This window comes from Pantherophis guttatus, chromosome 4, assembly GCF_059756535.1.
Source record: "Pantherophis guttatus breed Tessera chromosome 4, ASM5975653v1, whole genome shotgun sequence".
In the NCBI taxonomy this organism is placed as follows: Eukaryota; Metazoa; Chordata; class Lepidosauria; order Squamata; family Colubridae; genus Pantherophis; species Pantherophis guttatus.
Window position 1 is genome coordinate 9,770,097 of NC_142066.1, and position 72,089 is coordinate 9,842,185.

Genomic DNA, 72,089 nt, shown 5'->3' on the forward strand with positions numbered 1-72,089 from the left:
TCTGTCTTTTACAACTCCAATTTATCAACTTGGAAATTAAACTCTGGGAAAAGAGTAGATATCACAGAAGATGGCTTCCCTCCCGTATTGGAATTCCTCTCTGGACTTTGCTGTTTCATTGGGACTTAGCTACTCAGAAAATTAGCCTAATATAGGGAAGTAGATGAAAACTTGCTCTTCCTGGCCTTTTTCTCCCTTGCACATGACAAATGATTGACCTCTTCATGGGTTCAAGAATTAGCTATCTGTCTACGTAGCCATGCCCTGAATGTATTACTGACCTCCTTATTTTATTCCACAGCAGACCAGAAATTGTCTCTTCTCTAATACAGAAAATTAAATGGCCAAAGTTTTAAAATATAAGATCTTAAAAGTTCTCAGGAAGTACTGTTGGAAGAAATATCCATCTGGGTTCAGTTCCAAGTGGGGAGAAAGACACTGGAAATATGGAGGATGATTGGAAAGATGGTTTATTGGTGGACAGGACCACATTTATTTATTTATTTATTTATTTATTTATTTATTTATTTATTTATTTATTTATTTATTTATTTATTTATTTATTTATTTATTGGTTCGATTTATATGCCGCCCTTCTCCAGAGACTCAGGGTGGCTTACAATGCATTAAGCAATAGACTTCATACTTTTGTATATACCTGATTAGTAGGGCTTTCGGCCCCCCATAAGCCCTGTTCTTTTTTATACAAAGTCAGCTTTTACCCCCACAAACCTCGAAAGGATGGAAGGCTGAGTCAACCTTGAGCCTGGTGAGATTTGAACTTGCAGTAATTGCACGCAGCTGGTGCTACTTAACAGCACTTTAGTCTGCTGCGCCACCAAGGCTCTTCCCAAATCCCAAACCACATGGGTTTGAAGTCCTCGTACAGCTGAAAACATAGAGTTAGAGAGAGAGGTATTTACACCCTCTCTTGGGCCTTGCCCTTGAGCTTCCTGTTCCTGTGCAAGAAATCCAGGGGTCATAGCTAACTTTGTAGGCAGTCAGAATCACATTTGGTTGAATCTTGGGCTGATGTCATGTCCCCAGGTGCCATGTGGTTAGCTATGCTGCAAGATGGGTAGAGGGCTAATCCTATTATGTCCTTGTGTTGAAGGTCTTTTGTCTTGTAGATAAGCTGGCCCAGTCTTTTGTCTTGTAGATAGGCTATCACCAAAATATCTGCTGGGGGCAGGGAGCTGAGGCTGAGTTTCTGTTTCCTTTAAGATTTTTATTCTGTTTTAGGGAAAATATCCTGCCTTTTTAATATTTCCTAAATTATTTCATTCTTCTAGGAGAAGGGAGGGTGCTACGTTTCTACAGTACGTTGTGAAACACCTTCTAGGGAGATCTGGAAATAATGGAAAACTCCTTAAAGTGAGGAAATGCCAAAACATCTACGCATGTTAATACTATACAAAGGAAGGTGAACTCTATTTATCATTCATAGTAAAAACAACATAATTGATCCGTACCAGTCGGGTTTCAGGCCCAGATACAGCACGGAGACGGCATTGGTCGCGCTGGTGGATGATCTCTGGAGGGCTCGGGACAGAGGTTATTCCTCTGTTCTGGTCCTGTTGGATCTTTTGGCGGCTTTCGATACCATCAACCATGGTATCTTGGTGCGGCGCCTCGAGGTGTTGGGAATGGGAGGCACTGTTTTACGGTGATTCTCCTCCTACCTCTCGGGGCAGACGCAAGCGGTGTTGACAGGGGGGCAGAGATCGACCATGAGGCCCCTCACTTGTGGAGTGCCCCAGGGGTCGGTTCTCTCATCCCTTCTGTTCAACGTTTATATGAAACCTCTGGGGGAGATCATCCGTGGTTTCGGGGTGAGGTACCATCAGTATGCTGATGATACTCAGCCTTTTATATTCACCGCGAATCAACCCAGTGATGCCCTCGACGTGATGTCCTGGTGCCTGGAAGCAATGCAGATCTGGATGGGGAGGAACAGGCTTCGCTCAACCCTGCCAAGACTGAGTGGCTGTGGTTACCGGCATCTCGGTCTGAAGGAGAGGTTCCATCGTTGGCTATAGGGGATGAAGTTTTACCCCCCGTAGACAGGGCATGCAACTTGGGTGTCCTCCTGGATTTGCGGTTGAGTCTAGAAGATCATATAACAACCGTGACCAGGGGGGCATATGTCCAGATTAATTTGGTGCGCCAGTTGCTCCCCTATTTGGACCAAGATGCCCTATGCACAGTTACTCATGTGCTAGTCACCTCCTGTATTGACTACTGTACTGCTCTCTACATGGGGCTGCCCTTGAGGACCACTCGGAGGCTTCAGCTGGTACAGAATGCAGCCACGTGGGTTGTGATGGGAGAATTCCGATACTCCCATGTAACACCTCTCCTGCGCGGCTTCCATTGGTTGTCGGTTGCCCTCTGGGTGAGATTCATGGTGCTGGTAATGACCTATAAAGCTCTACATGGCTTAGGCCCAGGATACTTGGCAGACCATCTGCAACCAGCAGCAGCTTCACATCGCCCGGTGCGTTCCCACAGGGAGGGCCTGCTCCAGGTACCGTCAGCTAGACAATGTCAGATGGCGGCCTCCAAGGATAGAGCTTTCTCTGTGGGCACGCCCATCCTTTGGAATCAACTCCCCCTGGGGCTCCAGGTGGCTCCTGTCCTCCACACCTTCCGCCATGAATTAAAAACATGGCTGTTCGCCGCACCGAGCCTGGACTGAGGGGTTTTTTGATTATTTTAATGGGTTTTAAAATTTGTTTATGTATGTATTTTATGTTTTTATTGGCTTGTTTTAATTGTTGTGAGCCGCCCTGAGTCCTATGGAGATAGGGCAGCATATAAGTTATAATAAATAAATAAATGAATGAATAAATAAATAAATTTCATTTAAAAAAAAGAAGTGTATTTTGCGTTGAAAATTCCTCCTGTACATTTTATTAGCAATTGTGTATTTCAAAAAGAATTTAAACATCAGACACTTCTTCTTTCCTCAAAAACAAAGTAATTGTCTCCTACAGGAATCACCGTATTTTCTTCACTAGGCAAAAACATCAAAGACTGCACAGAAGGTTATTTCAATTCAACAGCAATCTATGTATCTTGAACCCCAGGGAGATTGGCACAAGGATAATAATGGCTGTGTATCAGAGTCACTGCTACAGGTTTCCTCCCTCTATTCTCCTCTGCCAGTGTATCTGTTCAAACCCTGATGTAATTCAACTCACTGATTTCTATTCTCATAGATCTTCAAATAGATAATAGTGGATTTTCTGATATTGTGCACACTCAGATATAAACTTTGAATTAATCGGTGGATTAACCATTGGAATAATGCAATCTTTCCTGTAGGATAGGATGAAAGACAGATACATTTTCAAGAGTGAAGATGTTGCTCTTTTGGTGTTCCTGGTGAAGAAAATAGTGACTCTGAGCTGCCCTGCAAGCGATGCTTTCCTTGTTCCACATGAGTGGTACCAACCTGGTGACCCCGTCATTGGTGGGATAGTGTCGCTCACCTATTACAACATTTATGAAATTAATTTTAAGGAACACCCTTATATAGCATCTTATGACATACCAAAGTAAGGTTCTTTTTCTAATCTTAATTAGTTTCCCCAACTGCTGATGAAAGTAAAAGATTCTCAGTATAAATGTAGGCTGTATATCTAATCTAAGTCTTTATATGACAATTACATCTTTTGAATGTTTTTAGTTATGGAAAAAATAAACATTTTCTTTACATTACAGTAAAGTATTTGTCATATAATATATGAAACTTTGGTGCAAAACATCTTTTGAAGAACATTTAGTAAACTTAAGGTAATTTTTTTTAAAAAAAAAATCTGTATTGTCACTCTGAACAAAACATACATACAATAAGTGACTGATACATGCTGGAATTGTTCATATTCCATTTTGGGGGGAAAGTTAGGGAATGGGTTCCATGAGTGGGTTACCAGGAAAAAAGCATTATTTTTATTTGTTGTAGCAGATATTTGTTGCAAATTGTGCAAATAATGTAAAAAATTGATTTTGAACACTGTACAAATTATTCAGTACTTTAGAAAACCTATTACTTATTTGCCAACTTCCTTTTTCAACTGGGGTATTTAAATCATTTGCAGTGTAATAATCAAATTCTACCAGCACATCCTTGCTTTGGCTTTTGCTGTGAAGGAGGTCAATGAGGACTCCCAGATCTTGCCCAATGTCACTCTTGGGTTCCACATCTATGACAGTTACTATGATTCAAGGATGACCTATCGCACCACTCTGGACCTGCTTTTCAAATCCCAGGAATTTGTCCCTAACTACAAATGTGATACCCAGAAGAATCTCATGGCTATCATTGGAGGATTGGATTTTGTCACATCATCTTATATAGCTGAAATTACAGAATTCTTCAAGATTCCACAAGTAAGTTCTAAAGGGGTTGAACAGAAAATTCTTAATCTTATGGTTGTTATGGAATAATTAATGGGCATCAAACATTAGGCTTCGGATCCTTTTAAGATGTTCTGCATGGCTTAAGATCTACTACTTGACCTTCTTTTCTGAAACTACAATGCCAGTTATAGGAAGTGAGTATCAAGGATCAATACCTGAGGGAAGATTTGAATGGCTTCGGTTAAAACAATTGATCTAGTTCTGTGCTTGAAATATTTTCATGCAGTGAGAACATCCTCAGAATAACAGAGATGGAAGGGAAATTGGAGGTCTTCTAGTCCAAGAAATGTGTTCATTCATAAAAGAATGCTAGGGGAAAAATGTTCCTTGGATATATTTTATATGAAAACAAGATAGGAAAATTAAATTTAATCTAAAGACTCTAAAGAATACTACTGGATTTTCTTTCAGCTGACATACGGCTCATTAGCCCAAGAGGAATTTCAGACCAGTAAGATCTCTTCACTTTATTTCATGATCCCCAAAGAGGACCATCAGTACATTGGGATTGTCCAACTGCTTCGTCATTTCAGGTGGACCTGGATTGGGATATTTTCTTTTGATAATAACAATGGAGAAAATTTCTTACGGAAAATGCAGCCTTTACTTTCACAGAATGGAATCTGCTCAGCCTTTATAGAAAGGCTTGATGAACAACTCCACTTGGAAAGTTTCCCAGAACTTTATCAAACAATCTCAACTGTATCCATTAATATGTTGACTAGCAAAGCCAATGCATTTCTGGTCTATGGAGAAGCCTGGATAATTTTATTCCTAAGGTTTTTCACATTTTTGGTCGACCCAGAAAGCAAGGAAACTGCATTACTTAGAAAGGTGTGGATCATGACTGCACAGATTGATTTTGTACTATCAGGCGTTCAAATCAGTTCGGATCTCAAGATGTTCCATGGGGCTATTTCCTTCACTGTTCATTCAAAAGCAATTTTGGGTTTCAAGGAATTTCTGCAGACCATCAATCCTCTTTCAGACTACAGAGATGGGTTTAGACAGAACGTTTGGGAACAATCATTTGATTGTTCATTTCCAAAACCAGAATTACAAGAAACGGACAATACTCGCTGCACGGTGGAGATGAAGCTGGAGGATCTACCTGCAGCAATATTTGAAATGGAAATGACTGGCCAAAGCTACAGTGTCTACAATGCTGTTTATGCTGTGGCTCATGCTTTGCAGGCTCTACACATGTTGGGTTTCAATTGGAAGAAAAGTATGAGTAAAAAAAATGATCTTCCAAATCTGCAGGCTTGGCAGGTATTCTCTTTGAATTGGACTCTTCTTTTATTTCAGTGAGCAGTTTGATGTAGTATTATGTTAATTTGAACCCATTCTGGAAAGTATTAATATTTTCTGAATGTAAAATCAAGTTAAGTATGAGAAAAACATAGAAATAAGGAAGAATTTCTTGATAGAACAATGAATTAATGCAAAAACTTGCTTTCAGAAATACTGGCTGTTCCATAACTGGAGATGTTTATGAAGTGATTGGAGCATCATTTTGTCTAAATTGTTGTAAGGTCTTCTCCTTGAGCAGGGTGGTGTACTAAAAGACCTCCAAGGTCCTTCCGATGTTCCAATGGAACCGGAAGCGTCGTGGTGATACTGGCTGGGAAATAGCGAAGCTCTGATATGCTTCGCGAAAACCCAGCCAGACAATCCGCTGTCAGAGCGTCTTCGGACCGGAACCATCTTGGAGGGATGAGGGCGAGACAAAGGCATCTTGAAAGACCAAAGAGGAGCAGGCAAGCTCCTCGGAAGGTCAGAGACAGCTCTTTGACCCGGCAGTGGGGGAGGCAGCCATTATGTCCGCTATAAACTGGGGCAACCAGATTAAGATGTGAGCAGGAGTGGAGATTGAACAGAGTATTGTTACCGAGTGAGTAATTGGCCAACTCACAGGTATGAAGAAAAAACTTTTAAAAGCTTGAAAGAAGTCCCAAAGACTAATTCACTAATTGGCACTCGGGAATTTAAGCAAAAAAAGGAGGGAAAAAAGGAACTTTAAAACTAAAACCTTAAAAGGAACCTTCCATCAGGACTTAAAACTGGATTTGGAGGAAATTAAAACAAGACAAGAAAAAAGGAGATAGAGAAGTATTCTTTAAACAACAAAAGAATTTAATTTGGGGAAGAGGAAATAATCATTTTTGTGGATTTACAAATGGATACTTTGTGGCTGGAGCATTTGTGAGTTGGAGAGAGACATATGCTGGTGGAAAGAAAGTATCGTACTAAGCTTATTTATATCATAATGAGAAAGTACTGAAAGTACTGTAGGAGTGCTTTGTTTAAATAACTAGAATGAGATTGCAAAAGGAGTGGAGAGAACAAAGACTGAAATTGGAATGGCTCAAATGAACATTTGAATTGGACACTATCTGGAAAGGGAAAAAAAGAAAGAAAAAAGAGACACTACATGGACTTTGAATTTGAATTATATGCAAAGGAATAATAAATTTAAAAATCCTTGCCTTTTAAATTGATAACATGGAGAATTGGGAAGGAAATAAATAAAAATAAAGATACAGATGATTACACTGGAATTAACAGTGACAGAATAAAAAAAGTTAATTACACTGGGATTAACAGTGACAGAATAAAAAAAGATGATTACACTGGGATTAACAGTGACAGAATAAAAAAAGATGATTACACTGGGATTAACAGTGACAGAATAAAAAAAGATGATTACACTGGGATTAACAGTGACAGAATAAAAAAGTTGATTACAGTGGGATTGACAGTGACAGAATAAAAAAGATGATTACACTGGGATTAACAGTGACAGAATAAAAAAAGTTGATTACACTGGGATTAACAGTGGTAGAATAAAAATGGATAAGGGGGAATCCATTTAAAAAAGGAAGAGAAGAGAAAGAAATGGGGAAGAAAAAGGAGAAGAAGAAGGCAAGGGAATGGGAGAAAGGGAGGAAAGCATCAAAAAATGGAATTGTGGAGAAATTAAAAGAAAATAGTTAAGGGATAGTAAAAAGGAATTTAAAGGATGAATATGCTAATTGAAGAGAAGGAAGTTAACTGTAGAAATTATATGTAAAAAAGCAATTTAGAAGGAAGATACAGGTTATTCTAAAAGGGATATAAGTAAAGATAAAATGAAATGTGAGTAAGTAAAAAAGAAGAAATACATTATTTAATGTAAAATAAATAAATATGAAATAAAACAGAAAAATTAGAATTTGAAAGCGAATAAAGAAGTTGTTTATACAAATAAGCATAGAAATGTTAAGACATGATCAAAAAAATGGAAAAAGGAAATTTGGCAAAATTTGTAATTGAGTAAAATGTCTTTGAATATATTAAATTGTATAATTTATGATATGGCCAATCCTCAGCATCGATCATCCCAAAGTATCTAAAACCCCATAGATTTGGGAGATCTGTTGCTCTCCTTGAGCAGGGTAGTGTACTAGAAGATCTCCAAGGTCCCTTCAAATGTTGTGTTGTATAAAACAGATACAGAAAAACTGGTTTGTGCTCTTATTTTGTCATTCAGGTATTCTGCTATTCTGATCACTCAGAAGCTGCTATAAAAATCATGAATTAGGTATCAGTAGGACTTATTTAACAAATCACTATAGATTGCACAATAAGAGTTAGTAAAAATGATACTTTACATTACGTTTCATTGTCTCTTCCTAAAAATAATCAATTCTCCAAGAACTTCTGTGTGGCTCATGAACTTTTCATGAGTGACAAGCTGAGCTTTCTGTCTCTATCAGAGATTTAGAGCAATGAAGTACTGCTCCTTCTTAGATGTGGCTTGCATAGTTTGAAACAACTCTATGTTTGCAATAGTCTCTCTTCTCATTTATCTACCAAAGAATGCTTAAGTCTCAGATTCTAATATCTGGCTAAAGGAAATTAATCAGACTCTCAAATAGCCTTGTACCAGTGAGGAAAGATTAGATATGATTAATCTTGAATTAGCTGTTTAAGTAGTGGACATAAAACATGATTGAAGGACCTGACATAATCCCGAAAGCCTATTTTCATTGTGCTTCAGTTCATTCCTACCTTTCCTTAAAATAATATCAAATAAATAATGGAGCGGACATGTACATTTCCATGCAATATTGATGATCAAATTTCTAAGCAAACATATTTAATAATAGTTATTGGAATAGGAAGAATGAGTGAATGAAACTTAAATATGTTGTTCTCTTCTCTGTTATATTGCTTTCAATTGTCTCTTCTATTCTCTTTCAAGTAGCTCCACGCATTTCTTCAAGGCATTTCTTTCAACAATTCAGCTGGGGAGAGAGTGTTCCTGAATGAGAAAGGGGAAGCAAGTGGTGGATTCGACATCACCAACTTGATCACTTTTCCAAACAGATCTTTTCAAAGGGTTAGAGTTGGAAAGCTGGATCTAGAAGCTCCGAAAGGGAAGGAATTATTCATTGATGGAGATGTGATTTCCTGGAACCCAACTTTTAATCAGGTTTCGAATTATTGTATGAAACATGCTTTAAGCCATTGAACATCCCTTTAGAAATCTGATTTCTGTTTTTTTAAAATAAAGAGCAGCACATACTTTTCAAATGTTGTTGATGATCAAGCACTCATCAATTTGACCAAATGCTATCACAATACAAAAGCCATGTCTGCATATTTGGTTTGCATTTCCATTTGAAATCTCAAGAGTGGCCATGTTTCCATGAAATTGTCACCCTGTGCAGTTATTTCCTCTCCCTGCTGTTCAAATGGGACCTTTTCTACATTGTGGTTTCTACATATATTAAAGTTGTGGATGAAATTAATAAATTCAGTATTATTTGCCATGAGATAGTCACCAAGTGTTATTACTTGTTCACCCTGTCCTTCAAACAGAAAATTTTGAACATCCTTTTAATTTCTACTTGTTTAGAAAAATTACAAACTCTGTTAAACATCACCAATTTCAAAACCTTTTATGTTTATCACCAGGTTCTTCCACTTTCTCGATGCAATGACCCTTGTTTCCCTGGATCCTGGAAGAAAGGGATTGAGGGGGATCAGTTCTGCTGCTATGACTGTGCTCCATGCCCTGAAGGGAAGATTTCAAATCAAAATGGTAGGCTAGGAATTCTACCAAACTTCATTAGACTTAAGCAAACTTTAATAAACTACTTGGATGCATAACATTAATAGGGTGATTTTCAATAATATGGAATACCAATAAAAGAGAATATTTCTAGCTCAGGGTTGAAATGAGGAGTTCTTGGTGCTCTCTGAGCTTGCTTGTTTTCTTGCAGTTATTTATTACCCTAACTAGGTAACATCATCAGTGTGAGTAAGGAATGCTGTTTGTTGTCAGTTGTGTGGATATCCAGTGTAAGTACTTTATTTAATCTAGCCCAAACACACTTCCGCAACCCAGAAAAACAGAAAAAGGAAATGGAGCATCTATACAACACATTCCAACAAAATATACACCCACACAACTTTATCAAAATATCCCAAACCACTCAATCCAATATAGCACAACCAGCACAAACCCTACAAAGAATTATACTGCCATACATCAAGAATATCTCAAAAGGCACCAACCGACTATACAACTACATGGAATCAGTGTAGCACACAAGCCAACTAAAGCCCTTCAAAACATCCTAAGGAAACCAAAAGTCGGAGCAACCCCAGAAGAAAAACAGGAGTTATGACAACATAATGCAAGAACTGCAACAACCACAAACAGGCAGAAGGCTGGCCGAATGCATCCATGAACACCAACTTATGATCAGAAGATATGAAGAAAATTCTGTAATTTCACAACATATTGAAAGATTTAACAATAGTTTTAATTGGGAAAATGTGATCATCCTAGGCAAGGCCAAGTCCAAAAATGTCAGAGAATTTCTACACTCCTGGCACTCTGACAAATCAGCTATCAATAAAGACATAGACATTAACAACATCTACAGACTATGCAAAAGAGGCAATCAATCAGACCAAAAGAGAACAAAAAGACTCCAGCACCTCTCCACCAGTAATCAGCACCCAGATCAGCATAAATTAACTCCAAGGTTAACTTCACACCAACAATCAAGTAAAAAATACCCCAATCAAGAAACTGCCAAAGAGCCATCAGTAAACAGCCCAACCAAAGACTCTCTAAGACATCTCCATCCACATAGACAGGCAAGACACCAGAATATAACTGACAGCAAGCAGCACTCCTTACTATTTATTTTATTTATTTATTAGTTTGATTTATATGCTGCCCTTCTCTGGAGACTCAGGACGGCTTACAATGCTTTTAAGCAATAGCCTTCATACATTTGTATATACCTGTTTAGTAGGGCTTTTGGCCCCTCCTAAGCGGTGTTCTATTTTATCCAAAGTCAGCTTATTGCCCCCACAATCCGGGTCCTCATTTTACCTACCTCGGAAGGATGGAAAGCTGAGTCAACCTTGAGCCTGGTGAGATTCGAACTCACAGTAATTGCAGGCAGCTGGCAGCTAAATACTACTTTAACAGGAGTTTAGTCCACTGCACCACCAGGCTCTCTAACACTGTGATGGGATCTAGTTTAGGGTAATGAAACATCTGCAAGAGAACAAGCAAGAGAGCACCAAGCGCCCCTCAATAATATGGAATGCCTAAATGAAAAAAAATATCCTTGATTTCCCTTCCAGATATGGAAGATTGTTTTGAATGTCCAGAAGATCATTATCCAAATAAAGAAAAGAAAGGATGTATCCAGAAAGTGCTGGTTTTTCTAACCTTTGAAGAAAATTTAGGAATTGGTTTAGCCTCAGCAGCTCTTTGTTTCTTCTTCTTGACATCTTGGGTACTTGGAACATTTATTAAGCACAAGGATACTCCCATTGTCAAAGCCAACAACCGGTCCCTCACCTACACCCTCCTTGTCTCTCTTCTGCTCTGTTTTCTCTCCTCTTTGCTCTTCCTCAGCCAACCTGGCAAGGTGATCTGCCTTTTCCGACAACCAACTTTTGTCATCACTTTTTCAGTGGCCATTTCTAGTGTACTGGCCAAAACCTTCACTGTGGTTGTGGCTTTCTTGGCCACTAAACCTGGATCTCAGATGAGGAAATGGGTGGGGAAAAGATTGGCTTTTTCTATTGTCCTCTCATGCTCCATCATCCAAGTATGCATTTGTATTCTTTGGTTGTCGACATCTCCCCCATTCCCTGAGTTGGACATGCACTCAGAGCTCCAAGAAATGATTTTACAATGCAATGAGGGGTCAGCTTTCTTCTTCTATTGTGTCTTGGGCTACATGGGTATCTTGGCCATTGCCAGCTTTATTGTGGCTTTTATTGCCCGTAAATTACCTGACACCTTTAATGAAGCCAAATTCATCACCTTCAGCATGTTGGCCTTTTGCAGTGTTTGGATCTCTTTCTTTCCAGCCTATCTGAGCACAAAAGGAAAAGCCATGGCAGCTGTGGAGGTTTTCTCCACCTTGGCCTCCAGCGCTTCATTACTGGGATGCATATTCCTCCCAAAATGCTACATCATTGTTTTCCGGCCTCACCTCAACCACAGGGAGCAACTCTCAAAGAGAAATTAGTACATCCTGGGATTTTTCTGGCTCAGAGAAATGGTTGAAGAAATGACTAGGATGACTATTATCAATAGGAAACATATAAGGAAAATAGCAGTTTTTATTTCTGTCAAAGAAAGATTTGTGTAGGATGTTTATGATTATTAAGATTTATTATGATTGCCTGTGCTCATGCTGCTTTATGTTCAGCATATCCCAAGATTCTTTAACTTCATGCTTTCTCCTTTTCAATACATCCATTGAACTTGATTTTGGTCATCTATCTTTCTTATTCCCTGTTAGGATGTTTCAGATATTCACTCAAATAAAGTGTAAGGTTTGCAAAGACATTTCACGGATTTTATCCTTGAATTCCTAAAGCATTACTTAAATACAGTAAAATTACTTAAATACAGTAAAAAGCTGACTTCCATTTTAAAAACATATATTTAACACAGTATCGTAGTGTATTAATTTTGGATTTGTTAGTGTTCTTTCAAATGTAAAATATATTGAGTTGGTGATTCTTGTAAGCTTAACTGCATTTTAGAAAAGGATGACCATTATATGAGAATGTTCCACTGCTTAGACTTTAAGCAATAAATTAAATTATTGGAACCTTGATCTGTGGAGCTGTTTTTTTCTGTCTGACATTGATTTCCACTCCAGAAAATTTTTCTGGGGAGTAACAGAAGTAACCAACATTGCATTTGACTGACAAACAGAAGCAGTGTCTGACTACAGGACAGTGGACACTCTCCTGCAGTGTGTGTTCAATTTGTGCAACTTTGCAGCACTCCAACTATATAATAAATGCAGAATTTGCTGTAATTTGCACCCTTTGCTCCTCTGACATCAGCAGCAGCCTCAGTACTACAATCCATGTTGCAAAGGAGTCATGGACGCTTACCAGAAAGTTTCAGAGGAGAATCATAATGGACGAGATCCTTCAAAGCACAAGGAGAGTCATTTGTGGGAACCTGAGCAGTGGAATTCCCCATCCATCCGTCACGAGTCTCCTTCATTCGGAGTCTACTGATGGCCTCATCAGTTCATTCAACACTTACATCACTTAGGTAATGCCTCAATTATGGATCACTATCACAGGTTTATACCTTCTGGGACCACTTCGGAATTCCAATATGGAGATTATAATAACCCGCACAATCCATTAGCTTGAGCAGTGTAATCAAAAGGTCAGACTGTATGTAGCAAATACAAGTTAATCACTGCAGACTTAGAGTAGAATAGAATAACAGAGTTGGAAGGGACCTTGGAGGTCTTCTAATCCAACCCCCTTCCTAGGCAGGGAACCCTACACCACTTCAGACAAATGGTTATCCAACATCTTCTTAAAATCTTCCAGTGTTGGAGCATTCATAACTTCTGGAGACAATTTGTTCCACTGATTAATTGTTCTAACTGTCAGGAAATTTCTCCTTAGTTCTAAATTGCTTCTCACCTTGATTAGTTTCCACCAATCACTTTTTGTCCTACCCTCAGGTGCTTTGGAGAATAGCTTGACTCCCTCTTCTTTGTGGCAGCCCCTGAGATATTGGAAGGCTGCTATCATGTTTCCCCTAGTCCTTCTCTACATTAAACTAGACATACCCAGTTCCTGCAACCGTTCTTCATACGTTTTAGCCTACAGGCCTCTTTGTTGCTCTTCTCTGTGCTCTTTCTAGAGTCTCCACATCTTTTTTACATCGTGGCAACCAAAACTGAATGCAGTATTCCAAGTGTGGCCTTACCAAAGCATTATAAAGTGGTATTAACACTTCACATGATCTTGATTCTAACCCTCTGTTGATGCTGAATAAGGCAACTGTAATTGCTTTTTAGATAGGGACTGAATAACCAAATTGGCATTGAAATCACAAGGCAAGGACAACAACTGATACTGGACCAAATCTACTACTTATATTTGTATTATCATAGACTCATGCTTGGAAGTGATTCAAAGCCAATTGGGATGTCAGAGACAGCTGATATCACAGCTTACCTATTCAGCCTCCTTTCCCTTATTACTGAAAAGGTCTCACCCATGGGGAGACCAAGCCCTGGGAATAGAAGCCATAAAGAGATGAGTGGCTGCTGAAGAAAGACAGAGGTACAGAGACCTGGCATTCTGCTTCTACTGTGGAGAGTCTGGGCATGTATTGAGAGTGTGACCAACCAGAGCCTCCAGAAGAGGAGAAAGACTTCTCAGCCAGAGCATGGGAGAGCACTGTGCTGAACATAGAGGCCAAGACCAGGGAAAACAGAACAGCTGTTCTCACAAGAGCTCACAAAAGGGACTATTCAAACATTAAAGAGAGAGCAAGACCATCTAAATAAATACACATTGCTGAAAATTCATATTGACCTGACCCTCTCAGACAAATAGAAATAATGGACTGCAGTGTCAGTGGATTCTGGGGCAACAACTGACTTTATAGACTTCACAATGGTTAAAATTTTATAAATCCCTACAGTTCTTCTACACACTCCAATAGAAGTAGAAACAATACATCACAAAATTTAAAAGTTGGCACAATTATGTGGTCCCCACTGCAAGTAGCAATAGGCCATCATACGAAACTGTTAACCTTGTATGTCACCAGCCACCTTCACTTTCGGATCATGAGACCAAAGTGCCTGAATTGTCAAGTCCCATTATTAATTGGAGGCTAAAACTCTGCCTTTTACAACTCCAACTTACCAACTTCTTCAAGTACAAACAGCAGAAGATCCATTCCAGTAACTGGCAGAAGACCCCAAAGGGGGAAGAACCAAGTTACCAGTTAAATACACAGATTTTCCAGATGTTTTTGGGGAGAAGAAGAAGCAATCCTTCCCACACATAGAGACCACAACTGTACTATAGACCCAGTCCTGTGGGGTGGAGCTAAAATACCTGCTTAGATACAGTACCCCATTTCAGGTAAGAGATATCCCAGTGCTTATTTACCTGGCTCAAAGCGCAGGAAATCCTCGCCCTGTTTTAGGGACAACTGAGGGATGACCTCCAAGGAGCCCCAGCAGATAATTTATCCTCAGTTACATTTGAGTGGGGCTATTGAAGCAAAGGACAGAATAGTGGTACCCCCATCTTTGAGAGGGGAAGTTTATTAGCTTTGACATGATGACTAAAGAGCAAGGCATGAGAAATGGTTGCTGGAAATGGGTATGTCTAGTTTGATAAAAAGAAGGACTAGGGGTGACACTATAGGAGTGTCCCAATACAAAAGGGGTTGCCATAAAGAAGAGGGAGTCAAATTATTCTTCAAAGCACCTGAAGGTAGAACGAGAAGCAACGGGTGGAATCTAATCAAGGAGAGAACCAATCTAGAACTAAGGAGAAATTTCCTGACAGTTAGAACAATTAATCAGTGGAATGATTTGCCTCCAGAAATTTTGTGTGCTGTAACACTGGAAGTTTTGAAGAAGAGACTGGACAACCATTTGTCTGAAATGGTATAGGGTTTCCTGCCTGAGCAGGGGGTTGGACCACTTGACCTCCAAGGTCCCTTCCAACTCTGTTATTCTGTAGAAATAATAAAGGTGGAAATATACTGTAAAAATAAAAATAAGATAACATAATAAAATAATAAACTAAAGTAAAATAAAAATAAAGTGAAGTAAAATATAATCTGGTTGTGGCATGTGAGAAAGATTAGAAGATGAAATATCTATGATAAAATTCTAATGCAAATTCCACCCAGTTTTTACCTGCATTGTAATTTGCACAAAGGGATGTTATTTCCATCAACAATAGGTTGACTGTTATGTTTGATTAAAATTCCCATGAATAATCAGCCTAAATTCTTTGGAGTGGACTCAGCCAACTGGATCAATTCGGGAGACGGCTGGCTTTTTTTTAACCTCTCCTTGACTTGACTTGAACTTCTTAGCTGAGTCCACTCTGTCATCCCTGAAGCAGTGGTATGTTCCTCCTGGTTTGGCCTGGTTCGGCCAAGCCGGTAGCAGTGACGATATGACGTCACCGAACCGGTTCTCTTTGTTCGGGAGCTGGGTCCTCCCGCACTCCTGTGTTATTCTTACCTTTTATTTGGCTCCGCCCCCAATCTATTTGCTGCCTCCCGAGTCCCAGCTGATCGGCTAGAAGGAAAAAACTGTTTAAACACTTGCCGCGAGGCTTCAAAGGACCACCCTACAGGTGATCAGTGTGGTGGTAGACCAGTGCGCTCAAAAAACAAATGGGTAGACCGGTGCCTCCAAAAACAAATGAATAGACCGGTGCCTCCAAAAACAAATGGGTAGACTGGTGCCTCCAAAAACAAATGAGTAGACTGGTGCCTCAAAAAACAAATGGGTAGACCGGTACAGCTCTGCAAGCAGTTAAAGCCTAGTAGACCAGTACCTCTGCTAAATCCTAAAGAATTGTCACATGACCATCAAACCATGCCCACAAAATAAGCCAGGCCCACAGAACCAGTAATAAAAACATTTAGAACCCACCCTTGCTCTGAAGCCATTTTGGAGCTTCTTCAGGGCTTCCACAGTAAGGCTGGCTAGATCTGTGGGAACGGGAGGTGGGGGGGAGATAGAGATAGCTGGGGATGTATAGCCAGAATAAAATTCCTTCTCCTGGGAACCAAGGATGTTCTCACCAGGTGCTGGGGAAATGGGGACTGAAACCAACTGGAGTTGGGACAGTGACCAGATTGGTCCATGTGACCTGTATGTGTACTGGTGAAAAGAATTTTGACTTTTAATTTGGTGGGGAAAACCATGGGACTTTCAGAGTTGGGTTTTCACCAAATGTGCTTTGGACTTTGAGGAGCTCCTTGGCCTCAGAGTTTTGATTGCGTTGGTTCTGTTACTTGGAACCCCAACAACTATTTCTGAGAGATACATTCCTCCAGGAATTTACTGATTTCATTATCTGAATTTTGATTTGGTGGATGGAACAAAAATTCTCTGTCAGAATCAGCTTCCTGGTTTTGCTCAGAAGATCAGGCAAAATTAGTCAGTGTGTTTTTCTGACACAATTATACAGCAGCTGACAAGTTCAACTGAAGGGAAAACTCATTCTTGGCATTGTCTGAAGCAATGGTGGTGAAGCTCTGAAGAAAAGATGATTAACATTTCTTTCCATCATAAGGGTAGATTCCACCAATGCATTGTAACCATTTTCCTGGAGGCTGACAGATCCAGTCCCAACCATAGTTACTATTAGTGATGGAGACAACTGTTACATTACAGAACAAATTGAGATTTCTACCGTAGTCTTACAGTTCAAAGCCCTGGAGAAAGAACTTGTACATCAGAAAGGGACCCTAAAGAAGAAGAAATAAAATTAGAATTCACATACATTGGGGGGCAGGGGAACAATCTCTAAGAGATTGTTTGGGCTAGCTATCAGAGAAAAGAAAAACAGTAAGAATTTCAAAGTGTATCTTTAAATGAATTTCTACAACTTGAAAAAAGAGCCTTGGTAGCACAGTGGACTAAAGCACTGTTATTTTTATTTATTTTTATTTGATTTATATGCCGCCCTTCTCCGGAGACTCAGGGCGGCTTACAGTGCGTTAAGCAATAGCCTTCATACTTTTGTATATTTATACAAAGTCAGCTTATTGCCTCCACAAACTGGGTCCTCAATTTACCTACCTTAGAAAGGATGGAAGGCTGAGTCAACCTTGAGCCTGGCGAGATTCGATCTCACTTTAATTGCAGACAGCTGGTGTTAAATTACAGTGCTTCTGTCTGTTGAGCTAAACCAGGCTATTAACATCTGCTGCTTGCAATTATTGCAAGTTCAAATCTCACCAGGCTCAAGGTTGACTCAGCCTTCCATCCTTTCAAAGGTAGGTAAAATGAGGACCCAGATTGTGGGGGCAATAAACTGACTTTGCATAAACATACAAAAGTATGAAGACTATTGCTTAACGCACTGTAAGCCGCCCTGAGTCTCCGGAGAAGGGTGGCATATAAATTAAAGCTAAATAAATAAATAAATAAATAAATAAATAAATAAATAAATACATACATACATACATACATACATACATACATACATACATACATACAGTTTGAAGATGTTTTGCCTGGCTTAAGCTCTATTAGTTAGCATGATTTTGAAACTACAATGCCAAATACTAATCTTACCTAATTACTAATGTCCCTTTTATTCGTATCCATTTCATGTATTCGTAATTATGTTTATACTTATATCTGTTATCTAATACATGCTTGAGGAAAATAAATAAATAAAAAATAAAAATAAAGTATGAATCCATAGCCATTCCATACGGGAGGGAAGATTTGAACTGTTTGCTTCTATTGAAAAAAAAAAAAAAAGATCAATTAGATGTGTTTGAAATAATTCCAAGAAATTCCTTTCTGTATTAATACTTAGAAGAATTTCAGGAAAATAAATCCTTCCTTGGATGTATTTAATATGAAAACAAGATCAGGATAATCAGATTTTATCTAACAATTCAAGAGAATATTGCTCCACTTTCTTGCAGCTGACATATTGAGCTCATTAGCCCAAGAGAAATTTCGGACCAGTAAACTGTCTTCATTATATTTCATGGTGCCCAAAGAGGAACATCAGTGCATTGGGATTATCCAACTGCTTCATCATTTCAGGTGGACGTGGATTGGGATTGGGATTGTTGCTGTTGGTAACAACAATGGGGAAATTTTCTTCTTCTTTTCTCTCCCTCTAGGGGGATCTGGAAGGAAATCATACAAATTTTCTTAAAATGGGGGAATGTCATAATCTCTTTGCATCTTAGTGCTGTGCAAAGGAAGCAGAACTGCATTTATTATTCATTGTAAAAATAACATACATTTCAAAAGTGAAGCAATTGTGTATTGCCAATTCCCCTCTGTACGTTTTGTTAGCAAGTGCACATTTAAACATCAGCCACTTATACTCTCATCAAAAACAAAGAAATTATCTCCTACAGGAGTCACCATATTTTATTCACTAGGCAAAAACATCAAAGACTGCACAGAAGGCCATTTCAATTCAACAGTCAATATACTGTATCTTGAACCCCAGAGGATTGGCACAAGGATAATAATGGCTGTGGGTCAGAGTCATTGCAGTGAGTTTACTGCCTCTATTCTCCTCTGCCAGAATATCTGTTCAAACCCTGATGCTATTCAAGAGATGAATTTGCACTCTCATGGATCACTAAACACCCAATGGGTGGATTTTCTGATTAGATGCACTCTCAGATATAAACCTTGAATTAATCACTGTATTAGCTATTGGAAAAATACAACCTTTATTGTAGAATAGATTGAAAGGAGGAGATATTTTCAAGAGTGAAGATGTTGATCCTTCTAGTGTTCCAGGTGAAGAAAATAGCGACTCTGAGCTGCCCAGCAAGTGATGCTTTCCTTGTTCCACATGAGTGGTACCAACCTAGTGATCTCATCATTGGTGGGATAGTGCCCCACACCTTTTTCAACCTTCATGAAATTAATTTTAAGGAACATCCTTATAAAACATCTTATGACATACCAAAGTAAGGATTCTTTTTTTCTTTTTCTACTCTTAATCAGTTTCCCCAAAGTTGCTTGTGTCTTGGTGGCACAGTGATTAGAGTGCAGTACTGCAGGCTACTTCTGTTGACTGCCAGCTGCCTGCAATTTGGCAGTTCAAATCTCACCACGCTTGAGGTTGACTCAGCCTTTCAATCCTTCCGAGGTGGGTAAAATGAGGACCCAAAATTCTTGGGGGCAATATGCTGACTATGTAAACCACTTAGAGAGGGGTGCAAAGCACTATGAAGTGGTATATAATTCTAAATACTATTGCTATGTAAGAGTAAAAGGTTCTCAGTATAAATGTAGGCTTTATACAGTATCTAATCTAAGTCTATCTTTCAAATGTTTTTAGTTACGGGAGAATAAACATTTTCTTTACATTAGGGTGAAGTGTTTGTCATATAATGTATGAAACTTTGGTGCAAAATATCTTTTGAAGGACATTTAATAAGCTTAAGTTTTTTTGTTGTTTTTTTTAATCTGTATTGTCACCCTTAACAAAACATGCATACAATAAATGATTGAAACATGCTGGGATTGTTTATATTTCATTTTTGGGGGATGGTGAAAAATTAATGGAGTTCCATGAGAAAAGCACTATTTTTATTTCTTGTAGCAGATATTTGTTGAAAATTGTGCAAATAATATTAAAAAGATCAAATTCGAAATGTGTACAAATTATTCAATATTTTAGAAAACCTATTAAAAACGATGCCACCTTATGAGAAATTGCCAACTTCTTTTTTAAATGGGATATTTAACTCACTTGCAGTGTAATAATCAATTTCTACCAGCATATCCTTGCCTTGGCTTTTGCTGTGAAGGAGATCAATGAGGACTCCCAGATCTTACCTAATGTCACTCTTGGGTTCCACATCTATGACAGTTACTATGATTCAAGGATGACCTATCGCATCACTCTGGACCTACTTTTCAAATCCCAGGAATTTGTCCCTAACTACAATTGTGATTGCCAGAAGAATCTCATGGCTATTATTGGAGGATTGGATTTTGTCACATCACTTTATATAGCTGAAATTATAGGATTCTTCAAGATTCCACAAGTAAGTTCTGAAGGGGTTGAGCAGAAAATTCTTAATCTTATGGTTGTTATGGAATAATTAATGGACATCAAAGATTAGGCTTAGTTTTCTCTTAAGATGTTCTACCTGGCTTAAGGTCTATTACTTGGCATTCTTTTCTGAAACTACAATACCAGTTACAGGAAGTGAGTATTATGGGTCATTCCATACCTGAGGGAAGATTTGAATGGCTTCTATTAAAACAATTAAAACACAATCTAGTGAATGTGTTTGAAACATTTTCATGCAATGAGAACATCCTCAGAATAACAGAGTTGGAAGGGACCTTGGAGGTCTTCTAAACCAAGAAATTTGTTACTATATTCTTAAAAGAATGCTAAGGGAACAATCTCAAATACTTTGGCTATCTAATCAGAAGGAAGAACTCACTGGAGAAGAGCCTAATACTGGGAAAGATTGAGGTCAAAAAAAGAAGGGGATGATAGAGAATGAGGTGGCTGGATAGAGTCACTGAAGCAGTAGGCGTGAGCTTAAATGGACTCCAGAGGATGGTAGAGGACAGGAAGGCCTGGAGGAACATTGACCATGGGGTTGTGGTAGGTCGGACATGACTTCTCAACTAAGAACAACAAGGGGAAAAATGTTCCTTGGATATATTTCATATGAAAAGAAGATAGGAAAATTAAATTTAATCTAAAGACTCAATAGAATACTACTGGAATTTCTTTCAGCTGACATACGGCTCATTAGCCCAAAAGGAATTTCAGACCAGTAAGCTCTCTTCACTATATTTCATGGTCCCCAAAGAAGACCATCAGTACATAGGGATTATTCAACTGCTTCATCATTTCAGGTGGATGTGGATTGGGATCTTTTCTGTTGATAACAACAATGGAGAGAATTTCTTACAGAAAATGCAGCCCTTACTTTCAGAGAATGGAATCTGTTCAGCTTTTATAGAAAGACTTGCTCAACAATTCCACTTGGAAAGATTCCCAGAATTTTATCAAACAATCTCCATTATTTCCATTAATATGATGAATAGCAAAGCCAATGTGTTTCTTGTCTATGGAGAAGCCTGGACAATTATATGGCTAAGATTTGCAACATTTCTGGTAGATCCTGAAAGCAAGGAAATTGCCTTATTTAGAAAGGTTTGGATCATGACTGCACAGATTGATTTTATACTATCAGGCCTTCAAATCACATGGGATCTCCAGATGTTCCATGGGGCTATTTCCTTCGCCATTCATTCAGCAGCAGTTGTAGGTTTCAAGGAATTTCTTCAGACCATAAATCCACTTTCAGATTATAGAGATGGGTTTAGACAGAATGTTTGGGAACAATCATTTGAGTGTTCATTTCCAAAAGCAGAATTGCAAGGAATGCAGATTAGGAAATGCACTATAGAGATGAAGCTGGAGGATCTTCCTGGGCCTTTGTTTGAAATGGAAATGACTGGCCAAAGCTACAGTGTCTACAATGCTGTTTATGCTGTGGCTCATGCTTTGCAGGCTCTACACATGTTGGGTTTCAATTGGAAGAAAAGTATGAGTAAAAACAATGATTTTCCAAATCTGCAGGCTTGGCAGGTATTCCCTTTGAATTGGACTCTTTTTTTATTTCAGTGAGCAGTTTGATGTAGTATTATGTTAATTTGAACCCATTATGGAAAGTCTTAATATTTTCTGAATGTAGAATCAAGTTAAGTATGAGAAAAATATAGAAATAAGGAAGAATTTTTTGTTAGAACAATGAATTAATGCAAAAACGTGCTTTCAGAAATACTGGCTGCTCCATAACGGGAGATGTTTATGAAGTGATTGGAGCATCATTTTGTCTAAATTGTTGTAAGGTCTTCTCCTTGAGCAGGGTGGTGTACTAAAAGACCTCCAAGGTCCTTCCAATGTTCCAATGGAGCCGGAAGCATCACGGCGATACTGGCTGGGAAATAGAGAAGCTCTGATGGGCTTCGTGAAAATTCAGCCAGACAAACCGTTGTCGGAACGTCTTCGGACTGGAACCATCTTGAAGTGATGGGGGAGAGAGAGAGAGGCATCTCGAAAGACCAAAGAGGAGCAGGCAAGCTCCTCGGAAGGTCGGAGATAGGTCTTTGACCCGGCGGTGGGGGAGACGGCCATTATGTCCACTTTAAGCTGGGGCAACCAGAGTAGGAGTAGGAGTGGAGATTGAACAGAGTATTGTTACAGAGTGAGTAATTGGCCAACGCACAGGTATGAAGAAAAAACTTTTAAAAGCTTGAAAGAAGTCCCAACGACTAATTCGCTAATTGGCACTCGGGAATTTAAGCGAAGGGGGGGAAAAGGAACTTTAAAACTAAAACCTTAAAAGGAACCTTCCATCAGGACTTAAAACTGGATTTGGATGAAATTAAAACAAGACAAGGATTTAATTTGGGGAAGAGGAAATCATCATTTTTGTGGATTTAAAAATGGATACTTTGTGGCTGGAGGATTTGTGAATTGGAGAGAGACATCTGCTGGTAGAAAGAAAGTATCGTACTAAGCTTATTTATATCATAATGAGAAAGTACTGAAGGTACTGTAGGAGTGCTTTCTTTAAATAACTAGAATAAGATTGCAAGAGGAGTGGAGAGAACAAAGACTGAAATTGGAATGACTCAAATGAACTTTTCAATTGGACACTATCTGGAAAGGGGAAAAAAAAGAAAGAAAAAAGAGACACTACATGGACTTTGAATTTGAATTATATGCAAAGGAATAATAAACTTAATAATCCTTGCCTTTTAAATTGATAACATGGAGAATTGGGAAGGAAATAAATAAAAATAAAGATACAGATGATTACACTGGGATTAACAGTGACAGAATAAAAAAGATGATTACACTGGGATTAACAGTGACAGAATAAAAAAAGTTGATTACACTGGGATTAACAGTGACAGAATAAAAATGATTACACTGGGATTAACAGTGACAGAATAAAAAAATGATTACACTGGGATTAACAGTGACAGAATAAAAAAAGTTGATTACACTGGGATTAACAGTGGTAGAATATAAATGAATAGGGGGGAATACATCTAAAAAAGGAAGAGAAGAGAAAGAAATGGGGAAGAAAAAGGAGAAGAAGAAGGCAAGAGAATGGGAGAAAGGGAGGAAAGCATCAAGAAATGGAATTGTGGGGAAATTAAAAGAAAATAGTTAAGGGATAGTAAAAAGGAATTTAAAAGATGAATATGCTAATTGAAGAGAAGGAAGTTAACTGTAGAAATTATATGTAAAAAAGCAATTTAGAAGGAAGATACAGGTTATTCTAAAAGGGATATAAGTAAAGATAAAATGAAATTTGAGTAAGTAAAAAAGAAGAAATACATTATTTAATGTAAAATAAATAAATATGAGATAAAACAGAAAAATTAGAATTTGAAGGTGAAGGTGAATAAAGATGTTGCTTATACAAATAAGCATAGAAATTTTAAGACTCGATCAAAAAAATGGAAAAAGGAAATTTTGGCAAAAATTGTAATTGAGTAAAATGTATTTGAATATGATAAATTGTATGAATGATGATATAGCCAATACTCTGTTCATAAAATATGCAGATGAATGGGGGGGAAATCAATAAAACTTGATTAAAAAAAAAGATTTTAGGGGCTGTCACCTCCAAATTCTCAGGTTCAGCATCGATCATCCCAAAGCATCCAAAACCTCATAGATTTGGGAGATCTGTTGCAATAAATGACTGTTAAACTGTTAGAATACCGAGGGAATTAGAGATTTAAAACCAAAAATTATGGGATTAGTCGTATATCCACCTGTCCTTAACCATGCATTAATTGTAGACTGTATTCGAAGTAGAAAATTAGTATATTAGACGAACCCATTTTTACACGCTGCGGGTGATCAAAAGATTACACAGTGTGAACAACTTCAGAAAAATGGAGAGTTTTCACCCACTATTTACACAGTCAGAAACGTATGTCAAGGACAGACTGTCTGCAACCTACATATATTACTATAAAAGAACATAATAAATTTGGACCAATCGGGATCAACTTGTAGATCGGTTATCATATTAAACCCTGTAGCCTTTTAACAGAAATCTGCCAATAAAAACTCTCTGGATTGCCTACCTCTACTGGAAAAGAAAAAAGAAGAAATACTGGCTGCTACATAACTGGAGATTTTAATGAAGTTATTAGAGAATCATTTGTCTAAATAGTATTAGGCTCCTCTCCTTGAGCAGGGTAGTGTACTAGAAGACCTCCAAGGTCCCTTCGAATGTTGTGTCGTATAAAACAGATACAGAAAAACTGGTTTGTGCTCTTATTTTGTCATTCAGGTATTCTGCTATTCTGATCACTCAGAAGCTGCTATAAAAATCATGATTTAGGTATCAGTAGGAGTTATTTAACAAATCACTATAGATTGCACAATAAGAGTTAGTTAAAATGATACTTTACATTACGTTTCATTGTCTCTTCCAAAAAATAATCAATTCTCCAAGAAGTTTTGTGTGGCTCATGAACTTTTCATGAGTGACAAGCTGAGCTTTCTGTCTCTATCACAGATTTAGAGCAATGAAGTGTTGCTCCTTCTTAGATGTGGCATGCATAGTTTGAAACAACTCTATGTTTGCAATAGTCTCTCTTCTCATTTATCTACCAAAGAATGCTTAAGTCTCAGATTCTAATATCTGGCTAAAGAAAATTAATCAGACTCTCAAATAGCCTTGTACCAGTGAGGAAAGATTAGATATGATTTATCTTGAATTAGCTGTTTAAGTAGTGGACATAAAACATAATTGAAGGACCTGACATAATCCCAAAAGCCTATTTTCATTGTGCTTCAGTTCATTCCTACCTTTCCTTAAAATAATATCAAATAAATAATGGAGCGGACATGTACATTTCCATGCAATATTGATGATCAAATTTCTAAGCAAACATATTTAATAATAGTTATTGGAATAGGAAGAATGAGTGAATGAAACTTGAATATGTTGTTCTCTTCTCTGTTATATTGCTTTCAATTGTCTCTTCTATTCTCTTTCAAGTAGCTCCATTCATTTCTTCAAGGCATTTCTTTCAACAATTCAGCTGGGGAGAGAGTGTTCCTGAATGAGAAAGGGGAAGCAACCGGTGGATTCGACATCACCAACTTGATCACTTTTCCAAACAGATCTTTTCAGAGGGTTAGAGTTGGAAAGCTGGATCTAGAAGCTCCGAAAGGGAAGGAATTATTCATTGATGGAGATGTGATTTCCTGGAACCCAACTTTTAATCAGGTTTTGAATTATTGTATGAAACATGCTTTAATCCATTGAACATCCCTTTAGAAATCTGATTTCTGTTTTTTTAAAATAAAGAGCAGCACATTTTTTTCAAATTTTGTTGATGATCAAGCTCTCATCAATTTGACCAAATGCTATCACAATACAAAAGCCATGTCTGCATATTTGGTTTGCATTTCCATTTGAAATCTCAAGAGTGGCCATGTTTTCATGAAATTGTCACCCTGTGCAATTATGTCCTCTCCCTGCTGTTCAAATGGGACCTTTTCTACATTGTGGTTTCTACATATTTTAAAGTTGTGGATAAAATTAATAAATTCAGTATTATTTGCCATGAGAATGTCATCAAGTGTTATTATTTGCTCACCCTGTCCTTCAAACTGAAAATTTTGAACATCCTTTTAATTTCTACTTTTTTTAGAAAAATTACAAACTCTGTTAAACATCACCAATTTCAAAAACTTTTATGTTTATCACCAGGTTCTTCCACTTTCTCGATGCAATGACCCTTGTTTCCCTGGATCCTGGAAGAAAGGGATTGAGGGGGATCAGTTCTGCTGCTATGACTGTGCTCCATGCCCTGAAGGGAAGATTTCAAATCAAAATGGTAGGCTACGAATTCTACCAAACTTCATTAGACTTAAGCAAACTTTAATAAACTACTTGGATGCATAACATTAATAAGGTGATTTTCAGTAATATGGAATACCAATAAAGAAGAATATTTCTAGCTCAGGGTTGAAATGAGGAGTTCTTGGTGCTCTCTGAGCTTGCTTGTTTTCTTGCGGTTATTTATTACCCTAACTAGGTAACATCATCAGTGCGAGTAGAGTGCTGTTTGTTGTCAGTTGTGTGGATATCCAGTGTAAGTACTTTATTTAATCTAGCCCAAACACACTTCCGCAACCCAGAAAAACAGAAAAAGGAAATGGAGCATCTATACAACACATTCCAACAAAATATACACCCACACAACTTTATCAAAATAGCCCAAACCACTCAATCCAATATAGCACAACCAGCACAAACCCTACAAAGAATTATACTGCCATACATCAAGAATATCTCAAAAGGCACCAACAGACTATACAACTACATGGAATCAGTGTAGCACACAAGCCAACTAAAGCCCTTCAAAACATCCTAAGGAAACCAAAAGTCGGAGCAACCCCAGAAGAAAATCAAGAGTTATGAAAACATAATGTAAGAACTGCAACAACCAGAAACAGGCAGAAAACTGGCCGAATGCATCCATGAACACCAACTTTTGATCAGAAGATATGAAGAAAATTCTGTAATTTCACAACATACTGAAATATTTAACAATAGTTTCAATTGGGAAAATGTGATCATCCTAGACCAGGCCAAGATGTTATGTGATGGGATCTAGTTTGGGGTAATGAAACAATAATATGGAATGCCTAAATGAAAAAAAATGCCCTTGATTTTCCTTCCAGATATGGAAGATTGCTTTGAATGTCCAGAAGATCATTATCCAAATAAAGAAAAGAAAGGATGTATCCAGAAAGTGGTGGTTTTTCTAACTTTTGAAGAAAATTTAGGAATTGGTTTATCCTCAGCAGCTCTTTGTTTCTTCTTCTTGACATTTTGGGTCCTTGGAACATTTATTAAGCACAAGGATACTCCCATTGTCAAAGCCAACAACCGGTCCCTCACCTACACCCTCCTTGTCTCTCTTCTGCTCTGTTTTCTCTCCTCTTTGCTGTTCCTCAGACAACCTGGCAAAGTGACCTGCCTTCTCCGACAATCAATGTTTGTCATGACTTTCTCAGTGGCCATTTCTAGTGTACTGGCCAAAACCATCACTGTGGTTGTGGCTTTCATGGCCACTAAACCTGGATCTCAGATGAGGAAATGGGTAGGGAAAAGATTGGCTTTTTCTATTGTCCTCTCATGCTCCATCATCCAAGTATGCATTTGTATTCTTTGGTTGTCAACATCTCCCCCATTCCCTGAGATGGACATGCACTCAGAGCTCCAAGAAATAATTTTACAGTGCAATGAAGGATCATCTTTCTTCTTCTATTGTGTCTTGGGCTACATGGGTATCTTGGCCATCACCAGCTTTATTGTGGCTTTCCTTGCCCGTAAATTACCTGACAGCTTTAACGAAGCCAAGTTCATCACCTTCAGCATGTTGGCCTTTTGCAGTGTGTGGATCTCCTTCTTTCCAGCCTATCTGAGCACAAAAGGAAAAGCCATGGTAGCTGTGGAGGTCTTCTCCATCTTGGCCTCCAGTGCTGCATTACTGGGATGCATATTTTTGCCAAAATGCTACATCATTGTTTTCAGGCCTGACCTCAACCACAGGGAGCAACTCATAAAGAGGAATTAGTACCCCATGTGATCTTTCTGGTTCAGCTAAAGGGTTTGGGGAAAAAAGTAATAGAAAGACTGCTTTCTACAGAAAACTTACATAATCTATTCATACATCTATTTTCAGAGCAACCTGTTATCAAATATGAATAATATGGGAATTGTAGAGAAATGAAAAGAAATATATTTTTCTTTGTGTCTCATGCTTTATTCAAAGTGTATGCTGACCAATGATCATAATAAAGAGTGATTTGAATTAGTTTACAATAAGAAGCCTGGTATTTTTAAAGAAAATCTGCTGAAATTCAAAGGAAATCATAGAAAAAATGTGTACCACTCTCTGATTACAAACTATATCAAGGGGGCAACATCAAGATTAGCTACAGGAGGGTTTAAAAAAAGAATTAGTACTCCTTGAACAAAGAGGTGAGAAGTAGCCCAGCTGAGAGGTGGCCCAGCTGAGAGGTGGCCCAGCTGAAAGGTAGCCTATCTGACTTTTGGCCCAACTGAGAAGTGGCCCAACTGGAGGTGGCCAAGTGACCCAGCCTGACACCTGAGTGGAGCCATTGTGGTGCATACAGAGGCCACTGAGCAGCAGGGAAAGGCAGCTAGGTGGTGGTAGACTAGCATCTGTGAGCAGCAGTTGTGCAGAACTACCTGGAGGAGGACTGAAGCACCCTAAGCAGTGACTAAGAGCAGAGAGGTCAACTAGCAGTGCCTGAGAGCAGCACAGATGACCAACTGAGCACCAGCAGGCACAGCAGTGGCTGAGAGCAGCATGGTGAACCAGCGGTGGCTGAGAGCAGCACAGTAGACCAGCAAACCAGAGTGCCCACATGAGCACATCTTACCTCAAAACCCTCCTAGAAAATAGCCTGAGACTTCCAATAAAAAAAGTACATATTACTTCATAAAGTGCCAAAATCTCTGGTAAATTCTTAAATTTTTAAAATCCCCAAATTCCCTTTCTCAAGAAAAATTAATTTTCAATTTTTCAGTTTCTTTTTTCAATTTTTAAATTCTTTGTTCCAATTTTAATCTACTTTTTTCAACTCTTAAATATCATTTTTAATTTAAAATTCTTTTTTAAATTTTTATTTTTTAATTTTTTTTACAAAATTCCTTTTTTTTAATTTTACAAATTTTTTTTCAAGTAAGCATTTGAAAAAAAGTTTTTTAAAAAAAACAGAAAAAGAGGCAGACACTTAAAACAGGGAAGATAGTGATAAATTTTTCAAGATAAAAAACAAAAGGTCAAGAACTCTTGTAAACTATTGTAAACTCACACTTCACAACACGGAAAATATTTAAACTTTTAGAAATTTTTGATTTTTTAGCAAACGAACAAAGAAAAAAGTCATGGAGATAGAGACTGACTCAATAGTGATTTGCAAAGTGTGCTATATGTTTCAACTTGTGCCAACAGAAGGTCAAAAGTATGTATGTATCAAATGTAAACTACTTGAATTACTAGGAGAAAAAGTAAAGGGTTTAGAGGCAACTCTAGCTACTCTGAAACTCAATGATCAAAGTGAGAAATCCCAACCTAAACAAGAAGACTACACCAAAGTAAAACACAATAGGGAGCATGAAACTTCTAAAATGATGATTCCACATATGAACATAAAGAAGGAAACGGATACACTGAAACCCATTAGAGAACAGATTCCGTAAAAAAACAGTTTACATATGTATTCAAAGAACAAGACCGATGGAAACAGGTCACTCTTAGAAGAAAACACCCAAGAACAAAGCCCCTACTATCTACCTTAGCCCTCTCCAATGAAGCCCCTCTGGACCTGAACAATCACATTTATATCTTCCCACTGGAAGAAAATATACAGACCCTCACAAAGGAGCATTCATTAATAGTTTCTAAACAAAAGGCACCACCTAGCATTCCTATGACAGGAAGAAAAGTATTCCAGACTTCCTAGAAAAAAAAGGTGAATATTGGTGTTAGGAGATTCAATTCTTAGGGGAACAGAAACTATAGTCTGCAGACAAGGCAGTCAATCTAGCGAGTGATAGAGTCTCCCTGGAGCAAAAATCAAAGATGTAACTGGGTGCCTTACTAAAAAAAAATCAAACCCATGGATTGCTACCCCTTTCTTCTCCTATACTTGGGGACCAATGAAAGAACAATGAATCTGAAAATAATAAGAAATTACAAACAGCTAGGAAAGAAATTTAAAGAATTAGGAGCACGAGTGGTATTTTCATCTATACTTCCAACAAAAGATCAACATCCAATGAGACTGCAAAGGATTTTAGAAATGAACCATTGGTTGAAAAGCTGGTATCATCAATAGAACTTTGGCTTCCTAGACCACGACCTACATTATCTGGCAAGAGATGGACTGTACCTCACAAGAACTGGAAACAATACATTCAGAAAATGACTGGCTCATCAAATTAAGGTTCTACATTTAGGCAAGAAAAACAAAATGCCCAGGTACAGTATATCTGGTACCTTGCTCAATAGTAGTAACTGTGAGAGGGATCTTGGAGTCCTAGTGGACAACCATTTAAATATGAGCCGGCAGTATGTAGCAGCTGCCAAAAAGGCCAATAGTTCTAGGCTGCATAAACAGAGGGATAGAATTAAGATAACATGAAGTGTTAATACCACTTTATAATGTCTTGGTAAGGCCACACTTGGAATACTGCATTCAGTTTTGGTTGCCAAAATGTAAAAAAGATGTTGAGACTCTAGAAAGAGTGCAGAGAAGAGCAACAAAGATGATTAGGGGACTGAAGGCTAAAACAGATGAAGAACGGTGGCAGGAACTGGGGTAAGTCTGGTTTAATGAAAAGAATGACCAGGGGAGACATGATAGCAGTGTTCCAATATCTCAGGGGCTGCCACAAAGAAGAGGGAGTCAAGCTATTCTCCAAAGCATCTGAGGGTAGGAGAAGAAGATGTTGGATAACTGTTTGTCTGAAGTGGTGTAGGGTTTCCTGCCTAAACAGGGGGTTGGACTAGAAGACCTCCAAGGTCCCTTCCAACTCTGTTATTCTATAGTTTATGTTCTCCAAAGGGCTTTAAACTAAAATTGAGGGGGGGGGGCAATCTTCATGACCTATAGAACCTAATTCCAAGCAAAAACTACTAGATAACCAACCACATAAGGAGAAAGGGAGTAAAGAGAAAAAAGAAAGAAAAAAGAAAAACATAATGCAATAGAGAGTGATGGAAAAGATGGAAATCCCACTTACGAAGTAGGAGATATAAGAAACATACCCAAGACCAATAAAGACTCAAATGCATATCCGCTAATGCTCAAAGTTTAGGGATGAACTTGAAGTATTAGTACATGAAGGCAGATATGATAAAGTTGCCATTACTGAAACTTGGTGGGATGAAACTCATGATAGAAGGATACAAACTATTCAACGAAAGAGGAGGTGGAATTGCATTATATATAAAAGATCACTACATCTCTACAGAAATACACAAAACCAAAGATGATAACCTCCTAGAAACCAGTGGTGAAATCCATTTTTTTTACTACAGGTTCTCTGGGTGTGGCTTGATAGGTGTGGTGCGGCTTGGTGGGTGTGGCTTGGTGGGTGTGGCAGGGGAAGGATACCAAAGGTGGGTTTCAGCAGCTTCTGACCAATTCTGGAGAACCGGTAGCAGAAATAGTTCAGAGAACCAGTAGTAAAAATTCTGACTGGCCTCGCCCCCATCTATTCTCTGCCTCCTGTGTCCCAGCTGATTGAAAGGAAATGGGGATTTTGTAACCTTCCCCTGGAGTGGGGAGGGAGTGGAGATTTTACAGTATCCTTCCCCTGCCACACCCACCAAGCCATGCCATGCCATGCCCACCAAGACACACCTACAGAACCGGTCGTAAAAAAAATTGAAACCCACCACTGAAGGATACTGCAAAATCTTCATTCCCACCGCACTCTGGGGCCAGCCAGAGGTGGTATTTGCCGGTTCTCTTAATGGCTCAAAATTCCCACTCCCGGTTCTCCAGAATCTGTCCGAACCTGCTGAATTTCACCCCTGCTAGTGAGACTTTAACTATCCTGATATCAACTGGGAGACAAACTCTGCAGCAAGTGGGAGATCGAACAGTTTCCTAACCAACTTAGCTGACAAGTTTGTCATCCAAAAGATAGAGGAGAGAAGTTAATATAAAAAATATTTTTGTGGTACAAAAACAATAAAAATATTTTTTAAAAAAACACATCAGCCACTTATTCTCTCATCAAAAACAAAGTAATTATCTCGTATAGGAATCACCATATTTTCTTCACTAGGCAAAAACATGAAAGACTGCACAGAAGGTCATTTCAATTCAACAACAATCAATGTATCTTGAACCCCAGGGAGATTGGCATAAGGATAATGATGGCTGTGTGTCAGAGTCATTGCTACAGGTTTCCTCCCTCTGTTCTCCTCTGCCAGTGTATCTGTTCAAACCCTGATGTAATTCAACTCACTGATTTCTACTCTCATAGCTCTTCTAATAGATAATAATGGATTTTCTGATATTGTGCACACTCAGATATAAACTTTGAATTAATCGCTGGATTAACCATTGGAATAATACAATCTTTCCTGTAGGATAGGATGAAAGACAGAGACATTTTCAAGAGTGAAGATGTTGCTCCTCTTGGTGTTCCTGATGAAGAAAATAGTGACTCTGAGCTGCCCTGCAAGTGATGCTTTCCTTGTTCCACATGAGTGGTACCAACCTGGTGACCTCGTCATTGGTGGGATAGTGTCGCTCACTTATTACAACATTTATGAAATTAATTTTAAGGAACACCCTTATATAGCATCTTATGACATACCAAAGTAAGGTTCTTTTTCTAATCTTAATTAGTTTCCCCAAACTGCTTATGAAAGTAAAAGATTCTCAGTATAAATGTAGGCTGTATATCTAATCTAAATCTTTATATGACAATTACATCTTTTGAATGTTTTTAGTTACGGGAAAAATAAGGATTTTTCTTTACATTACAGTAAAGTATTTGTCATATAATATATGAAACTTTGGTGCAAAAAATCTTTTGAAGAACATTTAGTAACCTTACGGTAATTTTTTTTTCAAATAAAATAAAATCCCCCCATTTGGGGGGAAAAGTTAGGGAATGGGTTCCATGAGTGGGTTACCAGGAAAAAAGCATTTTTTTTATTTGTTGTAGCAGATATTTGTTGCAAATTGTGCAAGTAATGTAAAAAAAATTGATTTTGAACACTTTACAAATTATTCAGTACTTTAGAAAACCTATTACTTATTTGCCAACTTCCTTTGTCAACTGGGGTATTTAAATCATTTGCAGTGTAATAATCAAATTCTACCAGCACATCCTTGCCTTGGCTTTTGCTGTGAAGGAGATCAATGAGGACTCCCAGATCTTGCCCAATGTCACTCTTGGGTTCCACATCTATGACAGTTACTATAATTCAAGGATGACCTATCGCACCACTCTGGACCTGCTTTTCAAATCCCAGGAATTTGTCCCTAACTACAAATGTGACAACCAGAAGAATCTCATGGCTATCATTGGGGGATTGGATTTTGTCACATCATCTTATATAGCTGAAATTATAGGATTCTTCAAGATTCCACAAGTAAGTTCTAAAGGGGTTGAACAGAAAATTCTTAATCTTATGGTTGTTATGGAATAATTAATGGGAATCAAACATTAGGCTTCAGATCCTTTTAAGATGTTCTGCATGGCTTAAGATCTACTACTTGACCTTCTTTTCTGAAACTACAATGCCAGTTACAGGAAATGAGTATCAAGGATCAATACCTGAGGGAAGATTTGAATGGCTTCTGTTAAAACAATTGATCTAGTTCTGTGCTTGAAATATTTTTATGCAGTGAGAACATCCTCAGAATAACAGAGATGGAAGGGAAATTGGAGGTCTTCTAATCCAAGAAATCTGTTCATTCATAAAAGAATGCTAGGGGAAAAATGTTCCTTGGATATATTTTATATGAAAACAAGATAGGAAAATTAAATTTAATCTAAAGACTCTAAAGAATACTACTGGATTTTCTTTCAGCTGACATACGGCTCATTAGCCCAAGAGGAATTTCAGACCAGTAAGATCTCTTCACTTTATTTCATGATCCCCAAAGAGGACCATCAGTACATTGGGATTGTCCAACTGCTTCGTCATTTCAGGTGGACCTGGATTGGGATATTTTCTTTTGATAATAACAATGGAGAAAATTTCTTACAGAAAATGCAGTCTTTACTTTCACACAATGGAATCTGCTTGGCCTTTATAGAAAGGCTTGATGAACAACTCCACTTGGAAAGTTTCCCAGAACTTTATCAAACAATCTCAACTGTATCCATTAATATGTTGACTAGCAAAGCCAATGTATTTCTGGTCTATGGAGAAGCCTGGATAATTTTATTGCTAAGGTTTTTCACATTTCTGGTCGACCCAGAAAGCAAGGAAACTGCATTACTTAGAAAGGTGTGGATCATGACTGCACAGATTGATTTTGTACTATCAGGCGTTCAAATCAGTTCGGATCTCAAGATGTTCCATGGGGCTATTTCCTTCACTGTTCATTCAAAAGCAATTTTGGGTTTCAAGGAATTTCTGCAGACCATAAATCCTCTTTCAGACTACACAGATGGGTTTAGACAGAACGTATGGGAACAATCATTTGAGTGTTCATTTCCAAAAGCAGAATTACAAGAAACGGACAATACTTGCTGCACTGTGGAGATGAAGCTGCAGGATTTACCTGCACCCTTATTTGAAATGGAAATGACTGGCCAAAGCTACAGTGTCTACAATGCTGTTTATGCTGTGGCTCATGCTTTGCAGGCTCTACACATGTTGGGTTTAAATTGGAAGAAAAGTATGATGAGTAAAAAAAATGGTCTTCCAAATCTGCAGGCTTGGCAGGTATTCTCTTTGAATTGGACTCTTCTTTTATTTCAGTGAGCAGTTTAATGTAGCATTATGTTAATTTGAACCCATTCTGGAAAGTGTTAATATTTTCTGAATGTAGAATCAAGTTAAGTATGAGAAAAACATAGAAATAAGGAAGAATTTCTTGATAGAACAATGAATTAATGCAAAAACTTGCCTTCAGAAATACTGGCTGCTCCATAATTGGAGATGTTTATGAAGTGATTGGAGCATCATTTTGTCTAAATTGTTGTAAGGTCTTCTCCTTGAGCAGGGTGGTGTACTAGAAGACCTCCAAGATCCCTTCCAATGTTCCAATGGAACCGGAAGTGTCACGGTGATACTGGCTGGGAAATAGAGAAGCTCTGATGGGCTTCGTGAAAACTCAGCCAGACAAACCGCTGTCGGAGCGTCTTCGGACCGGAACCATCTTGGAGGTATCGGGGAGAGAGAGAGGCATCTTGAAAGACCAAAGAGGAGCAGGCAAGCTCCTCGGAAGGTCAGAGACAGCTCTTTGACCCGGTGGTGGGGGAGATTTAAACCCAAAAATTATGGGATTAGTCATATATCCACCTGTCCTTAACCATGCATTAACTGTAGACTGTATTCCAAGTAGAAAATTAGTATATTAGAAGAAACCATTATTACACACTGCGGGTGATCAAAAGATTACACAGTGTGAACATTGTCAGATGTAAATGCCTTATTCTATAATGTGTAAATAGTATATGAATGGGATATCAGGGGTTAACTTATCCTTCTATTCTTAATGTATTCATATTTCACCACTCCCTCATATAGCTCCACCCACTGTATATATAAGGAGCCACCTTCACCCTTTTCCTTGCTTCTATCTGTGAATATTCAGTGAATATAGAATGCCTATTGTAAATAAAAGGAAGTATATTTAAACCTTTAACTCTTACTATTATTATTGAGTCTGATCCTAAAAATATTGCAACAAGTTGGTAGCAGAGGATGGTTAATTGACTCAGTAAAAACTTAAAAATGTCTAAGAAAGATAGGCCCAACACCAGGGCCTACAGCAAAGAAATAGAAACAGAACAAGAAATAATCAACGAATCCACAAACGCAATTTCGAGAGAATCCGAAGAATACATCACTGAAGACGAAGAAATAAGAGATGAAAATGATGACCAGGAAGAAATCGAAATAGAGAATAACGAACTCAGGTCAGAGATATTAAAACTATTAAAAAGCCAGAAGAATGATGAAAGCCTCATCGCGGACCTCCAAGAAATGCTAAAGAACAGCGGAGCAGCGAGAGAGAAAAACATCACTAATGAGAAATCTAAAGACACAAAAATAGTGAGTAATACGACTGCAGAGAAAGTCATTACGAAGAAGAAAAAATGTGCTCCGGCGCGAAATTTTGAATGGCAGCCATCTTGGTTTCAACAGACCTCCGAGATGAGCGAAGCAGAGCCAATCAAAATGCTCAGTTCAAAATTTCTGGCGCGAAAAACGTTATCAGACAACGAAAATGAAAAAGAGGATTCAAACTCATCGGAAGAGTCAGAAACAGAAAGTGAAGATGACCCAACAAGATCCCAAGTAAAGTCAGCAATGAAAACGCTTTTTGCTGCATTTGGGCCAAAACTAAAAATTACCAAAGAGCCATCGAAGAAGCGAGCGAGCAAGCCGACACCTCAGGACCTGCCCGCTCCCATCCTGACTTCGAGAGCGACGACGCCCGAACCCAGAGAGCCTTGTCGATTCCTGTTGTGGCCCCGCCCTCTGAGCCTGTCCCATTGGAGGAAGAAAGCTCCGAGCATGAGGAAGAGGAGTCAGCCAGGCCTCCCTCTCCAGGCCCCTCCCCTCTGGCATTGTCTCAAGTGCCAGTCGAGGGAGAGGAGACAGCTGATTCAAGTCAAAGTGATAATGAAACATCATTCCTGGACGCACGCCTCCGAAGGCGTGATAAACGTTTGCAGCAGCTTGGGAGGCGTGCTAGGGATTAGCACTGAGTCACTGGACCACACCCCAGAGACTATATAATAGAGGGTAGTGGTCAAAGGATCCTTGTGACGAACAAAGCAAAACCTTGGACAGTCACTAGAGCCTCGTCCGGAACTGCTGGGAGGAATATTATTTCTGTTTGGACTTTCTTGAACGTTCGTATCTTATCTGTCTGTTTGTGAAAATAAAGTCCCTTGGCAGACGGTGTGTCTATCGCTGCCAAGTGAGGAGATAAGAACTGGGTGCGTTCCAAAGTGTTTCCTTAACCCTCGACTGGCTGTGTGTGTGTGTGTGGGTACGGGGACAGATCATCTTGTTCGTCACCCCATACTCCATCGTTAACCCACGATGGACCAACAGCTGCAGCAGCAGATACAGCAGATGCTGGAGGCCAATCAGCTTCTACAACAGCAAGTAGCACAGCTAACTGCCCAACTTGCTTTGGGAAATGCTCCTGCAGCTCCACCTCCTCCCCCTCCCCGTCCGAGATGCCCAGTGAACGTGCCAGATAGGTTTTCTGGGCAGCAGGAGATGTTTCCGGCCTTCTTGGGACAATGCCAACTGTTTATGGCGATGAGGCCGGAGGATTTTCCGGATGACCGGGCTCGGGTGGCATTTGTTATCAGCTCCCTCTCTGGCACTGCCGCCCGATGGGCCACGCCCCTGTTGTTGCAAGATAGCCCCTTGCTCCTGGACTTTCAGGGCTTTTTACAACACCTGCGCACCATGTTTGAGGACCCCCTCCGGGTGCAGACGGCAGCGAGGCGCATCAAGGACCTCCGCCAAGGCAAGCGCCCCCTGCAGGACTATATTGCAGAGTTCCGACTGCTAGGCCAGGATTCGGCTTGGAATGAGGTGGCGCTGATGGACGCTTTCCAGGACGGCCTTTCCGACGAGATGCAGGACGAGCTGGTTCGTGTGGAGGCGCCACCGACCCTCGATGCGCTGGTGACCCAATGCCTGCGCATCGACGCCCGCCTGCAACGGCGACGGCCCCGTCGGGCTCTTCCGGAACCACCGACAGCGTCGGCACCCCCGCGTTTCGCACCGACAGCGCTCCGGACCGCACAGCGTTTTGTGGCGACGGCTGAGGAGCCCATGGAGCTCGGAGCAGCCAGACCTCAACTGATGGCCCAGGAGCGGATGCGGAGACGTCAAGGGGGGTTGTGCCTCTATTGCGGCGAGGCGGGACATTTTGCCGCCTCGTGTCCCCGGAAGCGGAGTGGACCGCTCAAGCCTGTTCCGGAGTCTCGACGCGACCAGCCGGGAAACGGGCCAGGCCTGGCCTAGGGGAAACTCTGGGTCAGGCACGTGATCATGCCCCGCCGGAGTCGGCGGCTGTGGACTGTGAGCCCCCTCGGCACCTGATTTTGAACACCCGGGTGTTGTTGGCTAACCGGTCGGAGGGGCTCCAGGCGCACGCGCTGGTGGACTCGGGGGCCACCACGAACTTTATGGACCAGGCCTTTGTGGCCCATTACAAAGTCCCCTTGGTTCCAGTGGACCCTCCGTTGAGGGTCGAAACTATAGATGGGCGGGAACTCGTGGCGGGACCCATCAAAACCGCTACCCAGCCCTTGCGCCTCGCCATTGGAAACCACGAGGAGGCGATCCAGTTTTATGTAACGGCGGATCTGCACTTTCCCTTGGTCCTGGGGATGACCTGGCTTCGGGCGCACGACCCTCAGGTGGCGTGGTCGAGAAACGCCATCTCGTTCCCGAGCCTGCAGTGTGTCGACCACCTTCGCCACACCTGCGCCGGCCAGGACGTCTCTGCCCCAAATGCCTCCTTGCCTCCGGAGCTGACGCCCTTCGCCGACGTGTTCAGCGAGAAGGAGGCGGACCGCTTGCCCCCGCACCGACCCTACGACTGTGCGGTGGACCTAATGCCCAATGCACCCCTGCCCTCGGGACGCCTGTACTCCATGTCGGAGCCCGAGCTGGCCGCCTTACGGGACTTTCTGGAAAAGAACCTGGCCCGTGGGTTCATCCGGCCTTCGACCTCCCCGCTCTCGGCCCCGGTCCTCTTCGTTAAAAAGAAGACGGGGGACTTGCGCCTGTGTTGCGACTACCGGCGCTTGAACGCCATCACAGTGCGAAATCGCTACCCCCTGCCGCTGATCCCAGAGCTTATGGAGAGGTTGCGGGAGGCCTCGATCTTCACTAAGCTCGATCTCCGAGGGGCCTACAACCTGGTGCGCGTGAGAGAGGGGGACAAGTGGAAGACGGCGTTCGGCACTCGGTACGGACACTTCGAGTATACCGTCATGCCGTTCGGATTGACCAACGCCCCCGCGGTCTTCCAGCACTTGATGAACGATGTGTTCCGGGACATGCTGGATCGGTTCGTGGTGATCTACTTGGATGACATTTTGATCTATTCCCGGACCCCGGAAAGTCACCTCCAGCATGTCCGCCAGGTCCTGCAGCGCCTGCGGGAGCACCAGCTCTATGCGAAGTTGGAGAAATGCTATTTCTTCCAGACTTCCATAGAGTTCCTCGGGCACATCATCACCCCCGAGGGCATCGCGATGGACCCGCGCAAGGTGGAGGCCTTGCGCAGTTGGGAACCCCCGCGTCGGGTGAAGGACGTCCAGCATCTGTTGGGATTCGCCAACTACTATCGGACCTTCATCCCGGGCTTCGCCACCCTGACCTTGCCGTTGACCCAGCTCCTTCGGAAGAAGGTCCCGTTCCAGTGGGGGCCCCCACAGCAGCAGGCCTTCGAGGTCCTCAAGCAGGCCTTCCTCACGGAGCCAGTCCTGAGGCACCCCAATCCACACCGTCCGTTCGTGGTGGAGACGGACGCGTCCAACGTGGCGATTGGGGCGGTGCTACTACAGGCTCCGGTGGATGGCGGCACTCTTTTTCCCTGCGCATACTACTCCCGGAAACTCAACCCTTCCGAGCGCAACTACACCATCTGGGAAAAGGAGTTGCTGGCCATCAAGGCCGCGTTCGAGGCTTGGCGACATCACCTCGAGGGGGCCCGACACCAGGTGGAGGTGCGGACGGACCATCGGAACCTGGAGCACCTCACCACGGCCAGGAAGTTGAACCAGCGGCAGATCCGGTGGTCGTTGTTTTTCGCCCGGTTCAACTTCCACGTCACATACATTCCGAGCAACCTCAACCAGAGGGCGGACGCGCTATCCCGTAAGCCGGAATACTTTTGCCCCAAGGACTCCCTTCCCCCCCGGACGGTGCTGCCAGCGGACTCCTTGGCCGCGGTCCAGGAACCGGTGGACCTGCGGGCTCAGGTGCTGGAAGCGCAGCGACAGGATGACTGGTCGCAGCAGCGGAGAGCGGACGTCGGTCCCGTGTCCCCATGGACCGTGGAGGAGGGCTTGCTCAGACACCGGGGTCGGCTGTACGTGCCCACGAGTCCGCTCCGAGCCCTCGTCATGAACCAGTGCCATGACAACCCCGCGGCGGGGCACTTCGGCTTCTTTAAGACTTTGAACATGGTGACGCGGACTTTTTGGTGGCCTCGGGTACGGCACGACGTGCACGCCTACGTGACGTCCTGTGTGACGTGCCGACAGGCCAAAGCCGCGTCCGGTCCCCCTCCCGGACTCCTCCAGCCGCTGCCGACACCGGAGAGACCGTGGGGAGCCATCTCCATGGACTTCCTGACAGACCTGCCCCTGTCCGCTACGTACACGACCGTCCTCGTGGTGGTGGATGCGCTCACGAAGATGGCACATTTCATCCCGTGCCGCGGCCTGCCCTCGGCCCGCACCACGGCTCGCTTGTTCCTGCAACATATCTTCCGCCTCCACGGCCTGCCGGACCGGGTGGTTTTGGACCGCGGGGCCCAGTTCACGGCCCGCTTCTGGAAAAGCCTGATGGCTGCGCTGGAGGTGCAGGTGTGCCTGTCGTCGTCACATCATCCGGAGACTGACGGGGGCACGGAGAAGGTCATCGGCATACTGGAGCAGTACCTCCGCTGTTTTGTCAACCAGCAGCAGGACAACTGGGCCGAGTACCTTCCCCTGGCGGAGTTCGCTTTTAATAACTCCCAACACACCTCCACCCAGATGACCCCGTTCCATGCCAATGTCGGATACCATCCACGGCTTTTCCCGTTGACCATCATGGATTCCCCTGTTCCCGAGACCCGGGACTTCCTCTCAGAGCTGCAGGCGGTGCAGCAACTGGTGCGGCGGCAGCTGATCCGGGCGAAAGAGGATTATAAACGGTTCGCCGATCGTGCCCACCGGGCAACACCACCGCTGGAAGTAGGAGATCGGGTGTGGTTGTCCACGAAACACCTCCCCACGGACCGGCCGGTACGGAAACTGGCCCAACGCTTTATCGGTCCCTTCCCTATCGAGGCAGTCATCAATCCGGTGGCCTACCGGTTGACTCTACCCCGCTCCATGCGGCTCCACCCTGTTTTTCATCGGTCCCTCCTGGTCCCTGAGGCCCCCGCGAGCCATCTCCGCCGCCCGCCGACGCCTGCCCCCCCAGCCGCAGCCGACGAGGACGACGCCTCGACGTACGAGGTGGACAGTATCCGGGACTCCCGTTGGCTGAAGGGGCGCTTCCAATACCTCATCGCCTGGAAGGGGTACGGGCCCGAGGATTTCACCTGGGTGGACGCGTCTGCCGTTCAGGCCCCTGACCTGGTGCGGGCTTTCCACGACCAGTTCCCGTCCCGACCCCATCCCGACCGTCAGACCCGGGGGAAGGGCCCTGCGGTGGGGGATAGTGTTGTGGCCCCGCCCTCTGAGCCTGTCCCATCGGAGGAAGAAAGCTCCGAGCATGAGGAAGAGGAGTCAGCCAGGCCTCCCTCTCCAGGCCCCTCCCCTCTGGCATTGTCTCAAGTGCCAGTCGAGGGAGAGGAGACAGCTGATTCAAGTCAAAGTGATAATGAAACATCATTCCTGGACGCACGCCTCCGAAGGCGTGATAAACGTTTGCAGCAGCTTGGGAGGCGTGCTAGGGATTAGCACTGAGTCACTGGACCACACCCCAGAGACTATATAATAGAGGGTAGTGGTCAAAGGATCCTTGTGACGAACAAAGCAAAACCTTGGACAGTCACTAGAGCCTCGTCCGGAACTGCTGGGAGGAATATTATTTCTGTTTGGACTTTCTTGAACGTTCGTATCTTATCTGTCTGTTTGTGAAAATAAAGTCCCTTGGCAGACGGTGTGTCTATCGCTGCCAAGTGAGGAGATAAGAACTGGGTGCGTTCCAAAGTGTTTCCTTAACCCTCGACTGGCTGTGTGTGTGTGTGTGGGTACGGGGACAGATCAATTCCGTCCTACACCACAGACCGAAGCAAATGCCAACGCCCCCAAAAGAAAAAGAAGAGCAGCCGCCGTCGTCAGAACTCCCAAGGCCGAACCAGAGACCGACTCGTCTGAAGAGGAGCGGAGCGAACGAGCCGCAATGGAGAGAACCTTCCACGACGACGCCGAAGAAGAAATGAACAACGCGCATGCGCGAAACTATGCAGATGGTCCGGGAAGACATGAACTGGCGAGAGAACCGCGCAGACTCGTTGCGAGCATCCCCATGCCGTTTTGCAATTTTCTACACTTGCGAGACCACGGACTACCTCAGGTTGTAAGTAATGGACAAAATAATGTGGGAAACTTACCCAGCGACTTCCCAAAACTAAGGGTTGATGGCATTAATTTGCAAGAATGGTATCAACAGCTCCAGGTTATATTTATGAAAGAAAATTTACTATTTTTTATCACTAGTCCCCCAAAAAGACCTTGGACTTTAAAAATAGATTGTTTACACCATAGGGCATTTTTCTTAATAATATCTAGTGTGTCTCCTGCAATGTATCATAGCATCAAACCAAACCTAACTGTTTCAGAAATTATTCAATGCATGTTTAATTTGTTTCACAGCGACAGTGTAGCCACCACCACAAGAATGTCTAAGGATTTCTTTTCATCTAGGGTGAAACCAGGGGTTTCTATAAGTGAGCATTTGATATCTTTAAACAAAATAAGAGCTGAACTGCATTTGAGGGGGGAGGTGATTTCAGACCAAACAATGAAAAGTGTTATTATCAATTCACTTGATTCATCATGGGATAGTTTTATGTCACATTTAGACACTATCAATCTAGGATATTTATCCATAGAAAGTCTATCCAACAAATTGATAGCAGAAGACAATTCAAGAAAAAATCGTACTAGCAATCACACAGAGCACAAACCTTTTAGGAAAGTAGCTTTCCAAGACAAATATAATGAAACACTTAAATGTCACAATTGTGGATCCAGGGAACACAATAGAAGAGATTGTCCCAAAATTTCAAAGGAAAGACATAGGTCAGAATATAGGAACAAATACAATTATAGACAGTCTTCCATAGATAAACATAGATATAGAAGCCCACCAAATTACAGAGAAAATAGAGGGGGCAGAGAAAATTCAAAGGATAGAAAATCTGGTTCACTGAATGGACTAAATAAACAAGACAACGCTAAAATACAACAAAATGAGAACAACAATTGGCTTATTGATTCTGGAGCAACTAATCACACCACTAATAACAAAAATATATTGTCTTCATTTACAGAAGATAAATTTGTAATAAAGGTAGCTAACCAAGAAAAGGTTCAAGTATTAGGCAGAGGGAACGTAACCTTGCCTGGTCTAGGAAAAATAGAGGGGGTATTATTAATACCTGAAATACCTCATAACATACTAAGTGCCATAAAACTAAGTAGAGACTCTGACATTAATATAGTTTTCTCAAAGGGAAAAGCGACTTTAGAGAAGAATAAAATAAATGTAGGCACTGTGATGATTAAAGGAGGCCTACCTTATCTGATAACAAAGGAAGAATGGTTGCATAACATTGATTCAAATATAGAAGATTGTATTGAAGCAGATGATGAAAATATTAGCAACAGTGACAATGATGAATGTAAAATATCTCATGATCATGCAGATGCACACAAAGAAAAAAAACCAAAAATAGGTAAGCCAATTCATGATGAGTGTGCTCACATCTTACATAGGAAGTTAGGACATGCCAGTTTTCCTGTAGTGCAAAAAATGATTGAACACGCAGAAGGTGTCAAAATAAAAAATTGTGAAAACTATTTGGAATGCTCAGTATGTAAATCTACAAAACTAAAAACTAGTCCCAGGCCAAGAAAATCTACTAGAACAACTAACAAAATTTTTGACTTAGTACACATGGACCTAGTTGGCCCATTAACTCCATCAATCACTTATAGAAAACGTTACTTCCTGACAATAGTAGACGATTATAGCCGCTATGGGTTTGTTTACACATTAAAACACAAAGATGAAACCTTTCAAAAATTTAAGGAATTTTACAAACGCATAGAAACACAACACAATATCAGAATAAAACAAATTATGACAGATAGGGGATGTGAATTCATGTCCAAAGAATTCTCCCAATGGTTAAAGGATAGAGGAATGCTACATTACACGTCCAGTCCATTTTCTGCGTTCCAGAACGGGATTGCAGAGAGGAAAAATTCCACTTTACAAACCATGATTAGGTGCACATTGGAGGATGCTGGCTTAAGCAAACAATTTTGGTCAGAAGCCTTACATTATTCAAATTACACACAAAATAGAACCTGGTCCAGTATTGTAAATAAGACACCATATGAAGTAATGTATAATAGGAAACCAAAATTAGCACACATGCACATATTTGGAGTCACTGCAGACGTACACATACCTAAACAGTTGAGAAGGAAGGGAGAAAACGTATCCAGAAGACTCAGATTTATGGGATATGAAACTGGCACCAAAGGGTACAGATTCATTGATAATAATAACAAATTTATAGTTTCCAGAACAGCTGTGTTCCATGAACAGGCCAACTGGTCTAAATTACATCTTAATGAAATATTTCCAAATAAATGCAAAGATACAAAATCTCATGAGGAAGGGACCATAGAAAAACAAAATATCAACAAATATAAAAGCAAAACCAAAACTTGGACAAATAGCCAACACAAAATAAAGACAGACACACTAACAAAAAAGGAAGCAAGATATTTGCATGATAACAATAGCAAACCTGAAAGAGCCATTAGGAACAACAGAAATCAAACACCAAATAAATACAGAGATTACATAATGCATATGGATGGTGAACCGATAACACCTAATACATATGAGGAAGTGTTAAAACTTCCTCATGAAGAAAAAGAAAAATGGGAACTTGCTATGAAGAAAGAGATGGAAAGTTTACAAGGATTAAATGTATTTACACCTGCAATTGCACCTAAAGATAAAACAATTATTGGTACCAGGTGGATATATAAAATTAAGAACTTAGAAGGAGGCAATACTCTATACAAAGCTAGATTAGTTGCACAAGGTTATGCACAGAAATATCCGGAGGACTATACTGAAACGTATTCCCCCACAGTAAGAACTGAGAGTGTCAAAACAGCTCTAGTGGTAGCATCAGCACTCAACCTTGATGTATTTCAATATGACATACAGACTGCGTATCTACACGCGAAACTAGATAAGGAAATATATGTAAGAGCACCTCACAGTCAGTACACCAACAAAAATGAAATTTGGCTGTTAAACAAAAGTTTATACGGATTAAAACAATCAGGTAAAAGATGGTATGATTGTTTAGTAAAAGTACTTAAGACCATGGATTTCAATGCTACCACTGCTGATAACTGTTTCTTTGTCAAAAAGGGTGATGATTACACTGAATTTGTGTTGATTTATGTAGATGACATTTTGTATATAGGAAAACACAAAGAGAGAAGAGAAACTTTTGTAAATAAGTTAAATGAACATTTCTCGTTGAAATCTCTAGGTAAAGTGAACAAATATCTTGGTGTCCAAATTAATAAGACTAGAAGGGGATTCAAACTTACTCAGAGAGATAAGATTATAGAACTTTTAAATAAATGCAATTTAAACAATGCCAAACCTTGTGATACTCCTATGCAAACTGATTTTCTTAGAAATACTGATGAATCTTCTCCTGAATTCAAAGATAACACATTTTATAGATCAATCATAGGTTCACTTCTTTATATATCTAATTGGACTAGACCAGATATCGCCTTACCACTCAATTTATTATCCAGACACGTCAGCAAACCAACAATGTATCACTGGGAAGCTGTTAAAAGGATTTTAAGATATCTGAAATGTACACTAGATTTTTGCTTAGTATTAGAACCTAGTGATAATAAAGAACCAAAGCTTGCATGTTACGCAGATGCGGACTGGGCTGGCAACACATCATGCAGAAAAAGTACATCTGGTTATATTTTTTTCTTGAATGACTGTCCAGTTTACTGGTATACTGGTAAACAAGAACTAGTAGCCACTTCAACGACAGAAGCGGAATATGTTTGTTTATCCAAAGCTGCAAATAACCTTGTATGGTTTAATGATTTAATTTCAGATGTTTGGAAAAAACCTGCTTTGCCTTTTGTTATGCATGAAGACAATAAAGCAGCCATTGAAATATCTAGATCCGACGCCATTGGACAAAGGTCCAGGCATATAGATATAAAATTTAAACATGTGAGACAATTATCTCAGGATGGATTTATTAAAGCAGTGCATTGTGATACTTCAGAACAATTAGCTGACATATTGACAAAGCCTTTACCTTCTAAACAGCACAAATATTTAACTTCTAAATTGTATGTCTTGTATTGTCCTGAATCTGAATGTAATTGGTGTTGCATAACGAATCGGCATTTAGAGGGGGATTTGTCAGATGTAAATGCCTTATTCTATAATGTGTAAATAGTATATGAATGGGATATCAGGGGTTAACTTATCCTTCTATTCTTAATGTATTCATATTTCACCACTCCCTCATATAGCTCCACCCACTGTATATATAAGGAGCCACCTTCACCCTTTTCCTTGCTTCTATCTGTGAATATTCAGTGAATATAGAATGCCTATTGTAAATAAAAGGAAGTATATTTAAACCTTTAACTCTTACTATTATTATTGAGTCTGATCCTAAAAATATTGCAACAAACATCTTCCGAAAAATGGAGAGTTTTCACCCACTATTTACACAGTCAGAAACATATGTCAAGGACAAGGACATATGTCAAGGAAAAAAGAAGAAATACTGGTTGCTACATAACTGTAGATTTTAATGAAGTTATTGGAGAATCATTTGTCTAAATAGTATTAGGCTCTTCTCCTTGAGCAGGGTGGTACTAGAAGACCTCCAAGGTCCCTTCGAATGTTGTGTTGTATAAAACAGATACAGAAAAACTGGTTTGTGTTCTTATTTTGTCATTCAGGTATTCTGCTATTCTGATCACTCAGAAGCTGCTATAAAAATCATGATTTAGGTATCAGTAGCAATTATTTAAAAAATTCACCATAGATTGCACAATAAGCATAAGTTAAAATGATAATTTACATTGCGGTTCATTGTCTCTTCCAAAAAATAATCAATTCTCCAAGAACTTTTATGTGGCTCATGAACTTTTCATGAGTGACAAGCTGAGCTTTCTGTCTCTATCAGAGATTTAGAGCAATGAAGTGCTGCTCCTTCTTAGATGTGGCTTGCATAATTTGAAACAACTCTATGTTTGCAATAGTCTCTGCTTCTCATTTATCTACCAAAGAATGCTTAAGTCTCAGATTCTAATATCTGGCTAAAGGAAATTAATCAGACTCTCAAATAGCCTTGTACCAGTGAGGAAAGATTAGATATGATTTATCTTGAATTAGCTGTTTAAGTAGTGGACATAAAACATAATTGAAGGACCTGGCATAATCCCAAAAGCCTATTTTCATTGTGCTTCAGTTCATTCCTACCTTTCCTTAAAATAATATCAAATAAATAATGGAGTGGACATGTACATTTCCATGCAATATTGATGATCAAATTTCTAAGCAAACATATTTAATAATAGTTATTGGAATAGGAAGAATAAGTGAATGAAACTTAAATATGTTGTTCTCTTCTCTGTTATATTGCTTTCAATTGTCTCATCTATTCTCTTTCAAGTAGCTCCACTCATTTCTTCAAGGCATTTCTTTCAACAATTCAGCTGGGGAGAGAGTGTTCCTGAATGAGAAAGGAGAAGCAACCGGTGGATTCGACATCACCAACTTGATCACTTTTCCAAACAGATCTTTTCAGAGGGTTAGAGTTGGAAAGCTGGATCTAGATGCTCCGAAAGAGAAGGAATTATTCATTGATGGAGATGTGATTTCCTGGAACCCAACTTTTAATCAGGTTTTGAATTATTGTATGAAACATGCTTTAATCCATTGAACATCCCTTTTGAAATCTGATTTCTGTTTTTTTAAAATAAAAGGCAGCACATTCTTTTCAAATGTTGTTGATGATCAAGCTCTCATCAATTTGACCAAATGCTATCACAATACAAAAGCCATGTCTGCATATTTGGTTTGCATTTCCATTTGAAATCTGAAGAATGGCCATGTTTCCATGAAATTGTCACCCTGTGCAATTATGTCCTCTAAATTCAGTATTATTTGCCATGAGATTGTCACCAAGTGTTATTATTTGCTCACCCTGTCCTTCAAACATAAAATTTTGAACATCCTTTTAATTTCTACTTTTCTAGAAAAATTACAAACTCTGTTAAACATCACCAATTTCAAAACCTTTTATGTTTATCACCAGGTTCTTCCACTTTCTCGATGCAATGACCCTTGTTTCTCTGGATCCTGGAAGAAAGGGATTGAGGGGGAACAGTTCTGCTGCTATGACTGTGCTCCATGCCCTGAAGGGAAGATTTCAAATCAAAATGGTAGGCTAGTAATTCTACCAAACTTCATTAGATTTAAGCAAACTTTAATAAACTACTTGGATGCATAAAATTAATAAGGTGATTTTCAATTATATGGAATACCAATAAAGAAGAATATTTCTAGCTCAGAGTTCTTGGTTCTCTCTGAGCTTGCTTATTTTCTTGCAGTTATTTATTACCCTAACTAGGTAACATCATCAGTGCGAGTAAAGAGTGCTGTTTGTTGTCAGTTGTGTGCATATCCAGTGTAAGTACTTTATTTAATCTATCCCAAACACACTTCCGCAACCAAGAAAAACAGAAAAAGGAAATGGAGCATCTATACAACACATTCCAACAAAATATACACCCACACAACTTTATCAAAATATCCCAAACCACTCAATCCAATATAGCACAACCAGCACAAACCCTAAAAAGAATTATGCTAGCATATATCAATAATATCACAAAAGGCACCAACAGACTATACAACTACATGGAATGAGTGTAGCACACAAGCCAACTAAAGCCCTTCAAAACATCCTAAGCAAACCAAAAGACGGAGCAACCCCAGAAGAAAATCAGGAGTTATGAAAACATAATGTAAGAACTGCAACAACCACAGACAGGCAGAAAACTGGCCAAATGCATCCATGAACACCAACTTTTGATCAGAAGATATGAAGAAAATTCTGTAACTTCACAACATATTGAAAAATTTAACGATAGTTTCAATTGGGAAAATGTGATCATCCTAGACCAGGCCAAGTCCAAAAATGCCAGGGAATTTCTACACTCCTGGCACTCTGACAAATCAGCCATCAATAAACACGCAGACATTAACAACATCTACAGACTATGCAAAAGAGGCACTCAATCAGACCATAAGAGAACAAAAAGACTCCAGCACCTCTCCACCAGTAATCAGCACCCAGATCAGCATAAATTAACTCCTAGGTTAACTTCACACCAACAATCAAGTAAAAAATACCCCAATCAAGAAAATGCCAAAGAGCCATCAGTAAACAGCCCAACCAAATACTCTCTAAGACATCCCCATCCACATAGACAGGCAAGACAGCAGAATATAACTGACAGCAAGCAGCACTCCTTACTAACACTGTGATGGGATCTAGTTTGGGGTAATGAAACATCTGCAAGAGTAACAAGCAAGCTCAGAGAGCACCAAGTACCCCTCAATAATATGGAATGCCTGAATGAAAAAAAATGCCCTTGGTTTTCCTTCCAGATATGGAAGATTGCTTTGAATGTCCAGAAGATCATTATCCAAGTAAAGAAAAGAAAGGATGTATCCAGAAAGTGGTGGTTTTTCTAACTTTTGAAGAAAATTTAGGAATTGGTTTAGCCTCAGCAGCTCTTTGTTTCTTCTTCTTGACATTTTGGGTACTTGGAACATTTATTAAGCACAAGGATACTCCCATTGTCAAAGCCAACAACCGGTCCCTCACCTACACCCTCCTTGTCTCTCTTCTGCTCTGTTTTCTCTCCTCTTTGCTCTTCCTCAGCCAACCTGGCAAAGTGACCTGCCTTCTCCGACAATCAATGTTTGTCATCACTTTCTCAGTGGCCATTTCTAGTGTCCTGGCCAAAACCATCACCGTGGTTGTGGCTTTCATGGCCACTAAACCTGGATCTCAGATGAGGAAATGGGTAGGGAAAAGATTGGCTTTTTCTATTGTCATTTCATGCTCCATCATCCAAGTATGCATTTGTATTCTTTGGTTGTCAACATCTCCCCCATTCCCTGAGATGGACATTCACTCAGAGCTCCAAGAAATAATTTTACAATGCAATGAAGGATCATCTTTCTTCTTCTATTGTGTCTTGGGCTACATGGGTATCTTGGCCATCAGCAGCTTTATTGTGGCTTTCCTTGCCCGTAAATTACCTGACAGCTTTAACGAAGCCAAGTTCATCACCTTCAGCATGTTGGCCTTTTGCAGTGTTTGGATCTCCTTCTTTCCAGCCTATCTGAGCACAAAAGGAAAAGCCATGGTAGCTGTGGAGGTCTTCTCCATCTTGTCCTCCAGCACTGCATTACTGGGATGCATATTTTTGCCAAAATGCTACATCATTGTTTTGCGGCCTGAATTGAACCACAGGGAGCAACTCATAAAGAGGAATTAGTACCCCATGTGATCTTTCTGGTTCAACTAAAGGGTTTGGGAAAAAAAGTAATAGAAAGACTGCTTTCTACAGAAAACTTACATAATCTATTCATACATCTATTTTCAGAGCAACCTGTTATCAAATATGAATAATATGGGAATTGTAGTGAAATGAAAAGAAATGTATTTTTCTTTGTGTCTCATGCTTTATTCAAAGTGTATGCTCTCCAATGATCATAACAAAGAGTGATTTGAATTAGTTTACAATAAGGAGCCTGGTATTTTTAAAGAAAATCTGCTGAAATTCAAAGGAAATCATAGAAAAAATGTGTACCACTCTCTGATTACAAACTATATCAAGGGGGCAACATCAAGATTAGGTACAGGAGGGTTTAAAAAAAGAATTAGTACTCCTTGAACAAAGAGGTGAGAAGTAGCCCAGCTGAGAGGTGGCCCAGCTGAGAGGTGGCCCAACTGAAAGGTAGCCTAGCTGACTTTTGGCCCAACTGAGAAGTGGCCCATTGGGAGGTGGCCAAGTGACCCAGCCTGACACCTGAGTGGAGCCATTGTGGTGCATACAGAGGCCACTGAGCAGCAGGGAAAGGCAGCTAGGTGGCGGTAGACCAACAGCTGTGAGCAGCAGTTGTGCAGAACTACCTGGAGGAGGAGTGAAGCACCCTGAGCAGTGACTAAGAGCAGAGAGATCAACTAGCAGTGGCTGAGAGCAGCACAGATGACCAACTGAGCACCAGCAGGCACAGCAGTGGCTGAGAGCAGCATGGTGAACCAGCGGTGGCTGAGAGCAGCACAGTAGACCAGCAAACCAGAGTGCCCACATGAGCACATCTTACCTCAAAACCCTCCTAGAAAATAGCCTGAGACTTCCAATAAAAAAGTACATATTACTTCATAAAGTGCCAAAATCTCTGGGAAATTCTTAAATTTTTAAAATCCCCAAATTCCCTTTCTCAAGAAAAAATAGTTTTCAATTTTTCAGTTTCTTTTTTCAATTTTTAAATTCTTTGTTCCAATTTTAATCTACTTTTTTCAACTCTTAAATATCATTTTTAATTTAAAATTCTTTTTTAAATTTTTATTTTTTAATTTTTTTTACAAAATTCCTTTTTTTTAATTTTACAAATTTTTTTTCAAGTAAGCATTTGAAAAAAAGTTTTTAAAAAAAAAACAGAAAAAGAGGCAGACACTTAAAACAGGGAAGATAGTGATAAATTTTTCAAGATAAAAAACAAAAGGTCAAGAACTCTTGTAAACTATTGTAAACTCACACTTCACAACACGGAAAATATTTAAACTTTTAGAAATTTTTGATTTTTTAGCAAACGAACAAAGAAAAAAGTCATGGAGATAGAGACTGACTCAATAGTGATTTGCAAAGTGTGCTATATGTTTCAACTTGTGCCAACAGAAGGTCAAAAGTATGTATGTATCAAATGTAAACTACTTGAATTACTAGGAGAAAAAGTAAAGGGTTTAGAGGCAACTCTAGCTACTCTGAAACTCCATGAACAAAGTGAGAAATCCCAACCTAAACAAGAAGACTACACCAAAGTAAAACACAATAGGGAGCATGAAACTTCTAAAATGATGACCCCACATATGAACATAAAGAAGAAAACGGATACACTGAAACCCATTAGACAATAGATTCTGTAAAAAACCAGTTTACATATGTATTCAAAGAACAAGACCGATGGAAACAGGTCACTCTTAGAAGAAAACACCCAAGAACAAAGCCCCTACTATCTACCTTAGCCCACTCCAATGAAGCCCCTCTGGACCTGAACAATCACGTTTCTTCCAATCCCACTGGAAGAAAATATACAGACCCTCACAAAGGAGCATTCATCAATAGTTTCTAAACAAAAGGCACCACCTAGCATTCCTATGACAGGAAGAAAAGTATTCCAGTCTTCCTAGAAAAAAAAGGTGAATATTGGTGTTAGGAGATTCAATTCTTAAGGGAATAGAAACTGTAGTCTGCAGACAAGGCAGTCAATCTAGCGAGTGATAGAGTCTCCCTGGAGCAAAAATCAAAGATGTAACTGGGTACCTTACTAAAAAAATCAAACCCATGGATTACTACCCCTTTCTTCTCCTATACTTGGGGACCAATGAAAGAACAATGAATCTGAAAATAATAAGAAATTACAAACAGCTAGGAAAGAAATTTAAAGAATTAGGAGCACGAGTGGTATTTTCATCTATACTTCCAACAAAAGGTCAACATCCAATGAGACTGCAAAGGATTTTAGAAATGAACCATTGGTTGAAAAGCTGGTATCATCAATAGAACTTTGGCTTCCTAGACCACGATCTGCATTATCTGGCAAGAGATGGACTGTACCTCACAAGAACTGGAAACAATACATTCAGAAAATGACTGGCTCATCAAATTAAGGTTCTACATTTAGGCAAGAAAAACAAAATGCCCAGGTACAGTATATCTGATACCTTGCTCAATAGTAGTAACTGTGAGAGGGATCTTGGAGTCCTAGTGGACAACCATTTAAATATGAGCTGGCAGTATGCAGCAGCTGCCAAAAAGGCCAATAGTTCTAGGCTGCATAAACAGAGGGATAGAATTAAGATAACATGAAGTGTTAATACCACTTTATAATGTCTTGGTAAGGCCACACTTGGAATACTGCATTCAGTTTTGGTTGCCACAATGTAAAAAAGATGTTGAGACTCTAGAAAGAGTGCAGAGAAGAGCAACAAAGATGATTAGGGGACTGAAGGCTAAAACAGATGAAGAACGGTGGCAGGAACTGGGGTAAGTCTGGTTTAATGAAAAGAATGACCAGGGGAGACATGATAGCAGTGTTCCAATATCTCAGGGGCTGCCACAAAGAAGAGGGAGTCAAGCTATTCTCCAAAGCATCTGAGGGTAGGAGAAGAAGCAATGGGTAGAAAATAATCAAGGAGAGAAGCTACTTAGAACTAAGGAGAAAATTCCTGACAGTTAGAACGATTAATCAGTGGAACAAATTGCCTCCAGAAGTTGTGAATGCTCCAACACTGGAAGTTTTTAAGAAGATGTTGGATAACCGTTTGTCTGAAGTGGTGTAGGGTTTCCTGCCTAAACAGGGGGTTGGACTAGAAGACCTCCAAGGTCCCTTCCAACTCTGTTATTCTATAGTCTATGTTCTCCAAAGGGCTTTAAACTAAAATTGAAGAGGGGGGGCAATCTTCATGACCTATAGAACCTAATTCCAAGCAAAAACTACTAGGTAACCAACCACATAAGGAAAAAGGGAGTAAAGAGAAAAAAGAAAGAAAAAAGAAAAACATAATGCAAGAGAGAGTGATGGAAAAGATGGAAATCCCACTTACAAAGTAGGAGATACAAGAAACATACCCAAGACCAATAAAGACTCAAATGCATATCCACTAATGCTCAAAGTTTAGGGATGAACTTGAAGTATTAGTACATGAAGGCAGATATGATAAAGTTGCCATTACTGAAACTTGGTGGGATGAAACTCATGATAGAAGGATACAAACTATTCAATGAAAGAGGAGGTGGAATTTCATTATATATAAAAGATCACTACATCTCTACAGAAATACACAAAACCAAGGATGATAACCTCCTAGTAACCAGTGGTGAAATCCATTTTTTTTTACTACAGGTTCTGTGGGCGTGGCTTGGTAGGTGTGGTGCGGCTTGTTGGGCATGGCTTGGTGGGCGTGGCTTGGTGGGCGTGGCAGGGGAAGGATACCAAAGGTGGGTTTCAGCAGGTTCTGACCAATTCTGGAGAACCGGTAGCAGAAATTTTGAGTAGTTCAGAGAACCGGTAGTAAAAATTCTGACTGGCCTCGCCCCCATCTATTCTCTGCCTCCTGTGTCCCAGCTGATTGAAAGGAAATGGGGATTTTGTAACCTTCCCCTGGAGTGGGGAGGGAGTGGAGATTTTACAGTATCCTTCCCCTGCCACACCCACCAAGCCATGCCATGCCATGCCCACCAAGCCACACCTTCAGAACCAGTTGTAAAAAAAATTGAAACCCACCACTGAAGGATACTGCAAAATCTCCATTCCCACTGCACTCTGGGGCCAGCCAGAGGTGGTATTTGCCGGTTCTCTAAACGGCTCAAAATTCCCACTACCGGTTCTCCAGAATCTGTCCGAACCTCCTGAATTTCACCCCTGCTAGTGGTGATGGGAGACTTTAACTATCCTGATATCAACTGGGAGACAAACTCTGCAGCAAGTGGGAGATCGAACAGTTTCCTAACCAACTTAGCTGACAAGTTTGTCATCCAAAAGATAGAGGAGAGAAGTTAATATAAAAAATATGTTTGTGGTACAAAAACAATAAAAATATTTTAAAAAAAAACACATCAGCCACTTATTCTCTCATCAAAAACAAAGTAATTATCTCATACAGGAATCACCATATTTTCTTCACTAGGCAAAAACATGAAAGACTGCACAGAAAGTCATTTCAATTCAGCAACAATCTATGTATCTTGAACCCCAGGGAGATTGGCACAAGGATAATAATGGCTGTGTGTCAGAGTCATTGCTACAGGTTTCCTCCCTCTGTTCTCCTCTGCCAGTGTATCTGTTCAAACCCTGATGTAATTCAACTCACTGATTTCTACTCTCATAGATCTTCAAATAGATAATAGTGGATTTTCTGATATTGTGCACTCTCAGATATAAACCTTGAATTAATCGCTGGATTAACCATTGGAATAATGCAATCTTTCCTGTAGGATAGGATGAAAGACAGATACATTTTCAAGAGTGAAGATGTTGCTCTTTTGGTGTTCCTGGTGAAGAAAATAGTGACTCTGAGCTGCCCTGCAAGTGATGCTTTCCTTGTTCCACATGAGTGGTACCAACCTGGTGACCTCGTCATTGGTGGGATAGTGTCGCTCACCCATTACAGCATTTATGAAATTAATTTTAAGGAACACCCTTATATAGCATCTTATGACATACCAAAGTAAGGTTCTTTTTCTAATCTTAATTAGTTTCCCCAAACTGCTTATGAAAGTAAAAGATTCTCAATATAAATGTAGGCTGTATATCTAATCTAAGTCTTTATATGACAATTACATCTTTTGAAAGTTTTTAGTTGCGGGAAAAATAAAGATTTTTCTTTACATTACAGTAAAGTATTTGTCATATAATATATGAAACTTTGGTGCAAAACATCTTTTGAGGAACATTTAGTAAGCTTAAGGTAATTTTTTTTAAAAAAAATCTGTATTGTCACTCTGAACAAAACATACATACAATAGGTGACTGATACATGCTGGAATTGTTCATATTCAATTTTGGGGGGAATGTTAGGGAATGGGTTCCATGAGTGGGTTACCAGGAAAAAAAGCATTATTTTTATTTGTTGCAGCAGATATTTGTTGCAAATTGTGCCAATAATGTAAAAAAAAAATGATTTTGACCAGTGCACTAATTATTCAGTACTTAAGAAAACCTATTACTTATTTTCCAACTTCCTTTTTCAACTGGGGTATTTAAATCATTTGCAGTGTAATAATCAAATTCTACCAGCACATCCTTGCCTTGGCCTTTGCTGTGAAGGAGATCAATGAGGACTCCCAGATCTTGCTCAATGTCACTCTCGGGTTCCACATCTATGACAGTTACTATAATTCAAGGATGACCTATCGCACCACTATGGACCTGCTTTTCAAATCCCAGGAATTTGTCCCTAACTACAAATGTGACACCCAGAAGAATCTCATGGCTATCATTGGGGGATTGGATTTTGTCACATCATCTTATATTGCTGAAATTATAGGATTCTTCAAGATTCCACAAGTAAGTTCTAAAGGGGTTGAACAGAAAATTCTTAATCTTATGGTTGTTATGGAAGTGAGTATCAAGGATCAATACCTGAGGGAAGATTTGAATGGCTTCTGTTAAAACAATTGATCTAGTTCTGTGCTTGAAATATTTTCATGAAGTGAGAACATCCTCAGAATAACAGAGAGGGAAGGGAAATTGGAGGTCTTCTAGTCCAAGAAATTTGTTACTACATTCATAAATGAATGCTAGGGGAAAAATGTTCCTCGGATATATTTTATATGAAAACAAGATAGGAAAATTAAATTTAATCTAAAGACTCTAAAGAATGCTACTGGATTTTCTTTCAGCTGACATACGGCTCATTAGCCCAAGAAGAATTTCAGACCAGTAAGATCTCTTCACTTTATTTCATGATCCCCAAAGAGGACCATCAGTACATTGGGATTGTCCAACTGCTTCGTCATTTCAGGTGGACCTGGATTGGGATATTTTCTTTTGATAATAACAATGGAGAAAATTTCTTACGGAAAATGCAGCCCTTACTTTCACACAATGGAATCTGCTCGGCCTTTATAGAAAGGCTTGATGACGAACTCCACTTCGAAAGATTACTAGAATTTTATCAAACAATCTCCATTATTTCCATTAATATGTTGACTAGCAAAGCCAATGCATTTCTGGTCTATGGAGAAGCTTGGATAATTTTATTCCTAAGGTTTGTCACATTCCTGGTCGACCCAGAAAGCAAGGAAACTGCATTACTTAGAAAGGTGTGGATCATGACTGCACAGATTGATTTTGTACTATCAGGCGTTCTAATCATTTTGGATCTCAAGATGTTCCATGGGGCTATTTCCTTCACTGTTCATTCAAAAGCAATATTGGGTTTCAAGGAATTTCTGCAGACCATAAATCCTCTTTCAGACTACAGAGATGAGTTTAGACAGAACATTTGGGAACAATCATTTGATTGTTCATTTCCAAAACCAGAATTACAAGAAACGGACAATACTCGCTGCACTGTGGAGATGAAGCTGGAGGAACTACCTGCACCCTTATTTGAAATGGAAATGACTGGCCAAAGCTACAGTGTCTACAATGCTGTTTATGCTGTGGCTCATGCTTTGCAGGCTCTACACATGTTGGGTTTCAATTGGAAGAAAAGTATGATGAGTAAAAAAAATGGTCTTCCAAATCTGCAGGCTTGGCAGGTATTCCCTTTGAATTGGACTCTTCTTTTATTTCAGTGAGCAGTTTGATGTAGTATTATGTTAATTTGAACTCATTCTGGAAAGTCTTAATATTTTCTGAATGTAGAATCAAGTTAAGTATGAGAAAAACATAGAAATAAGGAAGAATTTCTTGATAGAACAATGAATTAATGCAAAAACTTGCTTTCAGAAATCCTGGCTGCTACATAACTGGAGATTTTAATGAAGTGATTGGAGCATCATTTTGTCTAAATAGTATTAGTCTCTTCTCCTTGAGCAGGGTAGTGTACTAGAAGACCTCCAAGGTCCCTTCAAATGTTGTGTTGTATAAAACAGATACAGAAAAATGGTTTGTGTTCTTATTTTTTCATTCAGGTATTCTGCTATTCTGATCACTCAGAAGCTGCTATAAAAACATGATTTAGGTATCAGTAGGAGTTATTTAACAAATCACCATATATTGCACAATAAGAGTTAGTAAAAATGATACTTTACATTACGTTTCATTGTCTCTTCCAAAAAATAATCAATTCTCCAAGAACTTCTGTGTGGCTCATGAACTTTTCATGAGTGACAAGCTGAGTTTTCTGTCTCTATCAGAGATTTAGAGCAATGAAGTGCTGCTCCTTCTTAGATGTGGCATGCATAATTTGAAACAACTCTATGTTTGCAATAGTCTCTGCTTCTCATTTATCTACCAAAGAATGCTTAAGTCTCAGATTCTAATATCTGGCTAAAGGAAATTAATCAGACTCTCAAATAGCCTTGTACCAGTGAGGAAAGGTTAGATATGATTTATCTTGTATTAGTTGTTTAAGTAGTGGATATAAAACATAATTGAAGGACCTGGCATAATCCCAAAAGCCAATTTTCATTATGCTTCAGTTCATTCCTACCTTTTCTTAAAATAATATCAAATAAATAATGGAGTGCACATGTACATTTCCATGCAATATTGATGATCAAATTTCTATGCAAACATATTTAATAATAGTTATTGGAATAGGAAGAAAGAGTGAATGAAACTTAAATATGTTGTTCTCTTCTCTGTTATATTGCTTTCAATTGTCTATCTCTTCTATTCTCTGTCAAGTAGCTCCACTCATTTCTTCAAGGCATTTCTTTCAACAATTCAGCTGGGGAAAGAGTGTTCCTGAATGAGAAAGGGGAAGCAACCGGTGGATCGACATCACCAACTTGATCACTTTTCCAAACAGATCTTTTCAGAGGGTTAGAGTTGGAAAGCTGGATCTAGAAGCTCCAAAAGAGAAGGAATTATTCATTGATGGAGATGTGATTTCCTGGAACCCAACTTTTAATCAGGTTTTGAATTATTGTATGAAACATGCTTTAATCCACTGAACATCCCTTTTGAAATCTGATTTCTGTTTTTTTAAAATAAAGAGCAGCACATTTTTTTCAAATGTTGTTGATGATCAAGCTCTCATCAATTTGACCAAATGCTATCACAATACAAAAGCCATGTCTGCATATTTGGTTTGCATTTCCATTTGAAATCTCAAGAGTGGCCATGTTTCCATGAAATTGTCACCCTGTGGAATTATGTCCTCTAAGTTCAGTATTATTTGCCATGAGATTGTCACCAAGTGTTATTATTTGCTCACCCTGTGCTTCAAACAGAAAATTTTGAACATCCTTTTAATTTCTACTTTTTTAGAAAAATTACAAACTCTGTTAAACATCACCAATTTCAAAACCTTTTATGTTTATCACCAGGTTCTTCCACTTTCTCGATGTAATGACCCTTGTTTCCCTGGATCCTGGAAGAAAGGGATTGAGAGGGAACAGTTCTGCTGCTATGACTGTGCTCCATGCCCTGAAGGGAAGATTTCAAATCAAAATGGTAGGCTAGGAATTCTACCAAACTTCATTAGACTTAAGCAAACTTTAATAAACTACTTGGATGCATAAAATTAATAAGGTGATTTTCAATGATATGGAATACCAATAAAGGAGAATATTTCTAGCTCAGGGTTGAAATGAGGAGTTCTTGGTGCTCTCTGAGCTTGCTGGTTTTCTTGCAGTTATTTATTACCCTAACTAGGTAACATCATCAGTGCGAGTAAAGAGTGCTGTTTGTTGTCAGTTGTGTGGATATCCAGTGTAAATACTTTATTTAATCTAGCCCAAACACACTTCCGCAACCCAGAAAAACAGAAACACGAAATGGAGCATCTATACAACACATTCCAACAAAATATACACCCACATAACTTTATCAAAATATCCCAAACCACTCAATCCAATATAGCACAACCAGCACAAACCCTAAAAAGAATTATGCTGGCATACATCAATAATATCACAAAAGGCACCAACCGACTCTACAACTACATGGAATCACTTTAGCACACAAGCCAACTAAAGCCCTTCAAAACATCCTAAGGAAACCAAAAGACAGAGCAACCCCAGAAGAAAATCAGGAGTTATGAAAACATAATGTAAGAACTGCAACAACCACAAACAGGCAGAAAACTGACCGAATGCATCCATGAACACCAACTTATGATCAGAAGATGTGAAGAAAATTCTGTAATTTCACAACATATTGAAAGATTTAACGATAGTTTCAATTGGGAAAATGTGATCATCCTAGACTAGGCCAAGTCCAAAAATGCCAGGCAATTTCTACACTCCTGGCACTCTGACAAATCAGCCATCAATAAACACACAGACATTAACAACATCTACAGACTATGCAAAAGAGGCAATCAATCAGACCAAAAGAGAACAAAAAGACTCCAGCACCTCTCCACCACTAATCAGCACCCAGAGCATCATAAATTAACTCCTAGGTTAACTTCACACTAACAATCAAGTAAAAAAATACCCCAATCAAGAAAATGCCAAAGAGCCATCAGTAAACAGCTGAACCAAAGACACTCTAAGACATCCCCATCCACATAGACAGGCAAGACAGCAGAATATAACTGACAGCAAGCAGCACTCCTTACTAACACTGTGATGGGATCTAGTTTGGGGTAATGAAACATCTGCAAGAGTAACAAGCAAGCTCAGAGAGCACCAAGTACCCCTCAATAATATGGAATGCCTAAATGAAAAAAAATGCCCTTGATTTTCCTTCCAGATATGGAAGATTGCTTTGAATGTCCAGAAGATCATTATCCAAATAAAGAAAAGAAAGAATGTATCCAGAAAGTGGTGGTTTTTCTAACTTTTGAAGAAAATTTAGGAATTGGTTTAGCCTCTGCAGCTCTTTGTTTCTTCTTCTTGACATTTTGGGTACTTGGAACATTTATTAAGCACAAGGATACTCCCATTGTCAAAGCCAACAACCGGTCACTCACCTACACCCTCCTTGTCTCTCTTCTGCTCTGTTTTCTCTCCTCTTTGCTGTTCCTCAGACAACCTGGCAAAGTGACCTGCCTTCTCCGACAATCAATGTTTGTCATCACTTTCTCAGTGGCCATCTCTAGTGTACTGGCCAAAACCATCACTGTGGTTGTGGCTTTCATGGCCACTAAACCTGGATCTCAGATGAGGAAATGGGTAGGGAAAAGATTGGCTTTTTCTATTGTCCTCTCATGCTCCATCATCCAAGTATGCATTTGTATTCTTTGGTTGTCAACATCTCCCCCATTCCCTGAGATGGACATGCACTCAGAGCTCCAAGAAATAATTTTACAGTGCAATGAAGGATCATCTTTCTTCTTCTATTGTGTCTTGGGCTACATGGGTATCTTGGCCATCACCAGCTTTATTGTGGCTTTCCTTGCCCGTAAATTACCTGACAGCTTTAACGAAGCCAAGTTCATCACCTTCAGCATGTTGGCCTTTTGCAGTGTTTGGATCTCCTTCTTTCCAGCCTATCTGAGCACAAAAGGAAAAGCCATGGTAGCTGTGGAGGTCTCCTCCATCTTGTCCTTCAGTGCTGCATTACTGGGATGCATATTCCTGCCAAAGTGCTACATCATCGTTTTCAGGCCTGACCTCAACCACAGGGAGCAACTCACAAAGAGAAATTAGTTCATCATGTAATATTACTGGCTCAGAGAAATTGCCTAAAAAAGGAATATAAAGAATGTTGTCTATACGAAAAATACTGTATATAAAGTTATAGGAACAGTTATTTTTTATTTGTATAAATATTTATTTGAAGTATTTGTGTATGACATTTATGATTATTAAGGTTTATTATGATTGTCCATTCCTAAATAAGTGCTCATGTTGCTGTGTTATCACAATTTTTCCTAGATTCTTTAACCATGTCCTTTCTTCTTTTCAACACATCCATTGAATTTGATTTTGGTCATCTAGCTTTTTGTTCCCTGTTGGGATCTTTCACATTTTGGCTCAAATGATATCCAACATTTGTAGAGACGTGTTCAAAATTATTTTATACTATCCATTCCTAAAGCGTTACATAAATACAGTAAAAAACTGATTACCATTTTATGAACATATAGTTAACACAGTATCATAGGATATCTGTTTTGTATTTCTTTCAAATGTAAAATGTGTTGAGTTTGTGAATCTTGTATGTTTATCTCCATTTTAAAAAAGGCTAACCATTATTTTAGCAGATTCCCCTGTATGGATTTTAAGCAATAAATCAGATTAGTTGAACTTGATTATGTGTGGAACTGTTTTTTTATGCCTGACATTGGTTTCCGCTCCAAAATTTTTTCCTGGGGAGCAACAGAAAGAACCAACATCATACCTGACCTACAAGCAGAAGCGGTGCCTCAACACAGAATAGTGGACACTGTCCTGCATTGTGTGTGCAATTTGTGCAACTTTGCAGCACTCCAACTATACAACAAATTCAGAATTTGGTGCAACTTGCACCCATTGCTCCTCTGACATCAGCAGCAGCCTCAATACTACAATCCATGTTCCAAAGGAGCCACGGAAGCTTACCAGAAACTTTCAGAGGAGAATCAGAATGGATGAGATCCTTTAAAGCACAAGGAGAGCCATTTGTAGGAACCTGAGCAGTGGAATTCCTGAACCACCAGTCATGGATCTCTTTCATTCTGAGTCTAATGCAGCTTATTCAGCACTTACATGACTTAGGTAATGCCTCAGTTATGGATCACTATCATAAGCTTATAGACACCTTCAGGGGCCAATTTTCGGCATGGCTGCACCAGCGGGGCGCAGGGCTTGCCTACATTATTATTATTATTATTATTATTATTATTATTATTATTATTATTATTATTATTAATTGAATTTATATACCGCCCTTCTCCCCGAAGGGACTCAGGGCGGTGAACAGCCGAAAATTAAAATAACATACAATATAAAAGTTAAGGTAACTAAAAATAAATTAAAATTAATCGACCACCGGGAGCCAGTGCAGCTCGCGCAGGAGAGGTGTTATATGGGAGCGCCATGTCGCTCCCGTAATCACCCGCGCGGCCGCATTCTGGACCAGTTGGATCCTCTGGATGCTCCTCAAGGGGAGCCCCATGTAGAGAGTGTTACAGTAGTCCAGGTGAGAAGTGACGTGAGTGACTGTGCATAAGGAATCCTGACTCAGAAAGGGGCGCAACTGGGGTATCAGATAAACCAGATAAAAAGCCCCCCTGGCCACGGCCGTCATGTGCTCTTCTAAAGACAGCCGTGTGTCCAGGAGGACGCCCAAGTTGCGAGCCCCCTCTGTGGGGGTCGATGACTCGCCCCCAATAGTCAATAAAAACATAACTTTGCTGGCACCATTGCCTCTACAAAGAGGCAATGGTGGCAGGCCGTTCATGCTGGCAAAGAGGCAGTGGTGGCGGCAAAGTTATGTAGGCAAGCCCCGCGCCCTTGTGGCATACTGGAAATCACCCAACCAGCTCTGTGGGGCTGAAGAGCTGAGCATCTGGCATCCCGCTTCTCTTGCGCTGGCTGCCACCATGCACACAGCTGATCAGTGCTCCAACGGGGCTTCTCCGAAGCATGGCTGCAGTTGCTGGCACCATGGATGTTTGCCCCCCCCCCACAAGGACCTTTCTCCTTCCCCCATAAGGCAAGCCCCAAGGTTTACAGCGAGGCTGGCAGGAGGAGGAGGAGGAGCTGCTGCTGCCTCTGCAAAGAGGGTTCCCCCCCACATGCACAGTAACTTCTGGCTACTGTGCATGCCAGTAAGCAATAGATTAGCTGGCCTGTGTGCATGCAAGCACCAGAAACCCGGAAGAGGAATGGGCACCACCGTCCGTGCCAGGCGACATTGTTCACGCGTGCCATAGGTCACCATCACGGTCATAGACTCATGCTTGGAAGTGATTCAAAGCCAATTCAGATGTCAGAGACAGCTGATATCACAGCTTAACTAATCAGCCTTCATTCCCATATTACTGAAAAGAACTCACTCATCCGGAGACCAAGCCCTGAGAATAGAAGCCATAAAGAGATGAGTGGCTGCTGAAGAAAGACAGGTGCAGAGGTGAAGCAAAGTTTCTTTCTTCCTCTCCACCAGCTCACTTCCCCCCTCCCAAGAGTTCCAATAGCTCTCTTCTCCCCCCGTTTCATGGCAGCCGAGCAAGCAATGAAAAAACAGAGGCTGACACAGTCCTTCTAGACACTCCAATGCAAGTCAAAAACAATACTTTACAAAATTTAATTATGTTGGTCCAATTATGTGGTCTCCACTGCAAATAGCAGTAGCCCATCATACTCAACGGTTAACCCTGTATGTCACCAGCCACCTTCCCTTTCTGATCATCTTGGGATCAAAGTGCTTGAAACTTCAAATCTCATTATAAATTGGAGGATGGAACTCTGTCTTTTACAAGTCCAACTTATCAACTTGGAAATTAAACTCTGGGAAAAGAGTAGATACCACAGAAGATGGCTTCCCTCCTCTATTGGAATTCTGCTCTGGACTTTGCTGTTTCATTGGGACTTAGCTACTCTGAAAATTAGCCTAATATTGGGAAGTAGGGGCTGGGGGTGGGGGGCACCGTTCTGCGGTGGTTCTCCTCCTACCTCTCTGACCGGTCGCAATCTGTGTTGACAGGGGGGCAGCGGTCGACCCCAAGGCACCTTGCTTGTGGGGTGCCACAAGGGTTGGTCCTCTCGCCCCTTCTGTTCAACATTTATGTAAAGCCACTGGGTGAGATCATCCGTGGCTTCGGCGTGGAGTTCCATCAGTACGCTGATGACACCCAGCTGTACATCTCCACCCCAGACCACCCCAACGATGCCCTTGAAGTGATGTCCCAGTGCCTGGAGGCCGTGCGGGCCTGGATGGGGAGAAACAGGCTCACTCAACCCTTCCAAGACCGAGTGGCTGTGGCTTCCGGCGTCCCGATATAGCCAGCTGGCGCCATTGCTGGCTATTGGGGGCGAATCACTCGCCCACACATAGAGGGCTCATAACTTGGGCATCCTCCTGGATGCACGGCTGTCTTTTGAAGATCATTTGACGGCCGTGGCCAGGGGGGCTTTTTATCAGGTTCGCCTGATACGTCAGTTGCACCCTTTCTAGATCGGGACTCCCTACGCCTGGATTATTGCAACGCTCTCTACATGGGCTCCGCTTGGGGTTCACCCGGAGGCTCCAGCTGGTCCAGAATGCGGCCACGCGGGGGATTATGGGAGCGACAGGGTGCTCCCATGTGACACCTCTCCTGCGTGAGCTGCACTGGCTCCAGGTGGTCTTCCGGGTGCACTTCAAGGTATTGGTGACCACCTTTAAAGCGCTCCATGGTTTAGGGCTGGGGTATTTATGAGACCGCCTTCTGCCACCAATAGCCTCCCACCGGCCAGTACACTCGCACAGAGTGGGCCTCCTCAGGGTGCCGTCCGCCAGACAGTATCGGCTGGTGACACCCAGGGGGAGAGCCTTCTCTGTGGCAGCGTCCACCCTCTGGAACAACCTCCCCCCAGAGATACATACAAAAACAGACCTCCGGATTTTTCGTCGGGCCCTGAAAACTTATTTATTTCAACTAGCCGGGCTGGCTTGATCCCACAGTTTTGAGTTAATTTTAATTGATTTTAAATTGGGTTGTTTTAAATTACGGCCAAAAAAATATTTAATCATTTTAAACTGCTTTTAAATTTTGTATCTTCTGTTTTTATTTCAGCTGTTCACTGCCCTGAGTCCTATTGGAGAAGGGCGGTATATAAATGGAAATAAATAAATATATAAAGTAGATGAAAACTTACTCTTCCTTGCACATGACAAATGATTGACTTCTTCATGGGTTCCAGAATTAGCTATCTGTCTATGTAGCCATGCCCTGAATGTATTACTGACCTCCTTATTTTTTTCCACAGCAGACCAGAAATTGTCTCTCTTCTAATACAGAAAATTAAATGGGAAAAGTTTTAAAATATAAGATCTTAAAAATTCTCAGGAAGTACTGTTGGAAGAAATATCCATCTGGGTTCAGTTCCAAGTGGGGAGAAAGACACTGGAAACATGGAGGATGATTGGAAAGATGGTTTATTGGTGGACAGGACCACATGGGTTTGAAGTCCTCGTACAGCTCAACACATGGAGTTAGAGAGAGAGGTATTTACACCCTCTCTTGGGCCTTGCTCTTGAGCTTCCTGTTCCTGTGCAAGAAGGAGCTTCCTGTTCCTGTGCAAGAAATCCAGGGGTCATAGCTAACTTTGTACGCAGTCAGAATCAAGTTTGGTTGAATCTTGGGCTGATGTAATGTCCACAGGTGCCATGTGGTTATCTCTGCTGCAAAATAGGTAGAGGGCTAATCCTATTATGTCCTGCAGGTGAAGGTCTTTTGTCTTGTAGATAAGCTGGCCCAGTCTTTTTTCTTGTAGATAGGCTATAACCAAAATAACTGCTGGGGGCAGGGAGCTGAAGCTGAGTTTCGCTTTCCTTTAAGATGTTTATTTCTGTTTTAGGAGAAATATTCTGCCATTTTAATATTTCCTAAAGTATTTCATTCTTCTAATAGAAGGGATGGGTGCAAACTTTCTACAGTATATTGTGCAACACCTTCTAGGGAGATCTGGAAATAATGGAAAATTCCTTAAAATGAGGAAATGCCAAAACATCTATACATGTTAATACTATACAAAGGAAAGTGAACTGTCTTTATCATTCATAGAAAAACAACATATTTTTGTTGTATTTTGTATTTTGTGTTGAAAATTCCCCCTGTACATTTTATTAGCAATTGTGTATTTCAACAAGAATTTAAAATCCCACCAGCCGATACGCTCCCACAGAGAGGGGCTCCTCCAGGTGCCATCGGTCAAGCAACTGGCGACCCCCAGGGGGAGAGCCTTCTCTGTGGGGGCACCTGCCCTCTGGAATGAACTGCCCCCCGGGATACGGAGGATTCCCGATTTGCCACCATTTGCCGCGCCCTCAAAACTTTTTTATTCCAACAAGCTGGGCTGGCCTAATTTTTTAACTTTTTAATTTTTAAATTTTTAAATGGGGTTTTTATTTGAATAGTTGGGCTGAATTATTTAATATGCTTTTAAATTGTTTTAAATTTTATATTTGTGTGTTTTTACTTTTGGCTGTACACCGCCCTGAGTCCTTCGGGAGAAGGGCTATATATAAATTGGAATAATAATTAAATAAATAAATAAATAAATAAATAAATAAATAAATAAACAAACAAACAAACAAACAAACAAACAAACAAACAAACAAACATCAGACACTTATTCTTTCCTGAAAAACAAAGTAATTGTCTCCTACAGGAATCACCTTATTTTCTTCACTAAGCAAAAACATCAAAGACTGCACAGAAGGTTATTTCAATTCAACAACAATCAATGTATCTTCAACTCCAGGGACATTGGCACAAGGATAATAATGGCTGTGTATCAGAGTCATTGCTACAGGTTTCCTCCCTCTATTCTCCTCTCCCAGTGTATCTGTTCAAACACTGATTCTATTGAAGATACAAATTTTCGCTGTCATTGATATCCAAATACCCAACGGAGGATTCTCTGATTAGGTGCACTCTCAGATATAAACCTTGAATTAATCATTGTATTAGCTATTTGAATAATACAACCTTTATTGTAGGATGGGATTAAAGACGGATTTTCAAGAGTGAAGATGTTGCTCCTTCTAGTGTTCCTAGTGAAGAAAATAGTGACTCTGAGCTGCCCAGCAAGTGATGCTTTCCTTGTTCCACATGAGTGGTACCAACCTGGTGACCTCATCATTGGTGGGATAGTGTCTCTCTCCTATTACAATCTTCATGAAATTAATTTTAAGGAACATCCTTATAAAGCATCATATGACATACCAACGTAAGAATTCTTTTTTTTTCTTTTTCTAATGTTAATCAGTTTCCCAAAAATTGCTTATAAAAGTAAAAGGTTCTCAGTATAAATATAAGCTTTATATAAAATCTAAGTCTATGTTTCAAATGTTTTTAGTTATGGAATAAACCATTTTCTTTACATTATGGTAACATGTTGTCATATAATGTATGAAACTTCGGCACAAAACATCTTTTGAAGAACACTTAGTAAACTTAAGGTAATATATTTTTTTTTAAAAAAATCTGTATTGTCACTTTGAACAAAACATACATAAAATAAATGACTGATACATGCTGGAATAATTTGCAGTGTAATAATCAAATTCTACCAGCACATCCTTGCCTTGGCCTTTGCTGTGAAGGAGATCAATGACGACTCCCAGATCTTACTCAATGTCACTCTTGGGTTCCACATCTATGACAGTTACTATGATTCAAGGAAGATCTATCGCAGCACTCTGGACCTGCTTTTCAAATCCCACAAATTTGTCCCTAACTACAATTGTGATTGCCAGAAGAATCTCATGGCTATTATTGGAGGATTGGATTTTGTCACATCACTTTATATAGCTGAAATTATAGGATTCTTCAAGATTCCACAAGTAAGTTCTGAAGGGGTTGAGCAGAAAATTCTTAATCTTATGGTTGTTATGGAATAATTAATGGGCATCAAAGATTAGGCTTAATTTTCTCTTAAGATGTTCTACCTGCCTTAAGGTCTACTACTTGGCATTCTTTTCTGAAACTACAATACCAGTTACAGGAAGTGAGAATCATGGGTCATTCCATACCTGAGGGGGGATTTGAATGGCATCTATTAAAACAATTGATCTAGTGAAGGTGTTTGAAATATTTTCACACAATGGGAACATCCTCAGAATAACAGAGTTGGAAGGGACCTTGGAGGTCTTCTAAACCAAGAAATTTGTTACTATATTCTTAAAAGAATGCTAGGGGAACAATCTCAAATACTTTGGCTATCTAATGAGAAGGAAGGACTCACTGGAGAAGAGCCTAATGCTGGGAAAGATTGAGGTCAAAAAAAGAAGGGGATGATAGAGAATGAGGTGGCTGGATAGAGTCACTGAAGCAGTAGGCGTGAGCTTAAATGGACTCCAGAGGATGGTAGAGGACAGGAAGGCCTGGAGGAACATTGACCATGGGGTTGCGGTGGGTCGGACATGACTTCTCAACAAACAACAACAAGGGGAACAATGTTCCTTCCATATATTTCATATGAAAAGAAGATAGGAAAATTAAATTTAATCTAAAGACTCAATAGAATACTACTGGAATTTCTTTCAGCTGACATACGGCTCATTAGCCCAAAAGGAATTTCAGACCAGTAAACTCTCTTCACTATATTTCATGGTTCCCAAAGAGGACCATCAGTACATAGGGATTATCCAACTGCTTCATCATTTCAGGTGGACGTGGATTGGGATCTTTTCTGTTGATAACAACAATGGAGAGAATTTCTTACAGAAAATGCAGCCTTTACTTTCAGAGAATGGAATCTGTTCAGCTTTTATAGAAAGACTTGCTCAACAATTCCACTTGGAAAGATTCCCAGAATTTTATCAAACAATCTCCATTATTTCCATTAATATGATGAATAGCAAAGCCAATGTGTTTCTTGTCTATGGAGAAGCCTGGACAATTATTTGGCTAATATTAGTACCATTTGTGGCAGATCCTGAAAGCAAGAAAACTGCATTATTAAGAAAGGTGTGGATCATGACTGCACAGATTGATTTTGTATTATCAGGCCTTCATATCAAATGGGATCTGAAGATGTTCAATGGGGCTATTTCCTTCACTGTTCACTCAAGAGCAGTTGCAGGTTTCAAGGAGTTTCTTCAGACCATAAATCCTCTTTCAGACTACAGAGATGGGTTTCGGCAATATGTTTGGGAACAATCATTTGATTGTTCATTTCCAAAAGCAGAGTTACAAGAAATGGACAATACTCAGTGCACTGGGGAGATGAAGTTGGAGGATCTTCCTACACCTGTGTTTGAAATGGAAATGACTGGGCAAAGCTACAGTGTCTACAATGCTGTTTATGCTGTGGCTCATGCTTTGCAGTCTCATTACACGTTGAGATTCAATTGGAAGAAAACTACGATGAGTAAAAGAACTGATCTTCCAAATCTGCACCCTTGGCAGGTATTCCCTTTGTATTGGACTCTTCTTTCATTTCAATGAACATTTTCTATTCTTTTGAATCATTGTGGACAGTCTTAATATTTTCTGCATGTGGAATCAATTTATGTATGAGAAAAATGTAGAAGTAAGAAAGAATATCCTGACAGAACAATGAATTAGTGTTGAGCAGGGTGGTGTACTAGAAGTCCTCCAAGGTCCCTTCCAACACTGTCATGTTCTGTTGTATAAAATTGATACAGAAAAACTGGTTTGTATTGTTATTTTGTCATTCAGGCATTCTGCTAATCTGATCATCCAGAAAAATCATGGTTTAGGTTCCTGTAGGAGTTATTTAATAAATCACCATAGATTGTACACTAAGAGTTAGTTAAAATGATAATTTACATTACATTTCATTGTCTCTTCCAAAAAATAATCAATTCACCAAGAACTTTTATGTGGCTTATGAACTTTTCATGAGTGACAAGCTGAGCTTTCTGCCAGAGATTTAGAGGAAGGAAGTGGTTCTTCTTAGATGTGGCATGCATACTTTGAATATATATATATATTTGCAGTAGTCTCTGCTTCTCATTTATCTATCAAAGAATGCTTAACTCTCAGATTCTAAAATCTGGCTAAAAGAAATTAATCGGACTCTCAAATAGCTTTGTACCAGTAAGTAAAGATTAGATATGTGGTTTAGCTATAATTGAGCTATAATTGCACTCAACAATGAACTAAAGGGCCACCATTAGTGAACTGTTGGACAGTATTACTTGGTCTGTTGTGTGGATGTTTGGGTGGTTTAGCGATGGAAAATTGTGGTGGGTGGGAGACCTAGAGTAGAATAGAATAAAATAATAGAGTTGGAAGGGACCTTGGAGGTCTTCTAGTCCAACTCCCTGCTTAGGCAGGAAACCCTACACCACTTCAGACAAATTGACATCCAACATCTTCTTAAAATCGTCCAGTGTTGGAGCATTCATAACTTCTGGAGGCACTTCTGGAGGGAATTGTGGTGGGTGTGAGTGTCTTTGGGGATTATTATGTGTGTTGGACCTGGTCTCTGGGTGTTAAGTGAATTTTTTTTAATTGAAAAGTTTTAAAATGTTTTACAAACAAATTCCGTCCTCCCCCACCCCTTCCCCTACTTCCCCCCCCCCGACTTCCCAGAGCAAAATACAGGGTATTGCATTTAACAAACATAATCTAACATAAGCAAACTAACTATAAACTCTTAACTTCCCCTTACTCTTTAACTCCACCATAGGTACTAAAATATCAAAGTAGAAAAAAAATCATCTAGATATCTCATTCATAATCTATTTGCAACTTTTTAGTCCCATATTTGTTTTGTATATAGTCAATCCATCTTCTCCATTCCAATACATATCTTTCATTCAAACGGTACTTCAGATATGCAGAAATTTTAGCCATCTCCGCCAGATTAGCTACTTTTAATGTCCATTCTTCAATAGTAGGTATTTCTTCCTTCTTCCAGTATTGCGCCACCAAAAGTCTGGCTGCCGTTATTAAATTCAAAATCAAATTAGTCTCTATAACTGTACATCCTTCAATTGTACCCAGTAAAAACAACTGTGGAGTAAATTTTATCTCCCTTTTAAGAATATTTTGTATAATCCACCATATCTTAATCCAAAATGCCTTAATTTTCTTACATGTCCACCATACATGAAAATACGTTGCATCATCACATTTACATCTCCAACATGTAGGTTGTAAACTCAGGTACATACAGGCTAACTTTTGGGGATCTAAATGCCATCTATAAAACATTTTATAGAAATTTTCTC

At 40.1% G+C, this 72,089-nt stretch overlaps 1 protein-coding gene across 1 annotated transcript; it reads left to right on the forward strand.

Moving 5' to 3' along the window:
* The first annotated feature begins 19,244 nt into the window (after window positions 1-19,244).
* LOC148113699 (vomeronasal type-2 receptor 26-like) lies at window positions 19,245-50,899 on the forward strand. Its single transcript, XM_087893294.1, has 6 exons — window positions 19,245-19,441; window positions 21,360-21,660; window positions 22,379-22,539; window positions 29,458-29,689; window positions 48,643-48,769; window positions 50,001-50,899. Exons 1-6 carry the CDS (start codon window positions 19,245-19,247, stop codon window positions 50,897-50,899), a joined length of 1,917 nt encoding a protein of 638 aa, XP_087749420.1.
* The last annotated feature ends 21,190 nt before the right edge of the window (window positions 50,900-72,089 follow it).

Coding starts and splice junctions, on each gene's coding strand:
- LOC148113699 (XM_087893294.1), top strand. CDS start 19,245: ATGTTGATCCTTCTAGTGTTCCAGGTGAAGAAAATAGCGACTCTGAGC. Junction 19,442..21,359: donor ACATCTTATGACATACCAAA/GTAAGGATTCTT, acceptor TCATCATTTCAG/GTGGATGTGGATTGGGATCT. Junction 29,690..48,642: donor AACAAGAAGACTACACCAAA/GTAAAACACAAT, acceptor GTTTATCACCAG/GTTCTTCCACTTTCTCGATG.